This window comes from Notolabrus celidotus, chromosome 5 (assembly GCF_009762535.1).
Source record: "Notolabrus celidotus isolate fNotCel1 chromosome 5, fNotCel1.pri, whole genome shotgun sequence".
NCBI lineage: Eukaryota > Metazoa > Chordata > Actinopteri > Labriformes > Labridae > Notolabrus > Notolabrus celidotus.
Window position 1 is genome coordinate 15,135,263 of NC_048276.1, and position 53,771 is coordinate 15,189,033.

The 53,771-nt window shown below is 39.5% G+C and overlaps 3 protein-coding genes across 3 annotated transcripts; all 3 read right to left on the reverse strand.

Annotated features, from left to right (window-relative positions):
* Positions 1-866: 866 nt before the first annotated feature.
* On the reverse strand, positions 867-22,226 carry LOC117812512 (moesin-like). Its single transcript, XM_034683333.1, is given in 15 exon segments — positions 867-3,168; positions 3,563-3,793; positions 5,131-5,223; positions 5,377-5,537; positions 5,643-5,773; positions 5,997-6,160; positions 6,251-6,347; positions 6,431-6,475; positions 6,477-6,575; positions 6,840-6,923; positions 7,022-7,296; positions 7,420-7,457; positions 7,460-7,514; positions 9,058-9,141; positions 21,865-22,226. Coding segments are annotated over 15 exon segments (1,734 nt in total). The 5' UTR covers positions 21,877-22,226; the 3' UTR covers positions 867-3,003.
* A 4,377-nt stretch (positions 22,227-26,603) lies between these two features.
* zc3h12b (zinc finger CCCH-type containing 12B) lies at positions 26,604-42,409 on the reverse strand. The gene is made up of 6 exons (XM_034684335.1): positions 42,287-42,409; positions 35,564-36,359; positions 35,314-35,453; positions 34,876-35,110; positions 34,154-34,260; positions 26,604-34,058 (listed from the first exon to the last, which is right to left on the reverse strand). Exons 2-6 carry the CDS (start codon positions 36,193-36,195, stop codon positions 32,629-32,631), a joined length of 2,544 nt encoding a protein of 847 aa, XP_034540226.1. The 5' UTR covers positions 36,196-36,359; positions 42,287-42,409; the 3' UTR covers positions 26,604-32,628.
* Positions 42,410-45,129: 2,720 nt separating this feature from the next.
* LOC117812826 (APC membrane recruitment protein 1-like) lies at positions 45,130-53,089 on the reverse strand. The gene is made up of 2 exons (XM_034683781.1): positions 52,651-53,089; positions 45,130-49,884 (listed from the first exon to the last, which is right to left on the reverse strand). Exon 2 carries the CDS (start codon positions 49,775-49,777, stop codon positions 46,733-46,735), a length of 3,045 nt encoding a protein of 1,014 aa, XP_034539672.1. The 5' UTR covers positions 49,778-49,884; positions 52,651-53,089; the 3' UTR covers positions 45,130-46,732.
* Positions 53,090-53,771: the final 682 nt, after the last annotated feature.

Consider the following 53,771-nt stretch of genomic DNA (forward strand, 5'->3'; position numbering starts at 1 on the left):
CAAGGCAGGGCCAACGAGAGCATGACAAACTCGCAGCAGTTTGATGTTCTTTTTTTAAAAATAAAGTCCTTCTGAATGCTTTAAATTGTGTTTATGTCTGAAATATATTTTATTTGAAGGGTTATCTAGGTAGTTAACAAAAAAATATAAAGTACCTGACATATAAACCTGGGTAACAATCAGTTTCTGGAGGTTTAAATTGCTGGGGTCAAATTGACCCCAAGGATAAAATATGTCAGTAAATTTGAGAGTAACAGGAGCATTAATTGGGAAAAAATTGGGTCTGAAGTTAATGTTCACTTTAATGTTGCACTTTAACCCTCCTGTTATGTTTGTTTCTCTGGAACAGCAATAATGTTCCTGGGTCAATTTGACCCGGGGCATATTTAATGATCCAAAAGTGTCAGAACCCCAAAAAATCCCAATACACATTTTTTTAAATCTATTTTTTTAACTCCATTACTAACCATTTAAATGAAGATTTAGTCCATTGGTGTTCTTTAATCCTCACATATCATGGTTCAATGAGGATAACTCACTCGTTTATCATTCAAATTAATCTTAAAACTTTTTTTAATGTACATTGGAAAGACCTAAATATAAATACATTTTTTATTTTATTTTTACTTTTATGAAGTGATGTTGATTAATTAACATGACACCTCTTCTGACACATGCTGCCCAGATTTTTATGCTGCATTTAGCTGGTTTGGAAGGCATATATTGACTCAAATAGACTTTAAAAAGGGCCCGCAACATAACAGGAGGGTTAATTGAGGTATTGGTTTTATTATTCAGTTGTTACAGAGATGGCAGCAGCAGATTTAGAAGTTGTGAAATAAAGAAAAAGCTTTGGACAGACAAAGTGTTTTCAAATGGACTTTTATTCATTGGTAAAAGGAAGACTTGAAGCAGCAACAACCGATGAAAACCTTGCAAAGGCACTGTCTGTGGATTTACAGTATCAATTACGTTTCAGTCCTTTTTGATTCAAGACAAAATACTGAGTAGCATCTTTGAATACATTTCTTTTGCACACATGAAAACATGATTCTTAAACGAGGGCTGTTAATACATGGCACTTTAGGCAGAACAAACATCAGAAGTCACTGCTGAAGGAGTGGAAAGGTATCGCATATTGCAATAACTGCAGTTTTATCTTTTGTGGCAGGCACAGAGCGATACGCAGCAATGGGCAAGAATGCTGTAAAACAAAATGTCTGTATGAATGACAAAAGATCATTTCAAATCAGAACACAATTCTAAAATATTTATCACTAAAATAAAGTTACTTTGATCCTGGATTTTTTTTCACTAATGTAATGTGAATGAGCAAAAATCCATCAAAGGTCCGACTGGAAAATGTAAGGTAGTACGTTTTTTTGTGTTTGATTGTATCAGAACATCTTGTTGTGGGTGAAATTGTTTTTTTTTTCTTTTTCCAGAAGCTAAAATCACTGCAGGGAGCTGTTCACTGGGTTTATTTCTTCGACAAGTATTTCTACATTCTGTAGTACAAAATATTTTCAGTGGTGTCTGTCTTTCACCTCCCAGAATTTTATCAAAACTGAAGATCCAACTTACAAAATACACAAATGTTATTAAATACGTACAGTATATCAAAAATGCATGCATTGGAATCAGCAACTTTTTTTTCCGACTCATTTTATAGTTAAACTATGTTTTTCCAGTGCATCTTGAATGGAATTATCCTTTTTTAAAAGTCAAGTCCTCCATGATTTGAGTGGATGTATTCATTTACCACGAACAGCCTTCATGACAAGTGACACCTAGACTAGACTGCAACTCTTATGCTGCACTGGTTATATGAATGAAACAAAAGAAGGTACAATCTAGTTGAATGTTTAAATGAAATGCTGCATCAATTGACAATGACACTCATATCAATTCAGTCAAATAAAGGTGGTCAAATGTTAGAATTTTGACAGATGTGCCTCATTATAGACCACCAGACTATGATTTGCATTTGCTTTTATTAATTAAGTTTGCTTCATTTATGCAGTGTATGTATGTTAACAACTGGTGACTTCATTTTTTTGAGACAGCAGACTTTTTTCATAATGTAGATACAACTCTGTTTTCTTTAGAGGATCACAGAGCCTGATTGTGCTCAAAAGTTCACCCTCATTGATCTCAAACTGAGTACATGAAAACCACTCAGGTTTCCAGGATTCAGGATTGTGCCATGTCATGTTTGTTATGTTTACAATTTAGCATCTGCATAAATGAAACATTTACTGTAAATCCTGTCTTGCATGTGTTAACAGGTGTGAACTCCGATTAGATATTGAATCTATTTGATCTGAGGATTTGGTCAAAGGGGGTTCTAATACTGTCTGTTACAGCTTGCCCATTGAATACACTCAAATGAGAAGTAAAAAAAAACTACATTTAAAAAAATAATACTGATCTATTAATGCTCCACACAGGCACTTCAGAATCATTTGATATGCATTTTCTTGTGTAGACTACAGTGCATTTAAAACTACAGGCGATGGATCATAGGAGAAATATTAGTCTTAAAAAAATCAGCTTGCTATAAGCAACCGTTGCATGTTTACAGCAGAGATATGTCTAGGCAAGCTGAAATTTAGATTTGTCTTTGATCTTTTGTTTTTAAATCATGATACAAAAATGTGACAAAAAAACATCAAAAGAAATTAAAAATGCTTACTCAATTTGTCATGAAGTGAGGCATGAGCCCACTGATAATATGCTACAAAAAAAATCTTGTGAGGAATGTACTAATAAAACACAGTATGTCCCTTTTCAACCAGTGACTTGCCAAAATTCAAAGTTAGGAATGATAACAAATGGAGTATTCCAGATCCATATTTGTACATTGTGCTGTGCTTTTGTAATCACGTCATGTTTCGGATCTGATTTTATGTGGGCAGAAAGGAAACAGCTGGAGTGAGGCAGGACTGCAGTCCAGGCAAACTGGCTCAGCTGTGTGGCCCTTGCAATTAGTGAATGCAGACATCACATGCACTCAAACTCATCGATGCGCTGTTTGGTGTTTCCTGACCGGATCTGTCTGAGGGTCTTGTACTTGTCTCGTCCTGCTTTCATGTTCTCTGCGTGGATCATGTCATTCACCGTCTTCTTGGTCTCGTCTCGAGCGTTAGCCAACTCTGAGCTCAGAGCCTGAAGAATAAATACATGACAGTCATATTCTGACCCCTGAACATGCAGAAAATTTTCAAAAGCTTTAAAACCCAGCTGTTTTTAAAATGATTCAATCGGCTTTAAATGTTAAAATATCAAACAGTTTACATGTATATTATTTATAGACTGTATTTACACACTAATGCCCCTTTTTAACACTGCACAGTGCTTCTCTCTAAACACATCAACTCATTCACTCTCATGTCTTGGCCCTACGTATACTTCAGCCTCTGCAGTTGCTCCGAGAGTTCCTTTCAGTCTTATTAGCGAAGATTAGAGGTCAGAACAGCTGTGCAACAATTAAATTAATTCACTTAATTTAAAATACAGTCAGCGTATGCAATGATTTGATCAAAATCAACCCCAAACTCACCAGTAAATGTTTCTGCAGACGTTCGTTCTTCTCCGCCTCAGTCATACGCTCTTCCTCGCTGCGGTCCTTGTACGTGGCAGCAGCCGTGAACTCAGCGCTGGCCTCGGCGCTGCTCTCATCGTTCTCATCGTGCTCGTTTTCAGCGTTGAGGGGCTCCTGAACGTGAGCTGCCATCACTTTGTTTTTGAGCTCTTCTTTGGTCTTCTCAAGATCCTCCTGCACCATGGTGGCCTGAGGGAACAGAGGGATGGGAATTACATATCTTTTCAGTATGAACAAACTGCATTAGCTGAAATTTGGACCTAATGGTGGTGTTCGATGGAAAAACCAAGGGGTCATCACATTTAGGATACATCCTTTTAGGAATATAGATGACTGCAATACATTACAATCCATTTCCCTAACAGTCCCTCATGGTGGTGCTCAAGGTAAATAATCAGTCAATGGAAGATGAACTGACTCATCATTTCAGATCAACCCCGCAGGCTGCTGTAGTTGTTTCATTTATTTAAAGTAACCACAACATGATCAGTCCTACGGAAGATGATACCGAAGATGGCCACCAGAGACATAAAAATAAATGAAGGTCAACATTTTCTGAGAAAAAACTATTCTGAGAAAAAAGTCAGAACTCTGAGATTAAAGTCAGAATTCTGACTTTAATCTCAGAATTCTGACTTTTTTCTTATATAAAAAAAAAATTGACCTTATTATTATTTTATATTTTCCACTGTCCCTAATCCTCTTCCGTACAGTCCACCTCAGTCACACAGTGTAGGAGAAAAAGCATTCACATATTGACAGTTTGATCCCGGACCAAAGTTCTTGTATTATGAGGCTCCACGAAAAAGAGCCGATGATGACCAAGTCTGGAATTCCATCTGAACTCTTGCCAAATGTGTTGAAGCATGGAAACCATTACTTAGCACAAGAACTAAACAGGATTTCCCTACCACAGAGAAAGCCGTCCCCGCCACAAACAGCATGAGTCACACTCCCCCAAAAAAGAAACAAAGGGGCTGGGCTGGGCTGGGCTGGCACACATTGTTTTTACCAAAAAAGACATGAGGCGAGCTGTGAGCGCTCACCCCTCCCCCAAAGAACACATAACAACAGGACCTCAGGAATGTCTGTCCTCACTGTGTCACACAGGAGGGGCTGTGTGATCAGCACCAGAAGTGATGACCGATGACGAAGTCCTTCATACCAGGGCCAAATTTGGCTTAATTTGAATGCCGGGATAGATGATCACATGACCATGTGCCAAAAGTCAGTCTTGACTGACCCCTATTGTTGAATTTTCTTCACTACACTTAAACTTGCTGTGAAAAATGTGCCAGTACCGGAACACAATATGGGCTACGACTTGATTAAAGCTATGTTACCATTTAAGAACCTTTTTTATGTGTGGAGGTTTTTAGAGTGATTGGTTTATGAATCTTTTCAGCAGGAAAACAAACTCTTTCATCAGTTTTAGATTGTGCATGGTATAGCTTTCTCTTTTATCATTTCACATTTAAAAAACAAAAACTGTCACTGCATTCAAAGGAAGGAGAAACTCAAGATACCTTGGTTTGCCACTGCTCTGCCTCATCTTCTTTCTTCTTCTTGGCATCCTCCAGGAGGGAAATCTTGGAAGTCAGGTCAGCCAGCTCCGTGGCCTGGTAAAAACATTTTCTTTAAGACTCTCTAATGTTTAAAACATCAGACTACAGCATTTCCAAGCAATGAATCCCTGAGTAATCATAGGATAATCAAAGGGTAAATATTAGGATTATATTTGTGATTAGACAAACAGCTGTGGAGAGACTGACCAGGTGCTCTTGGTTCTTCATCTGATTCTCGGACTGCTGCAGCAGGGCCAACTTGGCGTCCTCAGCCCCCTTCAACTCGGACTCCAAGCGTTCTGCATCCTCCTGAGAGCGCTTCCTCTCCAGATCAAGCTCCAGAGCTCGTTGTGTCTGCTCCTCCAGCTCTGTGACAGACACATACACAGATGCAGAGAAGCAGAAAGAGTAAGTATCAGGTAGGAGAACATTTCAGTGAGATAGTGGATGTTGATTACGGAGATGTTACACACCTTGTTGGGCCTTTTTCGTCTGCTCTTCAATCTGCTTTAATCTCTCCATCAACTCCTCTTTTTCCCTCTCAATCTTTTCTTTTTCCTTCTCTGCAAGCTCTCTTTTCCTCTTTTCATTCTCCAGCAGAGCTCTGGCGGAAATGAAAGCAAAACACAAGAAGCCGTCATATACAGTGAATAAACTTGACGCTGAGGTTTTATATAATTTTTGCATCCACATACAAAAATAAGTTGCTGATTTTCTTGTTTAATACATTGATAATGGTCAGCTGTTTCCTGAGTTTACTAAATCATTTGAAGCATCAGAAGTCTCATCGTGTGATCAAACTTAGGACAGCCGTGTGTAACTCTTACCTCTCCATCTTTTTGTGATTCTTCTCCTCACGAGCCTGAGCCTTCATCTGCTGCACTTCAATGGTGTCAGGTTTGCGGCGGCGCATGTACAGCTCATGGTTGCCCATGCACAGAGCCAGGATGCGCTTGTTGATGCGCAGTCTCGGAGCATAGAATACAAAATCCTGAAAGAGGTAGCATTGGAGATATTAATACAGGAGAAAACTCTGATGATCAGCTGTTCCCAAGTTTTTGTTGATGGAGCGGAAACTTACAGGGGCTTTCTTGTCAATCGGTTTGATGACAAACTTCTTGTCATTGAAGGAAATGTTCCTGATTTCACTCCAAGGGAATCCAATTTTCGGCGTCATTCTACAAAAGACGATGCAGTGTTACTTGGAGAGGTTGAATTAAATGTATGGGTACTCCAGTTTGATCATGATGGAATCACTTACTTGTCGTTCTGTTCGTAAATGTGAGGCCCAAAGCATCCACTCCCAAAACAGCTCTGTTCCTTTCTTGTTCTTGATGTTGAAGTAGTTGACACCATACATCTCCAAATCTTGAGCGATCTTCAGATACTCCATCATGGATTCCTCCCTGTGGAAGAATAAGAGAGGACTCATCAAAAGTTCAAAGCCTGACGTGTTGGGGCTCTGGGCTTGGAGCAAAATGATCAATGAAAAAATTATTTCAGAATATCTCATATGTCTTAAATGTACACAACTTGATATTTCTGTTGGGTTAAGAGTGTGAAAGATCCTCTATTTATAGAATATAGAAAAAAAAAGCAAGTGATAAAAATGGCACGGTTTGTTGCATACAGTAGGCAAGTTTGTATGTTAAGTAAGTGTGTCAATCTACCTTATCATCCCCTTGTGTTCCTCATGCCACACCTGAATCCTCTCCTCCCACTGCTCCTTGTTGAGTTTGTGCTGGTCCAGAACTCTGACAACACAAGACGACATCAGAATGTGAGGAATCATGCAGAGAGACACATCTCATACAAACACACCCACTGAAAGGTGATATCAGTCTGTGTTTACCTCTGAGGCAGCAGCTGCTCGCTGGACAGGTAGCCAGGAGTGTGGACTTCCTTGTTGTAGTCAGCATACTTGGCCTGCACGGCGTATGAGGCCAGCAGGACAGCGGTCTCTGGTGGGCAGTAGATGTCGTCATTTAAGATTCCCTCCTTCACCTGCAGGAAGAACAGGCGCTGTGTGGCATCCTGAATCAACTCCTCGGACACATCCTCGGGGAAGAACTTAGCACGAAACTTAAACAGCAGCGGGCTTTCCTTCCTCACATCCTGGGCTGTCACCTAAAATAAATCACGACACGGGTGAGGGGTGAAGGTTAAACTTCTATAAATAGACATGACTCTGACAGAGTAGTTCGATCTTGACGAAGTGGGGGCAAACAGTGTGTTTAACATTTATCTTACCTTCTTATTGAGCTTGAGCCATGTGGAGAAACCCTTGTATCCTGGTACTGGAGCCCAAAGTACCAAACCTCTCGAAGCCCGATGGTCTTCACAACCTTTAAAAAAGAAAAGGAGAAATTCAAGGGGATTCCCTACAAACACAAGGGCACACCCTGTTCTCTAACAGTTAACAATAGGAACAAGGTTTTGTCATGCACTCTTACAAATATAAAACACAATATATGTATGAATACACCCGGTGTTTCAAGGAAACAACACTGATGATGTGTCCAAGATTGTGCATCAGAAGATGTTTCTTAAACTGAGATGCATGTTCTTCATGTCAATGTTGCTGTATTTTTTAGGTACAGCTAATTAATATACCATAGGCTCTTACAAAGAGGTACAAAAATTTCTTTCTGTAACGATGTGATTAAGGTCCAAATGTGATGCTAACATTTTTTTTTTGTCTCTTCTGACACACCATATTTAAAATAACAACACAACAGCACTTCTGAACGGCACATTTCACTTAAAAATCTACCAGAGTTGACAAGTCAAAAGTAATACAATAATAAATAATATAATAATAAATAAATAGTTTAAAATAATAGAAAGAATGAAAATTGCAAACAAGTAATAACGTTGTGTCAAACACTTTAAAAATATCACTGAATTACTTTGAGTTTGTAGCTACACCCAAGCTAATCAATCAATCAAGCTTTATCTATAGAGCACCTTTCAGACAAATCAGTACAACCCAAAGTGCTTCACAGCGATTGAAAAACCCGAAAGACGCAGAAATAAAACAAGGGCAAAGACATATGAGGGGAAAAATAATAATAATAATAATACTAATAATAATAATAATATAATAATAATACTTTAATATAATAAAATGAAAATAGAGGACTAAATGCACACGGAACAACAATAACATATGTGTAATTAAAACAAGTTTTTAAAGCATCAAAATTACAAATTAAAATTAAATATAAATAGAGACTAATGCACATCAAACAATAAAATAAGTTTAAGCATCAAAGATGTTAAAAAAAAAGATAGAAGCACTAGTGTACAAAACCAACATAAAATATGTGTAATAAAATAAGTTAAAGCATCAAAATTAGAGAACAAATAGTTAAATCATAGATTTGCAAGAGGTTGAAATATAAAAACTAGGGCTAAATAAAAAAAATAAATTACTGAATAGATAAATAAAAATAGAATGAGGGTGACGGTTAAAATACTAAAATAATAAATGAACATTTAAAATCAATATTACAAGTAAAAGGTAAGTAATAAAATTGTTAAGCTAAGCATTAAGGTTCAGCTAATCAGACTGAACTACATCACTAAACCCTCCACTATTTTGGAGTGTGTGGACGAAAAAACTGTTTTCAAGATGCAAAATAATGACAGGTTAAATTACATTATCAACATGTGATAAATTGGCATTTAAAAAATATCATTGTGCCAGTACAGTGCTGCTGTTTTTGTGTTTTAACTTAGGGGTTTTAAATACTTCTAAGAGTGCCACAGAAAACATCAAACACACAAACAACTCCTGCGCTCACACAAAGGTTAGCTTAAACTTAAAGTTTGATTACCTTCATTAAATACATCTAACACAGGTTATCAGTTATAAGTGTGTCATACCTGGTCAAACAGTTGTTTCCCTGTTGTATTGGGCTGAATGGCGAACTCCAGTTCCGCATCCATTGTGGTGACTCGAACACTTATCTGAGGGAGGACAAAAAAAGAGAAAGTTTTTATAACACTGACAACCTTTTAGACAAAGAAATGCATTAAATCAAGCTAAAATCAATGTTTCACATATTGGGAGGAGTGGAGTAGGAAGAAGAGTATTGTTCTTTGAACGCTCCAGAGACATTACTGCCTCTTGTGGCTCGATAAGAAATATATTTGTTTATTTTTTGCTGACAAAATTTACTGATCAGTCTAAAAACTGTGTTTATTTGGTGGCTGTCTCCGGTCCCCTAAATGGCATTTAGACATTTTTCAAATGATTCTCCGTGCATACACTAACAAGTCAACACCCAGCAAAAAGCACCCTTTGATGCTTCAAGTGTATAAAAGCTGTAGAATGTTACACCTGTCCTCGGGTAAACTGAAGCACATCATCATAAAAGTGACCCTCTCCTTTCTCTCACTCCCAGGGAAAATCAGTCAAATAAATAATATCAAGTCCACAATATCTTTCATTTATTTCACAAACTCAAAAGATCTAGCTCAGGGGTTCCCAAACTTTTCAGCCCATGACCCCAAAATATAGGTGCCAAAGACTTGTGACACCCACTGTCCCTCAAAGTGATTTAATGTGGCTTCATCTAGCTGGTCTGCAGAAAATCAGCCTACCTCTATGAGCATGTGGCTGTGTTTCCTGTGCCGTTATGAATCAACCTACTGATACTGAAGGTTTTGATAATTCACTGTTCACTAACCATGAACTAAGGAGTCATCTGGCACAAAGAAAGGCACGTTACATTTTCTATTTCAAGGTTTTATTTCAAGTTTTAATACTTTTTTTGTTGATATTTTTTTCTAGAATGGGTAAAATGTACTGTTTTTTGGATAACTTTAAAAAAAAAACCCATTCTGGAAGACATCTAACGACCCCCCATTTGCGTCTTGCAACCCCCCACAGGGTCCAGACCCACACTTTGAGAACCCCTGATCTAGCTGGTGCCCCCTAGTGGTTGTGTAAAACAAACAGAGGGAAATACCAGACGTTACTAGACTGATGCCAAAGGGAAAAAAACGATATAATGAAGCATAATTCTTCATAAAGTGGTTAATCTACCGGATTTGAACTATGCTCTTAGAGAGGTTTTGAATAATCCTGGCTGTACACAAGCAACCCCAAACCCTCAGTGAGTGTACACACACTCAGCAGTCCATGTATTAAAGAAACAAGATTCTCCACAGTGTACTCAGGCCGACTGTGAACCATCAGCAAAGCAAAGCACATCAAACAGGTAACAAAGTCAAGTCTCATGTCTCCACATTGTGAACAACAAGCCTGCCAATCTGGCTCTGTCTCAGTATAGAACTTATCTACAGGAAGTTACCACATCCTCTGGTGGCTGAGCCCTGTGAGGTACAGCTGCCGAACACTGAGCTCTCATGAGAGTCGCCTACTTCCTGTCATGTATCGAGCACCCCGTCAGCTGTCTGCTAAACCCCCCTGCCTTTACGAGAACAGACTGTCATGTGGGTTTGTCCTCTCCAGGTAACACTCTCTGTTACAGACGGTCGTTTAGCTAGTGAGAAATGTAGAGGTGATATGTTAGAGGTTATGTGCATTTATTTAACCTCACAGTCCCCCCACAAAGTTCCCCAGAGAACAAACTGAGTCTAAACTCAGTCAACTGACCTTGTAGTCAGTCTCAGTTTCTCTGTTCTCTTAGAAATGACGGAAAACAGCAGCATGCATGTCTGTTGGGGAATAACTGTGCAGGCAGAGGCCCACGCCTGCTCTCAACAACAATGGTATGCATTATTTCCCAGTTGCAGGGCTGATTAGAGTTGCGTTCTTTCCCATTCATGTCAGCAGGACCCCATTTACTGTGCAGGACACTTGCCCCTCTTGTCACTTCCTGTCATCGGCAGCAGTTAAATACGAGTGAAACCTACAATCTGAGCCTACACTGAACTCCAGCACAGATGTCTGAAGTCATCCGAACATAACTCTCTTCAAACTGACGACTAAGAAGAACTTCCCTGAACTTTTTATTTTCCGACAGTTCGCTGCTGATACGACTTCAGTTCATGATCATCCTGCCTGGGTCGAAGCAGTTTCATTTCCTGAGTCAGAACGGGTAATGCTGCATGAAAAAGGAACTACACTCATACATTTTCAGTCTGGTCAGGGTGTGTCTCCCATGGCCAGAATTCAAAAACACTTAGCACTCTATTATTAGCACATGCTCTAAACACCCATCTCAGCCCATGTGTCGTGTTTCCATGACTTATCTTGATGGTTTGAGCACCAAAAAACTACTTTAAGCTTCAACTTTTGACAAAGATATTCAGATGTTTATTTAAAACATGTTTTTGTACGGGTGTGTATTTGAGAATTTGTTTTTTTAATGAACCTTTCAGAGACCAATTTGCTTGTAATGAGAAGGGTTTTCTTAAGAATCCTCGGCCCTATCTGAGTGCATGAATCAATCATAATGTATTATTTCCACTATCTTCATTCTTACTAATACTGATATAACAAGCCCTATCATAAAATTTGTCATTGGATTTATAAAACCATCTCATCACTGGATGACCTTTCAAACAATCTAACATGATGTAACGTTCTCCAGATAGTGTTTATCTCCAGTTTTAAAAGATATGTTGAGTTAGGTCAACCATAGTGTTGGTCATGTTATCATTATGAGATATAAAATAAGTAAACACCATATACATTTTATAGATTTAAAGTGTTCCAATCAAAATCACACCTAGTTTTAAACTATTTATTCAAGTCATTTCTGACTTAAGTTTCCACTTAAATACTTTGATTAGTCTAACAATTGACTCCCTGTACATTAGCTTACCTCACTGACTCAAGTACAAGCTGTGTAGCTACATCACCACTGCTGCAGTCATGCCTTGTGAATTAAGTGGTGATAATAGAAAAATTTCAGGAGCAGGGCCACACCTCAACCGCACCTCTTCCGTTTTCCCCATAAATTCAAACCTGACCATTTCCTCCTTTCTCGCTCTCGTTTCCACATCCCTCCCTTCCCTTTCCCCTTCTGCTCCTCTCCTCCTTATCCATAGGACCCTGAGGGGGTTTGTCGTGCCTGGGTGCTACGGCGGATCCCCTACGAAGCTTCCCCACAGCGGCTACAAGTCCAAAATCGATCAATACAATAATCGGTAATCAATAAATAATCTTTAAAATCTCATTCTGTTGTTGGTGTAGTCCTTGCTAGTGAAATGCTAACTAGACAATGCTAGCTTGCTCCCAATTATGATGCTAGCACACTAATTTTATGCAGTTGTAACGCAAAATTATCAGTAGGTGGGGTAGGGATAAAATATTGGTAAAGCAATATATTGCTGTCCTAACCTGTGTGCAGGGCTATGCTAGCCATTTTCAATCCTGCCCCACCCCCAAAAAAGACATAAAAAGAAGGAACTCATAACATCAGGGCGATTATGTTTTTAAAAATGTTTTTTGAAGTTAAAAGCATAAATTGTGAACAGCTTTACATACAATAGTTGGTAACCCTGTCAAGCACTAAAATATTTGTTTTTTAAAATTGAGTAATTTTTACACAAATGTTACCGTGGCTCTGTAAATTTGATTTACAGACTAATGCACGTTGTGTTTCATCCATAGACTGCATAAATAATGGGCATAGTATCCGTGATGTCACCCATCTGTTCCTGAACGCTGTTTTGAAGCCATCGGCGGTGGCAGCCATATTGGAAATGCGGAACTCAACCAGGCATAGTGTGACCTAAAGAGGCGGAGTTTGAGCTTCCTAGCCAATAGCTATGTGGTCCTGTCCGGGAGTAAAGTCAGTCATGTCCTTATCTGGGCAAAAACTCATAATCTTAATATCTTCTAATATCTTTTTTGAACCAGGCTATAAACATGTTTATTAATGCTGTAAAGATCATCTTTTTTTGAATTGGTGTCTATGTGGTTTCCGGTGTTTTCTGCCAGCCTCAAGCGGATTCTCGATGAACTGCAGTTTATAACACTTCCGCATGGGCTTCATACTTTGAGACCGGAGGTTGCTGCTTGGTTTCATCTCAGTACTGAACCAAAGTGCAGTGAAAAATATATGAATATGTCCTTTTAGGCACAATTTAAACTCCTAAATTACTCAGACATCATAAATGATCATTACATGATTGTTCTACTGTATCAACTATGATGTGCAATGTAATGTGATGTCATCATTTAGTATCATATATACAAATGGTGATTCCTAACCTTCACTGTCGTTTGCTTTATTGGTGTGTTAACATGGTCACATTTGTCAATTAGCACAAAAGAAACAGTATAAGTGAGACTGAAGGTTGTGTTATGGAGCCAACATCTGTTGACTTTATATCAGCTCTGTTACAGCTCATTTACAATAAGTCTTCATGTAAGTAGTTGGGCTTAAAACGCTTACTAACAAACTAAATTGGGCCACAGAGGAAGGCCTATAAAATGTAGCCACAGAGACTGTAGCCCTGTAGTGAACCCTGAGAAACAGCTCAGGTTAGCTTGTCATGAAAAGGAAGTAAAACCACTGAAACTTGTGATTAAAGAGGCGTGTAGTCCAGATCAAAAACTGCAGATCCGCAGATCGAAGTAGCTTTTCGCTGAGAGGCACTTTGATCACTTATACTGTGGGAACATCTCTGCATGTAAAACGTCCAATACACGTTCGCGTCAGAAAAGAGAACAGATAGCTGAACTGCTTCACTGGGACATCCCAGCATTGAGTCACCACCCTGACATTCCCAGACCAGAGTTATCTCAGTGTGCTGTTCAAGACCACAAGCCTCCAAACGCAGCCAGGACAACAGAGGAGATAATGCCAAGTGGGTTTTAGAAGGCAGAGAAATCCAAAACATTCACCACCAGCATCCTCACTTACGTAGATGATGGTCTGTTATTTCTGAGTGAGCGATGGTTGTTGTAGGCACGGAAGTCCTATTTAAAGTGTATCATACCAGGATGAATTTACACGGTCATGCCTCGTTTCCAAAGTGTCAGATGTAACAACACAAGACAGGCCTACTTTTCACAAGTGTTCCACTGGGTGCAGCAGCACATGTGATTATAGGCAATGCATTTAGCGATGTATATGAGAGGTGTGAGAGTGTGAAAGAAATGTGTTTGTGACTAGCAGTCCTGTGTGAGGCACAGAAGAGTAGTCATGTTATGTTGTAGCTTGAAGGCAATAATACAGGCGGAATCATGTGAAAAGACTTGTGAGCAAGTCAACAAGCATGATGGAATCATCTAACGCTTATACAAGAAAATAATAATGCTTTAGAAACATCAGCAGATAACCAAATTTTCTGTTGGGATGTAATCATACTCTCAAATCATTATACAATACAATAAATATAACGCTGGGTCTTTTTAGGTTTACATCCTAGTTTATGTTCAAGCTTTAGAGAGTAGATGCCTCATAAAGGTGTTATTTATGATGCTTTTGTTTGGCCTTTTTTACTCCATGCTGAAGTTACTTTATTTCCTGTTTTGATAACAGACATGCTTTTATTTTAATAGGACACAAGCATTACTTCCCCTGAATTGGGGAAGTAATTATGGGAGTAACTGGAAATGAAATGGTAAATGGACTGTATTAATAGAGAGCTCACAAGCGCCCATCAGTATTAACCATAGACTGTATAAAATATGGACGTAGTATCTGTGATGTCACCCATCTGTTCCTGAGAGCTGTTTTGAAGCAAATCGACGGCAGCAGCCATATTGGTAATGTGGAACTCAACCAGGCAGAGTGTCACGTATTGTGAGCCCCTTAGCCAATGGCTGTGTGTTCCCGGCCGGGAGTCACGTCAGTCATGTCCTTATTTGGGCAAAACTCGTAATCTTAATATCTTCTGAACCGTCACGTTAGAAAAAAATTCACCCCCCGTACAGTGTGTGCCATTAGAGAGATTAGCTTCATAGGGCCAAGCCGTTTTTTGAACCAGGCTGTAAACATGTTTATTAATGCTGCAAAGATCGTCTTTTTCCCATTCATATCTACGTAGTTTCCGGTGTTTCTGCAGCCAGCCCCAAGCGGATTCTCGATGTACTGCAGTTTATAGCACTTCCGCATTGGCTTCATCGTTTGAGACCGGAGTTTGCCGCTTGGTATTAACTAGTCCCATTCCCACACCCCTGTCACAGACACTGGGGGCAGTTTAGGGCTAGGTTTATCTCCCGAAGGACTCATCAACATGTTGAAAGCGGCACCTGGGATTGAACCTCAACCTACCAATTGAGAAACCAGGGTGCTGAGCCACAGCCGCCTTTATCAACAACCCCAACACCAGCCCTGTAGAGTCACAAGCTCATTCGTTGTGACAAAGTTGTGTTACATGTCTTTTTACTCTCTCTCTGAGGATTTTTTTCACCTGTTTATCAATAGTAGAAGGTAATCTTATATGGACAAAAAGACACATGCTAAAATGAGCGGCTTTGGCCAGCCGTACAGGTGTCACTTCTGTGTGGGCAACCATAGACTAGACTGTATATAAAATTGACGTCATCTCACTCGACTCAAAGTGAGGCTGCCACAAAAACTGTTCTCCCTGGTGGCTGGCTGCAGTATACGTCAAAAACTCAGTCTCCCCCATTCATTGAATGGGGCTGCGGTCAAACTTTAAAAATAAATACACGTCATAGGAACGTGTTCTCACATCCGTTTGCCGTGGTGATATGTAGTTATTATTTGACTGTTTGTGTTCAAGGCCTCTTTTTTCTGAAAGTTTATTTTTCGATAGTTATTAGAGGTTAAATAACTGGGTTTTACATCTGGGTTTGCTTTGATTGACAGCTGCCGTAGAGATAAACTCTGTGGGACGCTACGCTGTAGGGCGGAGCTTATTATTGGGGAAACACAAATTACCTACTGCGCAGACTCTGGCTGCAGAAAATGTACAAGATGTCTGCGTTCTGGATTGGGATATTTTTGCATCAAAACCTTACACTGGGAAAAGGCGGGAGTGACACTGTCCATTACAGTCTATGGTGGGCAACACTGGCGGTCCATCCTAAACTGCAAAATCTTTTTCTGCTTCTGTCATGTTTTTTTGACACAGCCACAAACATTAGAGACAGAATGATGTTAACTAAGTTAAGTCAGAGGCAGATTGCACCTTCTTATCCCTCCAATGAGACAATGTAGAAAAAAATACATAAGAATAAATAACACTGCATAGGACTAAAGAAAGAACACATCTTCCATATATCTTTATGACTGCTACTAGATTAGCCTGCGGTTGATGGGTGGTTGTCTCTCAGCATAACAATGAAAAACTCATTGACTGAGAGGAAAATGGAGAAGAGGATGAGGTTTATTTTTCTCTGCAGGGGACTGTACACACAAGAGTAATGGGTCATTTACAGCTGTTTCCCATGACCCTTTATAAATTCAACAAATACAACTTATTGTACAGGCATAACAAAATAGCTTCCCTCACCACACAATCGTCATCATCTCTTATTATCTCCACTTCACTCTGGATGTCCACCTAACTTGCTGCCAGCTAGAACACACGTCTCATATAGGATGTATGAAAGAAGAAAAGGCCTGGAGGTCAAAAATGGAAGCTTATTCCATCGACAATCTAGCGTAGCATCAACTAGTACTTGCTCATAAGAGGTTAGATGATAACCAATACTTGTAATCCAATGGCAACTCATGGGATACTAAATACATCATTTTATGTTAAATCATTGTCAATGTGGAAGCGTTTAAATGTGATATAAGTGACTTGTGTTAATACAATTTCAAAAAATGTAATCACAACTTTATGACAAATCATTTTAATAATAAAATTAGCAGGCATGCATGATATTATCGGAACATTATCGGTATCGGCCGATATTGACTTAAAATAATGGGCTGCTGCTCACATGTTGGGCTCATGTTTTAAGTTAAATTTGAATTTAAGCAGCAGTCTGTAAGGTACATGTAGCTGACTAATTTAGGAAGATTTACTGTCAAAGAGTAAACCATTTTATTTAATCTGGGTTTAATTGCTGTACAGTTGTACTTTTCACATGTTCCCTGTGAACAGAGGTTAGGTTTACTTACTGTGTCAAATGTGAAATTGGCCAATTTGCCCTGGTTGTGGGTATTGTTATGATTGTCTCAGGAGAGCATCATCCAGTTTTAAGTAGGATGTATCTTTTGTGTGAATTTTGTTTGAAAGCAATTGTCATAAATAAATAGTGTAGTTTTAAGTAAAAAGTATTTTCTTATTTGCACAAGAAATGAATATTATATAACAAATGTGATACAAAAATATCCGCATCGGTAATCGACTAAATGAGTTGTAAAATATCAGCATATTGGCAAAAAAAATCCAATATTGTGCATCCCTAAGAAATAGAGTTTGTCTGCCATATGCAAGTAATTATAGAAAAATGACAGCCATAGGATAAGAGTAAATAGCCACAGGGGGCGACTCTAATGGTTTGATTGTTCAGCAGTTTAGTTGTACACAAAAATCATCCTTCTTCCAACTGATTTCTAACCCAAGCAAACATTTCTTGTAAACTTTAACATTGTTGTACAGTATGATGATCATTTTGTAAGTTTTGTCTCCATAAACGACAAAAAAGCAAGGTAATCATCACTGTATTGCTATGACAAAGTAATACTTATCCACCTTTTTTATCCAATTATGGTGACTCCTGGCTTCAAACAAGCCAGAAGAAAAGCCAAACCCAAGCCTTTACGTCATAGTGGCTAAAACACAGTTTTTTCCACTCAGGACGCCTTTATTTGTGTGACATATTTCCATCATGTTGCCAGTTGTTAAAACTCTTACTTCCCAAGTGGGGACAATTTTTTTTCCTGCTGGTACAGTTAGAACAAAATCTGCTTTTGTTTTCAATTCCCCACTAGATTGTTAAGGACAAGTTGAAGTCATTCTGATACTGATAAATCAAACGTTCAGTGTACAGAATGTTCCTCCTCTTCTGTGGTAGTGTAGTGTTATATTGAGTAGTCTTCACTGCAGAGCATTGGTTATGCTTTTTAATTATGTACACAGTCTGAACTAGTCTTTCATTTATTATGTCTTATTTTCCCTCCTGTCATGATGACATCTTGATGTGTTAATGCCTTTCAGTTTCAGCTATAATAAGCTATACACTGTGCAAACATCAAATGATCTAAACAGGGATCTTTCTTTCTTTTATTCTACTTAAATTTATTCTAGATACATAAGAAGGAAGCACTTACATTCAGAATGCTGGTTCCCTCCAAACAGAAAACATTGAAATTGCTGTCGGCGTACGAGCCCCAGAAGTTTTGATTGTAGTTTGTGCACCACCCCTACCTCTACACACTGTTAATCTGCTCTGCTATGTGCACTACAGAGTCATTAATCCCTTGTTTGCATAACTCAGAGTCTTTCCACTTACCAATTCTCCATGGCTACGCTTGTTAAAAGTTTGGTACGACTGACAGGACATCTGCACCTGCCATGATTTCAGCATCATGGACTCAGTGGTGAGTTTTTATCAAGTTTGGTGGGATAATTAGAGGAATTTCTGTATTGGGGATTACTGAGGTTTTAAGTTATAATATGATTATCATTAATTAGAAGCTGGGAAAAAGAAATTGTTGTCTTCTGTATTAAAACTAAAAGGTTTTCACAGAAAGTAAAACAAATACAACTAATTGTTTTGATGCAATAACATTTTGGTGCTGAAACAGAAAATAATTGTATATTTGTGCTTTTTATGTGCTCAAAAAGACCCCATGTATAATGTTATTCTATGTAAATTTCAAGTAATTCCGTATTAAAAAAAAAAGCCACCATGACCACCTCTTAACAATGTTTATACAAAGCTAATTAAATCGACCACAAACACCTTTGAAGACTGATAAAGCCTGACACTTCTTAAATGCAATCTAAATTGGAGCATGGCATATGAGGACCATGCGAGGGGAATGCAGTGAGTAGAGCAGCCAGGCTGTAATATGAAAGTCCATATAAGGCTGCAAGCAAGGAAATAAGCAGAGAGGAACTGATGTAAGTGCAGAAACCTTGAGTCACAACATGACTTCCTTGGGAAACTGAAGCACTGCCAGCCGAGAGACGTCCAGCAAAGACAGAGTTTCTCAATAATTACTGCTTTTGTAAAACACCAATGTTGTTACAGCTCACTGAAACACTAAATAAATACTGAGTCCCTATTACAGTTGTTGGAAAAACTACCCTTTAAAGCTATGAATCTTCAGCCCTCTGAACCAGAACAGAGTGTGGACAAACTGTCACCGTACAGAGTGAGCGTCAGAGCATTTGCTGAATCATTGTCTGGTTTCTTTCGTTCATATCTTCTTTCTTTTACATTTAGATCATGGTGTGACTTTACAGAAAGGGAACTGAGGAAGTAGCTTTGCAGAAACAGATGTGAGTTTTAATTATGTCATTACTTTAATCCACCAGGACCACCATTGACCCCAGGGAGGGAAAACTTCCCATTCTGTTAGCATTTAGACTTTGCTTCATAGGCTAAAAAGTTCACTTCTCATTGTGGCCCTTTATGTTTTAGATGTTAGCTACACATTCATCAAAACAAGCCATGCTTTTGGAGATATCTCACAATGCTTTTTGGTCATTGTTCATAGCCACTGATTATTTTGAATAAATCTTTCTGCTTCCTCTCAATCTTCTATTCAACTCACTTCTCATTTCCTCTTCTCCATCTCTTTATTATACAGACTACAGTTGCTACAACACAGCTGCACTTTCCCTGCAGTGTCCCTGTGCTTGCAAGTACTTATCTTGAGTGTCAAACTGCCTCTTATGAGTCCTTTAAGGTCCCCCCCCAGCTGTTACCTCAGTAGCTACACATTCTATGGGCAGCTAATCTAGTGTTGTTGAGGTTAACTGTGTCCCAGCTGCAGTCTGCAGAGATTTGGCACAAAGACTGACACCAACTGAAGGACTAAAGAGTAGACACATATGTGCAGAGCACAGACTCAAATTGTTGATGTAAATACTCATTTGCTTCCATGTAGTGTGAAATACCTGACAGCATCTGTCTACTGTAAATTTGTCTCATTTTGGAATGAAAGCGAAATACTTGTTTTAGTATTGAGCTAAAAAATGCATTCAATGTTAAAAGTAAAATTCTATAAAAAGAAAATGTACCTATAATGTACTAGTAAATCAAAATTACTAGTATTACTAATATTTAGCATTTGGCTTTTAGTTTTAATTAATTTAAATAGCATTCATTACATTAGATAATTCTGATATGAACTCACTACATCTGTTGACTTGTATGTTTGTTTGTTATTTTTGTTTTTCTTTATTTCATTGAAAAGGAGGAAAATATCTGTAACATTGAATGTTTTATTATTGCTACCTCAATAAAAAAAAATTCAACACAGACAATTCTGATATCACTAACAGGAATTCATTTCTGGGAGTGTAGAGTATTGAAGGCTGTTTAAGTAACCATTTTAAATGCCAGGATGCTGGGATATTTTTTCTGGTTGCAAGCTGGAAAAATATCGAGGAAGTATACTAGCAGGAACAATACTACAGGAAGAAGGCCGCCATAACCTTTGCTACCATTTGTATTTCTGTTAGTAACTAGGAAGTGCAGGAGTTCACATTTCATGTGTTATTAGTGATAGTCATCTTAAGTATTTATACCCTGGGTAGACACACACACTTACACACAAGGAGGAGATATGAAGTTTCTCCTTTGACAGTGTGTGACATAGCAGCACCCTCTATCTCATGGGTCATGTGTGACTCTGTTTGTGGCATAATGTTCTCTCATTATCACAGTGTACATGAGGGTATCACACCTAAACAAAAAGGACTCCAAAGACATTTCACAGATGTACACCTATGTTTTCTTTTCATCTTAAAAAGCATTGTGCTTAGTTTAAAGCCCAACGTGCTTTCACCAGGGTGGAGCGAGATGGCTTAGATGCTACTTTCACTTCTGGTTGCCATTACTGAACACTGGGCTCTGCCTATTTATACTGCTGCTAAAGTAAAAGAGAGTCTAGTCTGTGTGTGGCCCTCCTTCTCTTTGTTCAAAGCCACACCAGCACTAGCACACAAAAACAGCATTTGAGGCTTTTTCTCAAATCACAGTCCAGAGCAACATGTTGGCTTCAGATGCAGTGTGCATTACAGTTGTTAGTGCCACCACTTTGTGCCACCTTCCTGTTCCAGGTTTGCGTCCATTTTCTCCCCACATTAGGGCAACACAGCTGGGCTGAATGACAGTTCAAATCCCCCCTTGCTGGACCTGCCTGAAGAGGAGGCCTTAGGAGGACTAGCTTGCTGGCTACTGCAGGCCACACAGTCGCTTCCGCTTGTAGCCGATTCTCTAAACGTGATATCGAGGTCTTCTTCTTCAGCAGAGGAGAAAAGCTCACAGTGACCTCAGCGTGCTGTACGAGGCCAGAGTGCCTGAATGAATGATTCGATTTAAGGCGCTAATTTTTAATGAACAAACAGGCGGGAGCGCGCACGCGCACACACCTAACGGAAAGTACCCCAGTAATCCTAATCCTCGGGTGAGATTTAAGGGATGTAAAAGATATTAAAACGCCATAATACGTGCTAGAGATGCGATTACAGCCACCGAAAGGTTACTTTTAAGTACCAAAGTCACACAGAAACCCTGATGGGAGTTTTAAGGGGATAACGGGGAGGGAATCAGACAAAAGACGGTAGTTTTAACAGGATAAAGATAAGATAAGTGTTCATTCTTACCGTTTTTGGCATCTTGCTCTTTTCTTCGTCCGCTTCAAGCTTTGTGGTAAAAAGAGTTCTTAAATCAGAGGATCAGTTAGACCGGAGGAAACTTTTTCCCATCAGAACAACGGCGCCAATCAAACGCGTCACCGTCTCGAGGAAACAAACCGTTAGCTTCAGTTCAACCAACTGGTTTCTACCTGACGCTCGCGGGAGGAGTGTTTTTTCTTTGTTTCGCCTTTCAGTGAAACGGACTGGAGCTTAATTTCCTGCTAACGGTACCCCTGACTGCAAAAAAAAACCACACCCAGGCCGATGACAGGACAGCAGCCAGCCAGACTGAAAGAGAGGGTTCAGACCGGCAGACTCCGCCTGCAGCAGCCGCATCATCATGGCTGCAGTAAGCTGCCTGCCTGTCGTCTGCCAGAAATTTCATCAGCACTCTCACTGTCTGCTGCTGACAAGTTAATTACAGTGACCAGTCTGTTTCAAACAGTGGATGAAGCTTCAGGATACTTTGAGCGTTTCAGAGTGATAATGAAATGTGAAATAAGGCACATGTATGTACATGAGCATCACTAGAATACAGCAGGACCATCAGGAGCTGTATCTGTTTAACACAACAGAACAATGGGAGGACAGACTACTGACCAAAACTATATGACAGGCAGTGGTGGGCAGTAACCAAGTCAATTTACTAGAGTACTGTACTTAAGTAATTTTTTTGAGTATCTGTACTTTACTTGAGTATTATTTTGGGGGGGAACTTATTACTTTTTCTCCACTACATTCAGAAGACAACTATTGTACTTTTGACTCCACTACATTTCTATCAATGCTGTAGTTACTCACTACTTTTGCTTTGAAGTCAGTTCATTAATTCCCGTCTCTTTTCTGAAATCTGATCCCTCAGACAGTAAAATGTGTTTGTGTAGTTCTGTTTGTCTCAGTGGTTTAGCCATACCTGTATATCGTGCGTCTCCACGGTTGAACGTGGAGCAAACACAGAGCTAATTTCACTCAGATTAGGCAGTTCATTTAGAGGTGGTAATGATGGCTATAATTCTCCACCCGAGCACCCATGTCCATATCTTCAGCCCGTGTAAGAGGTTTTTGAAATGAAGAATGATACGTATCGTCTGAAATGTTCTCCCTGTTTCCCACTCTGCCCAAACATACAAACATTAACAGTCCAACCTGAGAAAGCGTATTGAGCTAAGTTACATTTGTTTTATTCCAGATGAACATTTCAAACTAAGATTTTTTAAAAAGTACTTTGAATACCTAAGTATTTTTAAAAGGAAGTACTTCAGTACTTTAACTCAAGTAATAATCTGACCGAGCAACTTTCACTTGTATTGGAGTAATATTTAACATGGAGTATCTATACTTTGACTTAAGTAATGAAGCTATGTACTTTGTCCACCACTGATGACAGGTATTAACAGTAAATTCTTTTAAAGTGGATTAGAATAGGGATCTCTGTGATGGAGAGGTCGTAACTACACAGTAGTAATAGGCTGCTCAGTCTCCAGGCACGACAACAGCTTAAGTACGTATTTCCAACCATTAATTTAATTTCTATAATCCGTTTTAGAGTGTTTGACTTTGATGTGTACTTTATCACTTCGAGACATGCAATAAACACCCCAGCACTAGTGTCCCTAACATACATCTTTTACAGAGAGAGAAAATACAAATACCCTATGTCTAATACAAACAAATAGTGCTTTATTGTGCCCAGCATGTTTCCTCTGACTTTCAATTAACATACTACAGTCATGGTACTGTACATTAAAAAAGTACCACAAAATTAACAGTGGTCCCTGAAAGCTCATGCGTAAAGACAAGAAAAATGTGTGAAGGTAACGCCTAAGGAAAGATGTCCATATTTTCAGAGGCAAAATGCTAGAGTAAAGTTAAGCCACACATTCAAGTAGCATGTAAAAGCATGCTAAAGCTGAAATAGTCCATCCATCATCCATCTTCTTCCGCTTATCCGGGTCCGGGTCGCGGGGGCAGCAGCTTCAGCAGGGAAGCCCAGACACTCCTCTCCCCGGCCACTTCCACCAGCTCTTCAGGGAGGATACCGAGGCGCTCCCAGGCCAGCTGATAGATATAGTTTGGTAGCTGAAATAGTTTGGTAGCTGAAATAGTTTGGTAGCTGAAATAGTTTGATAGCAATTCACTTGTTGTTTTAGTAAATCATCAAGTTTATCCTGTTTATCACTCTAAATGACAATAACACAATGTCAAGACACAACATCTGAGCACTGCTCCAACTTTAAACTTGACTTAAAGTTAGTTGGCCTTTGGTGGTGGTGGTACATTTTTTATGGTGATTAAAGCTCTCTAACCACAAAAGTTTTGAAAAGAGATAAATATCTTGGAAACCAAACACAATAGCTCTGTGCTTCCTAAAACTGATCTCGATATAAATTCTTCAGCTGGCCTTAACTGAACACATCCCAACATCTTGACTGATTGTTGTATGCCTGTGATGGAAGAATACAACTCATCACAACTCAAGCTTTACCTTGCTTTCCCACTGACCAGAGTACAAATCTGAGTCTTCTCTGTATCACTTTATCCAGTCTTTGTATGTTTGGTTGTAATAAAAGCTTTATGCTCCATTTTAAGTCGAAGCGTCAGTTTCTGGCTGCTTTGGATAAAACTAACTTCATGCTCATATCAGGCGGAAAATATGAGGGGAAGACTGAGGTTTCATTGCACAATCACATATTTCCGTCCATAGAGGCCTCTTAACTGATCATGTCTTAACCTGACTTTACCTTTGCTAATTCGACTGCTATTTGTGTTTGAGTCAAAGGGATGAGTCAAAGGGAATTCTCTAGTTTGGCCTCTAAAATTGTTTTTGTTTCAGCTAAATGTACATTCAAGTAGAATGACTACATGAAGGAAACCCTGGAAACCAGCTGGCGCTTTAATATTCCCAGAGAGAGAGCACAGCAGAGAGATGTCCCCACATCTCTGTGTTGACTCATCTCAACACTCCCAGGGCAGGATGACCTCCCACAGTCTCTATTCACTTCTTACTCAATGAGCTGCTCAGTGCAGATTAATCACAAGCATGATGGTGTAACATAAAGGCCACTACAGGCCACACCTGTGATATGTGTTAAATACTAGCACCTGGCCAAAGAGTACAACGTTTCTGTCTAAAGGCACATAGACTCCTCCTTCATTAAGAGAAACACAGCTATTGTTACTGAAGGGGGTATTTAGCTTCTGGGGATTAGATGAGTCCTCAGGTCACACTGAGTATCTAACACTCAGGGGTGTAAGAGTTAAAAAAGTTTGATTGCCATTGGCAAGAATGACTTCCTGGAGTCAGTTTTATACTAAATGTGTTTCTGTGTGTTTTACCAGGATGTCATGGAGTAGGTGGGGGTAATTGTCCAGGATACCAAGTGGCGTGGACAGCATCCTGGTCTCTGGCACCGCTGTGTCCAGCTCCTCAGACACAAAGACACTGGCTTTGCAGATTAGTTTAAATCAAACTCTCTGATCAGCTACTAGTTATCTAGGATCTCAGAAAACATGAAAGTGTATCATTGAAGATGCTAAAGAGAAAGAAACGGAAGGACTAAGAATACATATCAGGACAATCTGTCCTAGTGTGTGTTAATGACACATGCCGTGTGCTATTACACACTTTAACCAGCAGATAGTGTGCATGTGCTGTGTAACCTGTTAAACTGCCACATCTGCTGTAAATACAGACAAGGGTTTGAATGCATTAGAGATGAAAAAAACCCTGACCTTTCTTTCTCCAACATGAAAATAACTTCACAGATTTTAAAGAAATCTAGGCTGATTTGCTTCATACAATATTTCTAAATACTCATAAAAAATTGGGGCCAATAAAAGAGAAATGGCAAAAAAAGTAAGCATGTTCTGAGAAACATTTTCATGTTTTAGTGATGCCTGACTGTAATTATTTGCATGTGAATGTGTTCAGTTGACTCTACAGTATCTTAATATCCAACAGCGTTTTGTCACACCTCTGAAAACCTTAGAGGCTGATATACGGTCAGGTCCATAAATATTAGGACATCGACACAATTCTCCTCTTTTTGGCTCTACACAGCACCACAATGAGTTTGAAATGAAACGAACAAGATGTGCTTTAACTGCAGACTTTAAGCTTTAATTTCAGGGTATTTACATCCAAATCAGGTGAACGGTGTAGAAATTACAACAGTTTCTATATGTGCCTCCCACTTTTTAAAGGACCAAAAGTAATGGGACAAACTAAACAATCATAAATCAAACTTTCACTTTTTAATACTTGGAATCAACTCCAGACCTTTTACCTGCTTAATTGATGATGAAATAACGAGGGATTAGCCCACACCTGTCCATGAAATAGCTTTTGAGTCGATTGTCCCATTAATTTTGGTCCCTTAAAAAGTGGGAGGCGCATATAGAAACTGTTGTAATTTCTACACCGTTCACCTGATTTGGATGTAAATACCCTCAAATTGCAGCTGAAAGTCTGAAGTAAAAGCACATCTTGTTCGTTTCATTTCAAACCCATTGTGGTGCTGTATAGAGCCAAAAAGAGGAGAATTGTGTTGATGTCCCAATATTTATGGACCTGACTGTATAAAAAGTCTTAAGCTGCATTGACACTTGTAATATAGGTTATTTAGAGTGTGTAAATAATGTAAGACCCAACACAAAACTTTTCTAAAGATGTCAGGTCTCATTCCAGTCAACACAATGAAACACAGTTTGAACAGAATTTTGCTTTATTTACGGAGAGGAACACATTTTGTCATTAAGACTTACATTTTGTTTGAGCCCACAGACCCAAAATAATTATTTTGTATATTTTGGTCTATAAAAGCAATGCTTTCCATTCAGCGTGGATTACAATACCGCAGATCATCACAGCACAAAAAAAAACTTGCTTTATATTTCCCTTTGTACATTGAAGACAAGTCAGTCAACTTAAACAGGAGACTTTCACTACTTCAGAAATGTGACCACTGCTTTTTTCAATAATAGAAAACAACCAAGTGTGTGATTTAAAGTGTGAGTGTGATTTGACCTGAGTATTACACTGTGTTCTCTGTGTGTACAGCCGTGTTCAAATGTGTGTACCTCTTGTCGTGGCATTTTTATCACAAACAAGTCAACTTTGAAATGAGTTGTATGCTTGTAGAAACAGCAGGACGTCAAGAGGTTCACCATTGGAGGTTTGACCACAACGGTTTGTGTGTTTGTGTTTGAACCAATCATCATAACAGGTACTTAATGTGTGCACATCAAAAATCACTTTGGTGTTGTTCATAGCCATTAACTGATTTGAAACTTAAGTTAATACTCATTGACAACATCAGTGTTTACATCTTTAAAAAAATACTAGTCTAATTCCCACAGGGCCAGCTTAAGCTTATAGACTGTTCATTTAAACAACAGTAAGCAAACTGGCCTCATATAGCAAAATGATGACAGTACAATTGGTAAATAACCCTAAAATAGATCACAAATCAAAACACTTTTTGTTTGTTAACATACAAGTGTTAGTCCTTGAATCAGCTGCTTGATAGTCCTCGAATCAAACACTAAGATAAAAGTTAATTTAACAAGATCTGTACATCAAACACAAATCTGATTTAACACGGTCACTAAATTCACCGCTCAGTGACAGCCTGTCACACTGCTGTTAGCTTCTAATAGACGGTTTATAGGGCATGTGATTGCGTCATGCGGGGACCAGAGATCAGTCAATGACAGATTCCTGTGTCAGGACTTTAACGCTCAGATTTGTGTTTGTTGTTGTTTAGTAATTTTTAGTTTACATCATGTGGAAAAAAATCCTCAGTTCATTGCACAAAAAAATACTTTTGACAAAGTCACCCAAGAATAACTTTGGCATGTTTTATTAGGCAAAATATATTCAAAAATATTGAAATTCCCATTAAAATAGCATAAAGCAGACATGTCAAATTCAGAGGAAAGAGATGCACTTAACCAAGGTGCACAGGTTACAACACAGAAATAATCTAAGTATTTGAACAACTGAAGTAACTGTTACTGTTACATTTACAGATCTCTTTCTATATATACACACACATGTGTGACTATTTACAGAGAGGACATGATGCTCACTGCTGTACACAGGGTATCTGTGCAATGTTACGTAGCACGTAAATGTCCCTGTAAGTTTACTGCTGTACCCAGTAAGAATTAGTTCATACCAATGGGCTACTCCCCGTGACACACAGTGTCACAAACATTACGGCATTGATTTTTTACCCCCCTTATTTAAATAAAACTATTTTCATATTATACATTTCATATTTTGTTACATTCAAGGTATAGATACAATTTGTATCAACAAGCAAAAGTCAATTCTAGACATTTGTGGCTTAGTTGTTTGCGGCACGTTCAAAGGGAGGATGGGAACCATGAACAACATTCTGACCTTTAACCTTTCAGAAATACAGTTCTCTACTGACACGGTACATTTCAACGTTATTTGAGTGTTTGAATGTTGGACTGGAAGTAGTCAATCACCCTGTGAACAGTTTTTCTTGAAGTTGTCTTGGGAGCAACAATGATTTTTAGATACAACTTTTATTAGAAAAAAAAAGACAAAATCATCCCTTCATTTTTCCTTTCTTTTATCCTGTAATATAAAAACATCCAGAAGATACGCATCAAAGCTAGAAATTCTAGCCTTAATGATTAGAGCAGCACCTCACACTTGCATTTTAACATTTTGGACCTGCATTTAAAAGCCACAGCGCTTCTGGTGTGAATTTGCTCTGATACTTGTCAAGCCCACATTGTCCATGAGTGCATTTTATCTGATTACAGACAAGTGGCTGCTCTGTGGCACTCTGCCAGAAATAGTAACACACATGCTCGTGGGCCAAATCAGCAGCTAAAATTAAATCATGTGTGCACTTCTTTATGAAAGCAAACAACTAATCGAGATTAAAGGATCTAACAAAGTTAAAAAGATTTGACATTGATTTCATGCCTGCTAATTAGTTCTTTCAGAAAAACAAAGTAATCTTATTCTGAGTTCATCAGGGTGATTAACCACTCCACAGACATAATCTTACATCTCAATAATGTTCAAACAGATTTAAGTCAGATTATGTGATTTTAATTTGGTCTCTAATCAGAGACCCCATTGTCATGCTTTAGTTTTGGATTTGTTTTTCCACCAGTGAGAACACAAAGGACATGGAGAGACCAAGGTTTGTCATGTAAACTATAACAATTCAACCTTCTCAAGGAAAAAGGATGGCACGCAAACTTTTAGCCAAATGCCAGAAACAACCTTGACAGCAGCCTTGCAATCTGATTGTTTCACATGTAGAAACATTAGGCAGTTTGTTTCACCTTCTCATGAACAGACAGCCGGCCTTAAGTGGCCTCGTCTTTTTTCATGAAAAAACAAAGTCAGCAAAGCCCAAAACTCTTTTGGGCAAAACACATTCAAATGTTTTTTTTTCTTTATGTCTGTTCATACACCACGGCTGTACCTAAACATTAAAAAGAAATAGATATTTTTGATGCACCATCAACGAGACAAAATCTGAATAAACTCTGTTAAAGAGGAATACCACTCAGTTAAAAAATTCTCACTCAACTTCTCAGTGATATCACGAAAAACTTTCATAAATCCTAAAAGTGTGGTCTGTTATGCTGATTCACTCAACTTTCCTGATCTCCCTGTTTTAAATCATTATTCAGATAACAAAACACAAGAACTATTAACTGTCCTCTATTCATTTTTTGTTATCCAACAAGAAGCCTGAATCCTACAAATAAGTGGCATCTCCCTTTAAGCATACTCAAAGCATGATATTGCTATTAGGGCTGGCTTTACATGTTGCAAACAGCTCTGAACTCTTAGGTTGGACCACTTTGTCCTGAGGGTGGGAGTCAAGAAAAGGAAACGGATTATCAACATCAAAGGTGGTGATCCTCTTGGGAGCATGCATGTGCTTAGTGATATTAATACTCATGTGCCCTTTAGTTAAAAAGAGATCAATTTGACCTTATGACCTTGGGGGCACACCATATGTAACAATGGGAAACTCATGGCCCCCACCCTACATTTTCAAGCTCCAAACACTGGTTCAACCACTGCCAAAAGTTCATGAAACTGTAGAAAAATGTTGTAGCCTTTCAGGGATTTGTTTTTTATCCTTTATGGAGACCAATTCAGCAATTTTCCAACTAATTTGACCGAAGCTGCATCATTTAAAACCATCCTATTAGCTCCTTTTGAAAGAACTTGAGGTGCATAACAAGCACATACACAAAAAGTACAGTTTTGCAATACTACCTTGATGTTTCAGCTGTACATAACCCACTTTAAGATACTACATGTTACATGTAGGATTTTCACAAAATATATCACTTCTAAATCAGATTACTCTTGCCAGTAACGACCGCTTTTTTTGGCAGGGCAAGACAGAATTAGAAAATTGAAAGCATCCTGAGAGCAATGTGCTGCAAGGCACAGCCAAACCCTTCCATGATCCTTGGAAACTGGCTGTATATATGCTTAGTTAAAGTCTGTATTAGTACAACACAGCCAAGCATAAAAAGCCATTCAATAAAATTACATTTTCAATATGCCGTATAGCGTATATTTCGGTTTTAAAATTTCATGATTTAAACCCCATGATCCACATATATCACAAAATCAGTCCTGTATTCAGCTCCCTCAGAGGCTAGAGTTTTTTTACTTTATCTGACAAATTTATTATCAGGCAAAGTTTCAGTCTGTTGCAAAATTCTTTGTGCAAACATTAAAAAATTGTGTCAGTAAACACTTATTCCACCTCAAATAGAACATTTCTACTTAAGCAACAACACAACCCTGTGAAATCATCCCTCAGTGTTTTATTACATTTACATGTACGTAAGAAACTAGGTAACTATCACAAATCAGCTTCAGTCATGAAACTGGCCAACTACTACGGCAATAGCTGGATTTCTTTGAACAATGCTTTTCAATTCTGAACGGATTGCCAAACTCAAAATCAGGAATCTAGCCGAGTTAGAGTTTCACTTTTCCTTCAGTTGATACAGGTAACTAGACTTTGCACCGGCAAAAGTTGAAACTCTTGACTTAAGTGCATGTAAAAGTAGTAATTTGACATAATCTTTACCTTCCCCCCCAAAAAAACTGCTCCACTAAGAACTTGAAGGAGTCCATTAGAGCTACTGTTTGAAACAAAGATGCTTTGAATATTTTCACACTGAAAAGAATTAGCACAACAAATCTGACAGATATATTAATAGGAAAATCCTGGACGTAGCATCTAATCAAACCAGATAGTTAACTATATAATACATTATAGGAAATTATTCAAACACAGATGTTAATTTATAATATAATCCAATCAATTCTGATAACTAAAACATAAAGTAATGTAGAATACTGACACTATATAAATAATTTTTTTTGGCATTATTTAGCAGCTTATAAATGACTTTGAAATAATGGCTTTTGTGTGATTATATGTACATAGAAATGTGCACATGTATACAAGTCAAATCTCTTGTTTGGCTTGCTTTGTGCACTGTCAAATTCTACCAAAATAGTAGCTTTGTTAAGTGAGGCTGAGAAAATATATCTCTTTAGATACTGAGATAGTGCTTTACATTTGAAAATAGGAGGCTTCAAAGAGTAAGACTTTCATTGAAACCGATCAGACAATGACTAAAAGCATGAGGTCATTCGGATATAAGGCCATTAAATGTCAGGGTTCATGCTGTGAGGTATGTACCTACCTCCCTTTGACTTATCTCCAAAATGAATGCACAAAAAGTCACAAGAATTATTTACACCAGAGGCAGACCTAAGCACGGTTATTTATAGTTCCACTGCACCAGAAACACTTCAGATGCCTTTCATAGCACATTCACAGCGCCTGAACAAGATCTTCATAAAAGCTACATGATGTACAAATGTTGACGTACTCTTATGTCAGCCAGATATGAGAATTTAGATTTATTACTTCCTGTCCTCACTGTAATGCTATGTAGCTAATTTGTTCAAATGTACTTCTACATGGACAGCATTTATCATAATTCTAGCAAGTCAAATGAACCAGCTAGTTAATTAAGATGCTTCCAGTTCTAATGATTTAACACCAAGGTGCAATAATTATTGAATTCTATGGTAATAATTGGTAAACTTGTAAAAGAAGGACTCAACTAATGATGAAATGCTTTTTCATGACTGGTGTTCTTACTGCTCACCTGCCTTGCAGTCAACTTCAGGTGAACCTGCTGTCCATACATATTTTCATGTTATTGATTGGATAAATTAACTGAGCAGCACAAAAATTGATCTTAAGGATATGCCAGTCAGGTTGAATGTTTTCTGACAACACATTTTATGTGAGCTTGAATGAAGGTTTAATCAATCATAAAGTTGGTTGGAATGCAGCTCCTGCTCAGGTGGTATGAATACGTCATGAACCAGATTTCTAATAAGGTTCAACCTAATTTTAACTGATGTAATTGTAGCTTTCTCATGTGAAAGATCTTACAATTTAAGATCAACTTATGAGACAAACTTCCTCTATACTTGTTTCTTCTGTGTCACCTCGTGTAAAATCTGATAAACAGATTTCCCTCCTAACACATTTAGAAAGAAAAAAAACCTCCTGAGGGCAGATGTTGCACATGCAGCAACATGAAACCAGTGCCTATCTTTGCAATAAAAAAATGTGCATTTCCTTTGTCGTATCCCATCAAATGTGAATAAAAAGCTCAATGGCATGACCTCAATTTTGTTACAATGACAGCGGCGAGTTGCTGAGGGTCTGTCAAATGAGGGTTCTTCTCCATTACTGAATGGACTACATACGCAGGAAAGATGTTACAAAGGTTCCGATATGTTTGATACTGGTGGTCTGGGATGACGTACCGCTCTTGGTGTTCAACTGCAGATGGCGTCTCCCATGGTGAGTTCCAGATTTGTTCCATTTTTTCTGGCATGCTGCGGACCATCACCCGCTCGCAACACGGCATAAGGCTGTTACTCAATGGATATGAATGATATTCATAGGACTCACTTCCACACGGCAGAGGGTCCCAGCTGGCGTGCTGCTCACGGCACAGTGGCGGTCTCCTCTGTCTCATTGGGTTGCTATCATATAGCCTTGAGTCTGATATGCTGTCCATACGAGTCATACCGAGAGACCGTGTGGGCTGTGAGGACAGAGGTGGGAGAACATTTTGAGTTAGGGGATAGTCTCCAGGACAGCTAGACCTGGCCCCCACTGCCACATGCTGGATATGGGGAGCCAGACGAGATCCAGAATGCTGCTTACGCAGGCCCTGTTTGGGTTCCTCTGGTCCGTAACTTTGCACTCTTGTCAGTGCTTCATGACGAAACCCATGGGAGAAAGCTTGCATCCTAGCTTGTGCGCTAGTCTGCTGCTGCCCTTTCATGCTCTCCTCTAAGCTACTGTCCACCGAGCTCGGGTAAAGGTCCCCGTAAGAGGAGAACGAGTCACTGTTCGAATGGCTGAGGCAGGATTCAACGCAGTGGCTGGGATTTCTCTGATACACACCATGCTCGTGCTCCATGCTACAGAAACTGTCGACGTTGTGCATGCTGCTCATGCTCATATTTGAAAAATCACTGTGCAGTGAATAATAGCCATGATCGCTAACTGAGTCATACTTTGGGAACTGTTCACTGTAAGTAACAGAGGCGCCATGACTATTTGTAACTAAAATAGGAGGGTACTGTACACTAGACATGTGCTCCAGAGAACTGTGTGCGAACTGCAGAGAACCCGGCACCGGGCTGCTGGCTGATCGTGTGTTCAAGGCACCAGCTGCGTGGCTCTTGACAGGCTGCATGGTGGGCACACTGAGAGCAGACACAAGGGAAGGCACTGAATTCGCCTCAGACTTCCTCATCGCGGACAGCGCCTCAGGAGGTTCACAGGCCACTGAGCGAATACTGGGGTCAGATTGGCGTTTAGGTGCCACACGTTTGGCCTCAGAGCTGCCGTCCCCCTTTACAGTTGCAGGCCCCATACCACACTTAATTAAAGCCCCCTCACTCATCGTCTTCACTGCAGACAACTTGGCAAAAGCCCGAAGTTCATCCGCCACTGACCGCTGTGGCTGGTTGACACGCTCAGGATGATAGTACTTGCACTTATGTCCATACGTGCACTTTTTCCCTTGATTGAAGAAAGAGTAAAATGAGCCGTTAAAAGGAAAATGATGAAATTTGAAATGTTTCAGATATTGTTTTTAAAAAAGTTTTGGAACTTACCATAAGGGCAGGGTTGTTTTTTATGCTCAGGGACAACTGGACGCTTGCGTAAGAAATTTTCTAAACTTGGACCATGTCTTCCTAGAGGATCATCAGGTGGCATAAACCTAGTGCAAACAGTAATTCAAAAGTTTTGATTATCCATGTCAGATTGTTAAAATTAAAGTGTACAAGGTTTGGTAAATCACAGTTAGGAATATCTGTTGTGTAAGAACTTCAAGAAGTACCTTGGCATGAGTGTTGATGATGTACTGTGCAGGATTGCTATACTTGGATGCTGTCTCTGATTTATTTATGCTTTAGTTGTAACTTTCTATTTTTGATGTGAGCCGTGGCCCCCCCCTCCACACTTTTTTTCCTTTCTTTTTTGTTTTTCTTTTTTGTGTTAGGTTAGGTTGTCTTTGTATTGTTTGTATTGCTCTGTGTATTTTTATGTTTTCAATGCTGTCACCATAAGGAAGTGTATATCTGACACTGTCCACTTGAGATATGATATCTTTTATATATGCATAAGCTTCCCTTTTGACAATTTCTGATTGTTTGCTTTAGTATGTGTCTATATTGGAAAAGTTCAATAAAAACATATTCAAAAAAATAAAAACTAAATTAAAGTGAACAGAGATCCTGCCACAAACAGAAATACTAACTTCTTCCAGTCAGCATAAGTCAGTATAATATTAGTACTTTACCTTAAAACCAAAAAATGAAGAACAGTTTCTTACTTGTCGTTGACAAACGAGTACATGAGGAGACGCTCTTCTATGAACTTCTTCCACTCTGGCTTTTCATTTTGCAGGTCCCTGTAGTTGTCATTCGACACGATAATTCCATCAGAATCATAAGCCAGCTTCACTATGAAGCGATCATCATAGCACACCACTCTCCTGCCTTGAACTCTCCGGGATGGGGTGAAAACCAGGATCTTTTCTTTTTCCAGTTTGCGTAATATCTCCTGATCTGAAAAATAAGTTTGAAGTTAGTACTAATGATGTTCAACATATCATTATATGCTAACCCTAATTGTATCACAGCAACAACCAAAGCAACACAATGCCCTGCTTCTCCATCAACATGACATTAGCCTTCTTACATACACGGCTGAAATTGGACTTCAACCACAAACCGTTTACTGACATCAAATAGCTTAGTTATTTTATTACCTGTGATGAGGGCATCAGGCCTCGACTGTTCCTTCCTCCAGGCTGGGACAAATACTGTGATGTCTTTGTGTCCTTTCTCCAAGAACCATTCAACAGCAAGTTGGATACCACGGCAAGAGAAAACCTCCTTGTTCCCATGGCTAGAAAACAAAATAGTGAGCTTTAATCTCTCCACAGATAAACTTCATCAGAACATTCTGTATTAAGAGAAGCTGAATTTTATGAAATTATATTTCTGCTTAAGTCTTACCTCATCGCCACATTTGAACCATCAATGACGATAGGCCTGAGGTTATCATAAGTATCCACAGAGTCGTCTTCCACTGAAACCTCTGGGCTGACGGTCTCTTTCACACAGGGGGACTGTGATATCGATGCAGCAGTGCTGCTGCAAGGTTGGCTCTCTGGCTCTACTTTGTTTCCAAGCCTCACTAACTCAGCAAGAACATCATTAATAAGTGCAGCAGCCCCCAACTTGTTGAGTACCGTCTCCACCTGCTCCCCAGAGTAGCCCAATTTTAAGGCAAAGTCCATCTTAGTCTGGTACTCCTTGTTGCTGGCAGACTTGATCCCTGGTCCTGTGCTGGTGTCATCCTCACGGAGATCTTGCGCAGTGCTACTCTGGGAAAAACTGGGCCGGTCAAGGCATGGAGAGCGGCAGAGCTGTCTGTGGGGTTTTGTGACAGCTAAGGGCTCCCTCTTCTTACACCTGCTGCCGCTCACCTGAGCCCTCGGCTGTTTCCACTCTTCTGATTCGCTCTCTGAGCTGCTTCCATCCTCAGAATCATCAGTGGCGTGCTGCGCCTCGCTTGAGTCAATGTTCTCCTCCCTCCATGGGCGTTTTTCCATTTTGAGCTTCTCCACCGTTGACCATACTGTCATCACGTTCGTCCAGGCACCTCAGATTTCCACCCCATGCTTCCTCACCTCTGCCGCAACCAGGGAATCATACTCAGTGCTAGACTTGAGCACTACGGGCTCTTTGTTTCGAGATAAAGTAACACGGTCTCCCTTATGTGGGCAGGAAATGATCAAAATATTAAATCCTGAAAGAGAGCAAAATAACATATGCAAGTTTCAATTAGTGACACAGCAAATTTAGCAAATGACAAACAGGTGACATCTAAAGCATCAGGGCCAAATGTCAAGGACAGAAAACAAGTATCTTAAATTCAGGAATTTAAAATAGCACAGTTAAATGTAGAAGTTTTCTTAGTCTTCTATGTACTTATGGTAGACCAGTCAATTCTCCACCTGTGAGAAAGACTTCTATCTGGGTGAAGTGACAAGATTAATCAGACAAATGGAACGTATTAGTCACCCACCCAAATAAGCAAATGACCGAAAAACAGAGCGGTGCAGGGAAGGGACTGATATGAATGTGAATATTTGTATGTTCTCTTGATCTCACTATGATCCGATGATTGTGGTTTGCAAACTCTAAAACTGATCAAGTCTAGTCTTTCATTTGCATGTGTACAGACTAGAGTTCTTCTCTGACACATTCTGCACATTCAAAGTGTTTCACAGCATCTAACAGAGTTTGTACTGCAATTTGACATTTTCTGTTCTAGAGAAATATGAATATTCACTATTACCAATTTTCTATAGCATCAGCATGTGAATACTGTCAAATGTAACCTTTTCCCATAGACTGTATAAATAATGGACGTAATATCCTCGACATCAGACATCTGTTTCTAAAGCGCTGTTTTGAAGTCAATTGTCAGCGGGAACCGTATTGGATATGCTGAAGTCAACCTAATGGCTGTCGAGCTAGTATAGAGGCGTGCTTTGACCCTCCTAACCAACAGCTCCAGTGTTCCTGTCTGTCAATCAAGTCAGCTGTGCCTCTCATAGTGGAAAACTCGTAATCTTAATACCTTTTAAATTGCTGTGTTATGAAACAATCCCCCCCCCGTACAGTGTGTGCGGATAAAGAAATGAGCTTTCAAGACTACACTCGTTTTTTGTACCAGGCTGCAAACATGTTTATTTCTGCTGTCAAGATCGGCTTTTTTCTTACTACACATCCTCCTTTTTGTTCATACCTAAAAATAAACACTCCAAAGACGACACAGTGTACCCAACTGGTAGCCTGCAGCTGTGCTTTAAAATACCAGAGTAATGGGTTTTACTGATGACCATGTATATGTTCTGTTTAGTGTAATTAACATACTTGATGTCACTTTTTGTCTGATGTTGCATCTGTAGTATCCAAGCAGTAACCTCCTGTCTCAAAATATGAAACCCTTATGGAAGTGTTATAAACTGCAATTCATCGAGAAGAAACCCAATAGACACCAATTCAAAAAAGACGATCTTTGCAGCATTAATAAACATGTACAGCCTGGTTCAAAAAACAGCTTAGCTCTATGTAGCTAATTTCTCTATCAGCACACACTGTACAGGGGCTGAATTTTTTCTAACACGACGGTTCAGAAGATATTGAGATTATGAGTTTTTGCCCAAATAAGGACATGGCTGACTTGACTCCCGGACGGGAACACATAGCTGTTGGCTAGGAGGCTCAAACTCCGCCCCTTTACGTCACACTATGCCTGGTTGAGTTCCGCATTTCCAATATGGCTGCTGTCGTCGACTGACTTCAAAACAGCGTTCAGGAACAGATGGGTGACGTCACGGATACTACGTCCGTTATTTATACAGTCTATGGTAGTACCCTGTCAAATGACCTAATGGCTAATTTAGTCATTTTTTGACTATTGTATGAGTATGCATCAAGTGGCAACCACCAGTCAAAAAATATGAGTCCAATGCGGAAGTGCTAAAAGCTGCAGTTCAACGAGGATCCGCTTGAGGCTGGCTACCAGTAACCACATACACACCAATTCAAAAAAGCCGATCATTACAGCAGAAATAAACTATTTACAGCTTGGTACAAAAGAGGAGTGTAGTCTGGAAAGCTCATTTCTCGATCAGCACACACTGTAGGGGGGGGGTGAGTTTTTTTCTAACGCGGCAATTTCGAAGATATTGAGATTACGAGTCTTTCAATGACAGGTGGGAACACTGTAGCTGTTGGCTAGGAGGCTCAAAGCCAGCCTCTTTACGTCACACTGGCTAGACAGCAGCAATATGGCTTCCGCCGCCGATTGGCCTCAAAACAGTGCTTCAGAAACAGATGTGTGACGTCACAGATACTACGTCCGTATTTTATACAGTCTATGGTCTGCACTGACCCATAGAAATAAACTATACAAAACAGAAACGTCTAAAATCTAGAAATTGCCATGTTTAATTAAATTGAAAAATTTGTGAGTATGCCGTCAGTGTTTAGAATCTATGTTTAAAATGGAAAACTGAGTCAAGTAAAACATTTTAAAAGTATAACCATGTCATTTCGTACTTGGAGATGATATCTCATAAAAATATACATACATACAAAATACTTGTCCCTGATTTCACAGTGTATGCAGATAAATATGTAAATAGACAGAACAGCAACAGACCACAATGTCTGTGTCTCTGACTGGCTGGTTTTAAACTGATAGGTCCTTTCATCCTGCGCAAAACGTTTCAATGTACTGCAGAACAATCCTCACTACTATGAGCACAAAAGCCTCAGTGGTGTCGTAAGCAGCATACACACACACGCACACACACACACACACACACACAGGGTGAATGCAAGAGTTAACATAAGCTGAGACAAAGTGTGGGCTGAACAGAATATCCCTGCACCCCCAGCCCTCTGACAGACTCTCTAAATTGTACGGGATTCCTAAGGGAGCTGTTGTATGGTCAGGCAGATGTCCACAGTGCACATTTACAAACAAGTAATGATGATCGTTTCATCTTAATAACACGTGCCATAATGAACAGATACACCAACTGCACTGCACTTTCCCTCAGTCTCGCAGAACAGAATACAGCGAGCTTCAAGAGGCGCAGCCCATGATGTGCGTTGCTTAGCAACACAGCCTTGTCATCAGCTAACTCCTTTTTACCAGTCACGACTAACACAAACACGGCTCATCATCTCTCTTCAGGCAGTCAGTAAACGCAGAACACTTACAGCTACACTACAACTCTACACCAATACTCCTGAGGCAGCATATCTGCAATAAAGAGATGACATTACTTAGACTTTTATGAGTGCTGACCAATGAGGATTATAGATTAAAAGAGGTTCATCTGGATTATTTCATGTTTGAGTTCAAACAGTGAATGACCAGTGAAGTTGTCTGCGCTCTCTCTACCGTCAACATGATTCATGAACTGATATATTAAATATAATACATCACGCAAACCATATGTCATGGCTACTCCATCATCAGGTGATAAACAGGACTCATCTTCATGGAGGACCTTGAAGGTTGTGTGATATTTTGAGGGTGTTGGTTACAGCATCAGTAACACACACTGTCTCAGTGCTGACCATGAATTGTCTTTTGGGAACAAAATTATGTTTGAAGATTTAAAACAATAAGCTGAAAAAGGACAGCTGTTGTTGGACTGCGTCGTAAACACACACACACACACACACACACACACACACACACACACACACACACACACACACACACACACACACACACACACACACACACACACACACACACACAGAGCCCTCTGCCTTTTTAAACGTTTTAAGACCACATCATTACATGTTTTAAGGGAACACAGCAGATTCTCTCCCGTCCACCTCCAGATTCACAGGCTTCGACTCAGCAAGGCCTCCAGACTAGATCTGCACATGCAGAGGCTCGTGTACTGCTGTTTCATAGCAACAAGTGAAGCAGGGCCCTGAAGCCATCTTTTACATTGCTGACCCTACATAGTATCCAATACTATAATCCAGGGATAAACTGTACTTTGGATTGTGTTGGTTGCATATATAGCACCCAGCTAGTCAGACATGTTAAGACAGACAGGTGTTAAATGAATAGCAGCATCCACTGTACAAAAAGGATCAGTCAGCTGATGATGGAGACCCAGAAAACACACAATATATGTTGTTATACTGATCAGACATGTGACACCTCTACAGCTACAATCAGAGGACTGATAGCTGGCTGATAGAAACTACACTGTGTTTTTGTGACTTGTTTATGGATCATCTTACACTTAAAAGAATAAGAACAGTGACACCAAAAACATCCATCTGACCCTGGTTTAACTCTAATCCTTGTGTGAATTTTAGCTGTTATCTTAGCAAGCAATAAACAGTGAAGCTCAAATTATCAGATAAGATAAAAAGTAGTGATAAAGGTGTTACTTGTATCTCTTTGGTAATTGTTAAAAAAATGTGTCTGCTATTTTGGTGAGTATATTGAGAATTATGACTCCAATTTATTACAGATTTAAGTACAGAGCAATAATCGAAACCCCAAACCCTAAAAAGCTATGCTCTGCACCAATATTACAGAAAATTAGGCCATTTCCTCTGAACTTCTATAAATAAAAAAATAAGCAGGAGTATATAATGGATATAACAAATTCTTCCCAAGTAAATTATGTATTCTAAACATTTCCCCTTGCTCTTAAAACCAAAGCCGTTTGCATGCTTCTACTTCTAGAATAAAATCCCCTCTTGGATGATTTTAAAGTAGCCATTTATTTTCAACGAGTAATCTAATTTATTTTGTTTTAAAAACACATTGAAATCTCCAATGCTTCAAAAGCATAAGACAATTCACCCCTTAGTTGGGGTTTATTGATAGATGGACAAATACAAGTGAACTGTATTTTCATATTGTGCCAGTTTGCATGCAACTTAACAGGATGAATGTGTACCAAAATATTATATTTATATCTTTATCTTTATTTTTATGCCTTTGTACAAAGAGAGCAGTTTACCAAGACAAATTCCTTGTGTGTTCCAGCATACCTGGCCAATAAAGCTGATTCTGATTCAATATTCAAACACGAAATTGATCTCGATGACAGTGACCACACAGGGAGCATTCTGAAGTGTTGTAATAACCTACTCAGTTTTATTGATATTTATAGCCTTTCAACTCTTATCCTTACCTTTTTTAGATCTATTTATTTTAACTATTTGTATTCTTAATTTTGGTGCTTTAACTTATTTGAATTACACATATTTTATTTTTGGTTTTCATTAGTCTGTATTTTAATCTCTATTTTATTTTAAGCAATTTTAATTTGCATTATTATTATTATTTCTTATTATTATTTCCCCAATGTATCTTGCAATTGTTTTATTTCTGCTTCTTTCTTGTTTTTCCATCGCTGTAAAGCACTTTGGGTTGCATTTGCTTTGCAGGAAAAGTGCTATATAAATAAAGCTTGATTGATTGATAACTTATAAAGTAGTAGTTGCTGCATAAATCATCTAACTGGCTATAATACGTCAATAGAGAATAAAACTAAAGTGCTTGATATCGTTAGCAGCAGCATCTTGAGTTGAGAGAGATGAGATGGAGACACAATATGACAAACCTTCAAACAGACACTCACAACAGACTTTTTCGACAGATATTGTAACATTGCTCTCCTGCACACGACGTCAGCTTTGTGTTTGAGTTTATTCAGAGCTTGTACATCCTTAGGCCCCGAGATATGTTAGCTCACATTAGCTAACATGTACCGTTACTTAGCGAGCTGAGGAGTCAACATTCAGCTGCATTAACTCACCGGCCTCTCTCGGTTAATGTTGTAGAGAGCGGTTAATGAAACACTATAATAATCTAGTGCTAACTGTCAAGCTTGTCAGGTAACCTAGGTCTCTATTTATGTGCCTGGGCAGTTGGCTAACCTATAATAATTACAGCCAACTCAGTGGATCCACAGGCTAACTCAAGCTAAGCTCTAGCTCCTGAGCGTGTGCTAACGTTTTCACCGGAATACTACAGTAACTTGAGATAAAGTTGACGTTCAGTTATTGTTTCAAAAAGAGGTGAAACCACAGCTACACGACACCAATCTATGTCTAATCTGCACATGTGTTATTGCCATCGTTGACATGAAACGGCGCTCCTCTCACCTCATTGCTGTCATCCTCCTCGCCTGTAACAGTTATGTTTTGCTGCCATTGGCGCTGTCGCAGTTTGGCTGGGGTTGCCAGATAACGGGAGGGAAACAAGTAAACTAAAAAAAAAAATGACACAGGGGTCAAAAGACCGGTACACGCTTTTTGTTTCTGCTTGTGCTGTAAAATCTGTTTGTTTTTTAAAACTCAGTAGCGCTCTCATGATGCTTTCATGATGCTTCGTGACTTGTTGAGATAGTTGGGCAAGTCTCACTGCCACAAACCTGTGTGAATGCTGTGTTCAAAAAGTAAGAACATGCGTGTCAAACATGCGGCCCGTGGGCCAAAACCGGCCCACCTGAGGTTCCAATCCGGCCTGCAGAACAACTTTGCAAAGTGGAAAAATTTCAGATAAGACATTGGCCCAATCTCAATGTCCTTCCTAGGCCCTGAGCCCTGAGCCCTGTGCCCTGCGCCCTTCTTCAACCAATCAAACACAGGAGATCTAGACCATTCTATGGCAAAGACCCAACTTCAAGACAGGGTAAGACTCAGTCTTACCCATAGACTGTATAAAATATGGAGGTAGTATCCGTGACGTCACCCATCTGTTCCTGAGAGCTGTTTTGAAGCCAATCGACGGCAGTAGCCATAATGGAAATGCGGAACTCAACCAGGCAGAGTGTGTCGTAGTGTGAGCCTCCTAGCCAACAGCTATGTGTTCCCGTCTGGGAGTCAAGTCAGTCATGTCCTTATTTGGGCAAAACTCTTAATCCTAATATCTTCTGAACCGTCACGTTAGAAAAAAATTCACCCCCCATACAGTGTGTGCCATTAGAGAGATTAGCTTCGTAGGGCCAAGCCGTTTTTTGAACCAGGCTGTAAACATGTTTATTAATGCTGCAAAGATCGTCTTTTTCCCATTCATATCTATGTGGTTTCCGGTGTTTCTGTAGCCAGCCTCAAGCGGATTTTCGATGTATTGCAGTTTATAGCACTTCCGCATGGGCTTTATCGTTTGAGACCGGAGGTTGCCGCTTGGTCTTACCCCACCTTAAAGCTGGGGTTGGTAGTCAGATTTAGATACACTTTTTGTTATACTGGTTAAAATTATCTTTATGTCCCGATGGCAATCAATACATAATGAGTTCTTAAAAAAGAGCAAAGAAAAGCTGCTATCTACAGCCGGAATAAACCTGGGAAAACACCAACCAATCCCTGACTTTAGGTCCAATTTATGAAACCAATCAAATCCCGTCCTGCCATTCTGCCCGCCTCCTGCGCGTAGATTTCCCCGGCGTACACTCCCCGTTCCCTGCCTCTGCATCTCCTGCCTCTATTTACTGCCCCTCTCGCTCGACCTTGGGCCTGTCCCCTCTGACCTGATGAGGTGCTTTGCTCAGGACTGTAGTCCGGATCAGAGTCTAAAAGCTCTCACTACAGGGGCTCTGACAGGCAAAATAATTAATGACATTTAGTAAGTCCTACAGAAACTTTTTGGAGGAGCTCCGAGGGGAGGGGTTAGACGGAGTCCTGAGGAAATGCTACATTCAAATTCATGCTAGTTTTCCGTGACTACCAACCCTAGCATTAACTACAAATTTTCAATAAAAGTAACTGCTATTTCAGATTTGTCCTCTGGAGGTCACATTAAATCATAGTGCTGATGGAACGCACCTGAACAGTGCTTTTTTCCAGGATTTTTTTCTCAAAGTGAGAAAATAGATGACTTGCTATTTGTATAATCTGGTTGAGATTCATAAAGACTTGTTAGAGCACTATAAGATGATCCACTAACTACTAACACTAGCACTACACCCCTGCATACAACACTGTCCAACAAGCAAACTGTTCATGCTGGAGCGGAGGGGTCCAAAATAATCAACTTTACCTTCTTCTTCATTATTATAATCTCTGTTCTTTTGCTGTAAACATTAAATACTCTGTGTCAGGTGAATGGGAAACCTGAATGTTTGGTGTGTTCACAGCAGGTTTCAGGCTTAAAGAGTAAAATATTCAGCCCCATTGAGACTCATTACGGCAAAAAATACAACAGCTGTTTTTGTAGAAAGATCGTTCATTAAATGTGAACATGTCATTATTTATAGGGTATTATGTGTATATTATGAGTTTGATGCCCATGATAGAGCCTTAAGAAGCAAAGACAGACAAAGTAAATTCCTTCAAGTCCTCAAGTAAAAATAAGCTGTATCCTGTTTTAGTGACTTGAGTGTCCCAAAGAGGTAATTTCCATTCAGTTCTATACATATAACTAGTGTCAGTAATTTTTAACTATTGAGGGGATGCAGTACAGCACCTTTTGTGGACTCAAGCAACAGTCATTTGAAACCAGACTGCAACGTTCACAGTCATGTTCACCTTAATCCAAAACTGTCACTTTAAAAGTTTGCATGGTGTAAAAAATGTTATTTTTTTCTGCTTGGTTTGGAGAAAAGGTCATAATGCCCATCGGTACTCATCGGTGAGTGGAGTAATTTGAGACTATTGTGAAATCTCTGTGTTTTCCAATGCCTTTGTATCAAGCAATGTTATTATTCCCCTCGTTTCTGTTATCACAGACCAATCATAGCTAATCTCCAATCCTCTGTCCTGATTGGTTATGGGGTGGCCCCTACTACGTCCTCTGATTGGTTATTAGTCCGACACTATCATGACTGCACAGGAGAGGAAATCTGGTTTGGAGGGATAGTGTCAAGACATTCGAGGTCCCTCTCTCTGAACAGATGTTTACTCTGTAATTACCAATAGCAGCTTTAAATTGAATAGAAATCAGTCTAGACATCTCTACCGTTGACCCTTCATACTGAACATCAACATTAAGAAATGAAAACAGTAAATGGTTGGTTTTGTCATTTATTTTAGTGTAAGGCAGTGTTCTACTCTGACAAAACTGTAACAGATTTTCAAGAGAAATACTGAAGTGTCACATTTATGTAACTTTGAGACAGTTCAAAAAAGACAAAGTAAAACCAGACAACTTAAAAAATAAAACTCAAACAAAGAAGATATTGCCAAATTCAAAAACCGGTTTGAATACAATGTCAAAGTGTACAAATAGCAGAGAATATAAATACAAATTGTTTGACATTTGTTCAGTATTACACTACAAAAGAGGACATCATCAGACAGTTGAACCCCAGATTGATAAAACATTGAATGCACAAGAAAATGATACACGTTGAAAATTCCAGTTCATCTTTTGATATTTTTGAAATTTAAACTAAACCAAACTACCTCTCTGTTCTAATAGCTAACAAACATGTGATATTGGAGTGCATCGTTTAACAAGACTTATTCTGCACTTACCAGGTGGTCAAGCTGTTGCAAACATGACCACAAAGAAAAAAAGACCTAAGAGTAGGTCCACATTTGCTTGTGATACCAAAAGAAAACTGGCTGACACTATTATGTTCTACTAGCTGCTTCTCCCTTTGATTTTTTCCTTTACTAACTTGTGGATATTTGACTTGCTGCTTCTTCAATGTGAAGCACTTTCAAGTATCTGTGCGTGAAATGTGCTGTACAATAGAAGTCTTCAGTGTGTAAATTAAATGGCAGCTGAACATGAGATGAGAGAACTATCAGTCTATAGCAGTATTTACCTATGTCAGGGAACAATAAGCAGCTCAATATTTTGAGATTAAGCAAAATGCAACAGCTTAAAACATAAAACACACCCCGTAAAGGTATCAAGAGATAGTTTGTTCTGTGGATTTAACCATATCCCTCAGCCTTTCTGAGATACTCTCATTGCTAATTAAACCCAATCTAGCCCAAAATTACATAAACTAACAGACAACGCTAAATCTGAGCATCATGACAGGTCAGCATAAACATTACTGGAGCAAATAGAGGCTATACACAAATAGTAAACACAAACATAAGCCGGCACTTAAAGCACAAGCGTACACGTGTCCGGGGTAAAGTAAACAAGACTGGGTCAGTTATGTTTGTCTGCTCTATGGAAACAAGGCTCATGAAAATGCATCAAACAAAGGCTTCTGAGGCTAGATATGTGAAGTAGCTTTCTAGAAACAACTCAATAGCTTAATGAGTAAGATGAATCTGTAACTATTTAAAATGCAAATGAAACAATTTCCTTGCTAAATGCTTTCAATGGACTGACATGCTTTTATGTGAAGCAAGCAACTGTTACTGTGCAAATAAGGAAAATCCCTTTTGTCTTCCCAATAGAAAGCATTGTTCCTAATGCAGCTTGGTGGCGTGGACTACTTTTAAAAATAATTTTGTTTCCAGTCCTGTCCATCCCAGTTGACATTAACCTTTCTGCTAGTAGAAATTAAGCAACAATTACTCTTTTGGTTGCAAAATAAAAGCACTGATTGGCACATACACATGTGATCTTGACTCTATCTGTATGACTGAGAGCCTTTCAATTGAAAATGGCCGCGGGGAGTTTGTGGCACGCTATGTTTCAACTTAAGCCACATCCCTGGGTGTTCTCTTTTCACCGCCCATCTCATCTTTAAACACACCCTTGTTCAGAGGACTCTCGGCCTGAGATGTCCCGTCCCTGCTTCCCACTGGCCTGCTCTTGCCGCACTTGTTATAGGATTGCAAATTAGCTTTACAAAACACATCCTCGTCAACATCATCTGATGCACCTTCCATCATTCCAGAGTAAACAAAGGTGCTATGAGGTAAAAAAGAATCTGACTGTAAAGGATGGCGGCACTGCCTGTTGTAAAGCTCTGCGTTCTGTGAAGTGCCATCACAGGACACATGAAAGCATGCACGCTGTGATTTACTGCTAGATGAACTTGAAGGTATTTTATGTTTCCCTTGTGTTTGACTGCGACTGTGTACTTTTTCAGTGATTTTCCCATCGGTCGAAGGAAGGCTTAAAGCCATTTCTGACCTTGTTTGCCATGATAAGGCCATAATGCTGCTACTGTCTCTAGACTCGGATGCAGACACAAGTACATTCTTTTTGTAATATGGTGAAGAATCTCTTTCAGAGTCCTTTTCAGGACGAGAAATGGTAGCAGCTCTGTTCTGTCTGTGTCTGTCAGGCATATTCAACTCAAGGCTTTCTGTGTCCAGAGACCGGCTTCTCCTGTCAAGAGACAACGGATTAGGCATGGATTGACTGACTCTTGTAAGGCCAAGGTGCCGGGGGAGACTAGCAATCGCCCATGTGTTACTGATCAGGTTCTCTTCATAGAGATCTAACATCTGATAGTCACATTCAGCGAATGCGTCTTTTTGCAAGTAGCTTTCTTCAAACTCCTGATAGGGTGACGATATGTCCTCCCCCAGTTCCATTTGAATCTGCTCATCATATTCCCCCTCATTATGCATGTCTACTACATCAAATGTGACTATGGTGGGTAAGGCCTCCATGTTTGGAGTGAAGGCAGAGTCTGTCTCCAAATCATCCACATCATTGTGCAAGTTACTCAGCATCTGAGAGTTTTTTGTGTAGTCCACAAGTGCTTGGGAGAAACTCACAGCTTGCTCATCATCCAGATCAGTTTTACATTCTGGAGACTGAGAATTTATATTTCTGTATGGTAAAGCCACAGGCTTGTTTTCCTCAAGATGTTGCTCTTTGGGTTCACAAAATGTTTCAAAATCTGGGTCAGATGTGCTTCCAAATGATAGGCAGCTGTGCCTTTTTTCACAATCTGCATTTGTGGATTTTGTTTTTTTGTCAGTGGAAGCAGACATACTTTCTTTTTCATTAAATGTATCCGGCTCAGTATTAGTTTTGTTGACTGATGCTTGAGGGTTTGAATTCATATTACAGTTCTGATTTGTGCCAATTTCCTGCCGGCCAACCACATTCTGTGCCAACTCAGGGGAATTACTGCATGTGCTCGGCATGTCCAGAAAATCATGAACTTTATACATATCAGAACCTATTTGTAACCGATTCATTTCTGGAGCAAAAGAACAATCGTTCACCTCGACTGGCTCACTTAAATACTCGCACTGTTGTGAACTGGGCAGCTTTGATTTGCCTTCATACTGAGGACTGACCAGACTCTCATCTGGGGCAAAAAGTTCATAGAGGGCATCGCCGCTGTAACTATCCCTCGGTAATCTGTCTGTCCTCAGTCTGTCTGTCTTTTCTTGTACGTCATCGTTTCCTGGGGTGGTTGAATCGTAGTACCCCTCATCACTATTCGGCACTGATTCTTGATGCTCATCTTGAGGAGTTAACACATCAGCTATTGAAGAGGTGTCCATGCCACTAGCTTGCTGTGCACTGTTACTGTTCAGTAAATCCAAATTGTGAGAACTTGTCAGATCAGCAGTCAGATCTGCATGGTCTTGATTGTAGGTACAGCACATTTCCTCTGATGCATTATTCCCCCAGTAACCATGAAGACACTCCTCGCCCAAATCCTCTGGTGAGGCCATTTCTTCACCCCCACCCTGGTATGTGAGATAACAGGAGGCCCTCTTTCCTCCATTTCGGCTCCTCTCTCCAGAAACTGTGCTCTCTGTGATGCTGTCGTCCTCTTGATCTGCGATAATGTCCCCACATCCAGTGAGGGAATCAAAGCTTTTCAATGATGCAACGTCTCCAAACATCATGTTCAGCCGATCTGATGAACCAGGGGGCGTTTCAGACTTCAGTGTCGGCTCAGACATCATCTTCACTTTTAGACAAGGCTCGCTGTTCACTCTCAAACTCTTGTCGAATTCACCAGAAACTACAGCCACCAAATTGATCTCCTCGGTTTGATCATAACTAATCTGATCATCCAGCTCAGATTTTGGACTTTCTTGCACCACACTCGTCTCTAAGTCCATTACAGCAGCAGCATGGATAGATTCAGGATCAATAGAAACATCACATATAACATCTGCTAAATCAGGCACATCAGGTTCAGATACGAGGCACTCTGTGACAAACTTAGTGGCGTTCTTCGAGACAACAGGCACCTCGTTCTTGCACCGAGGAGAGGTCATTGCAATCATTTCAGCTTTCTCCGATCCAGCATGTCTATTGTTTCTGTGATGCCGGAAACTGTTAAAAAGACCCCTCAAACCCTTTTTCTGCCGGGTGAGGCTCAGGGATTTCTGCTCAGCAGCAGGGAAACTACATTCATGGTGGCAGCTACTGCGGAGGTCGCCAGCTGAGTCCCTCTGGCTGTGGTACTCAAAGTCACCAACTGAGGTGTAGCCACCTCGCAGATTGTCATCATAACCAACCTTACTCAGCCCATCATGCGTTTTGCTTTTTGGGAACCCTTTCTTAGAAGACCACTTGTTTTGATTTTTACTCCTTCCACCAAAAAAACTTGGTAAGATGCAAATGCTTTTACGAACTCCGAAAAACGTCAGGGCAGTCCTCCGAAATTTTCCAGATTTCTGGGATTTCACTGCGGCGTTCATCGTATCCAACTGAAGCTCCTCGGTGATGTCATCAGGGCCGCAACGGGGAAGCTGTCCGGAGGCTGAAACCACATCCTTGGAGTCCTTTGGTAGCTCCTCTACCCTGTGAGAAGCCATTGCTACCAAATTTACAGTAACAGTCCGACAGAGGGCATAGTTGTGGAATTTTCGAAATCAGCTGATAGGTTCACTCCAGCGGTTTTGTCCTCCATCTGATATGAGCTCTGTATCATGAGAGTCAAGAAAAGAAATAATCAATTACAATTTTATTGCAGTCCTAATCTGATCATCAAGCTACTAATATGAAGAATACACATTCCAGATGTCAAACCATATTCCTATTAAATACCAATCCACTAGTGTATTTCAATATAACAACATGGAGCAGACAAGTTTTTTTTTCTTTCCTGTCGGAGATGTGTGACAATAATTTAGCCTAATTTTAAAGATCAGAGGTACACGACTTGCCGAACCCTGTTTAAAAAGAAGATGGGGTCCTGTACTCTTCTAAGTCAGTTAAATGCTTGCAAGACCAGTAACCAGAGTACTCCTATGGCCACTTGTCTAGCTTAGGGCCTTTACTGTCTCTTAGTTAGTCGCTGTTTTTTTTTTACTTTTTCTTCTTTTCATTTTCAATTATAATATCTCCATCTTAGAATAAAAAAGCACAGCCTTGATTACTGATTTTTGTATTTGCATATATTTATAGAGGAAGTATGTATTGTTTTGTAGGTAACTAAAAATTCCCCAAACCAATAAAACAATTTGTTCTAATTTTTACCAATGGCACTTTTAGAGCCATGTGTGTGTCAATATTATGTGTGGACTGTTTTACCTTGTTTGATGCACATTGTAGACACTAGGTGGCAGGTGTGTCAAGCCAGGTGTAGAAAACATATAGCGAAGAAGACCCAATTAGTGGCAGGTGAGCTGCCTACCGGGTAGCAAACAGTTTTTGACCGCCATCATTGCCGTCTTCGTTATCTTTGTCATTGTCTCATTTACAATAACTTTATGCCTTTAATTCTGCAAGTTCATAGTAGATGTAAGTGTGGATTGATTGGCTGAGCCTTTATTGTATGTCGATTTGAAATAAACCCTTATTGATGTTAATGCACGGAGTTTGGACTTTATTCATTCATCCTGCCGAGGAGGACGCGTCAACTGAGTCCCGGTAAAGCAGCCCCTCAGTGGCTTATTGGTTTTTCGTTTCTATTGGCGAATGCAAGCCAATTTGGGGAGTCATAGTCCTCTTTTGCATTTAATTTTAATTAATTTTAATTTTGCCTGTTTGGTTTTTTTTATGTAAAGAGCCAAATTGTGGTTTCTTTGAGGTTTATTCATATGAGGTTACATAATGATACATTAAGGATTGAAGCGAATATACACACTTTCTGCATTTCCAGTTGAATCAGAATGTGAATATACGCTGAATTCACACATCATGCTCACACCACCATGGCACTGAGCACCTGTCCCTTGTGTAGTAGTGAGAAAGTTGGCAACCCTAGACTAATTCAAAACTAACAAACACATTTTCAGATGGTCTTTACAAGAGACTGACTTAGCTGCGATCAAAGATGGAAGGAAACATGTAGAATAGTGACTTTTCTTGTGATCTAGCAGTCCTGGGGTTGAGATAACAGACTAGAGGTGTATCAGCTGTACAGTTGGAGCCACAAAGTGTTTATACTGCCCATTTGTGGTGCAGTTACAGAAGAGTAAAATGAAAAAGCTTCAGGTAGCATATAATGATGCATATCGAATTTTCCTTAAACTACCAGGATGGACCAGTGCAAGTTTTATGCTTGTATCAAACAATGTCCCTACATTTCATGCTGTACTGAGAAATTTGATGCATAAATGTATGTGTCTGGGTGGGTATGGTGGAGGTGGGGAGGGGAGGGGTGGGTGGTTTTAAGTATATTTTTCCTCAATGTTGTCCTTGTTTTTGTTCTTTTAGTGTTACTCACTACATCTGTTAACTTGTATGTTTGTTTGTTATTTTTGTTTTTGTTAATTTAATTGAAAAGGAGGAAAATATCTGTAACATTGAATGTTTTATTATTGCTACCTACATAAAAAAAACATTTAAACGATAAATGTATGTGTCGCTTAGCTGATTCAGAAAATGAAATTTTAAGGGAGCTCACTCAGCCCACATTAAGTGACACAAGGTCTTTAGGAAGCACTATGCACTTAGCTAGACTGTCTACAGTTGACTCACACTGTCCTGCTCTACTCTGGGAATCTGTGTTCAGGTCTTGAGTGATCCAGCACTTGGTACTTTGGTCATTATTGTGCTGATGTTAATTGTTGATGAAGATAATGGAAGGTCTTAAATAGTTTGGTTGCTTCATTGTAGATGTTCCTTATTTTATTATCAAATAAATAAATAAAAAATCCTTACTTACTTTAGTGCATTGCCTTTACACTGCTTGGCAGTACCTACACCCAAATTGACTTGAAGCACTTTGTCACTCTTACTGATCTTGTTTCCTCTTGTCTAGATCTTTGCTTGTGTTGTTCTTGTTCTCGTATGTACTTCGCTTTGGATAAAAGCGCCTGCTAAATGACATTGGGACATTGTAACAAGGTATTTGTCTTGCTTTTGGAAACATTGGAACAAATGCCTTTTTTTGCTTTAATCAAATTGAATGTGTAAACTGTTGTCATATGATATTTTTATTTCTTGCTGGACGTGCATTTTACTTATTTTTAGTCTTTTATATTACTCTTGTGCTGATATGGACCTATGAGTCTGGAATAGAGTATCTTATCTAGTGCGGACCTGCAGTAGGAGGTAGGTCCCAAATACTAATAATACAACATGTACTTTAAATGAGAGCATTGGCACAGAAAACAACTTGAATTCAGCTTTTCAAACACATATTGCTTAGTTTGAAACCTTAAAAGGCAAACTAAAGGAAACACTAGCACATTCAAAGAGTAGAGCAAGCTCAAAGGAGTCATGAAGTAAACAAACTCACGGCGCTGGTTTTGTTCCTCTCCCAGGAGGCGAGGGGACGTCTCAGTGCATGCTTTATGGTCCCTCTGATCTGGCTTTAACTTCACTGGTAGTAAAGCAGCTGACTCAGGCTCCGGTGCACCATCAACACACACGGTTTTTATTTGTCTCCAGCTACGGTTAGCTAGCTGAGGTGCTTGCTAACACCGTCCCCTCCACTCACCACAGAGCATGTCCAGCAGTCTGTGGCTGTAATGTGAGTCTATGATACACTATGGTATAAAGACGCAGGACAGACGCACAAGGTTTGGATCAAGGTGTGCGGATGAGCCACGCGTTCAGACTGCACATTGGATGCTGGCAGAAACCTCAGCGTTTAAATGTAGTATGATGACTTCCTCTCCTCCTGACTTCTTAGGTAAATCTCCCCAGTCTTCTTTTGTGACTCTCCTCCCGGCGCACGCTAGTGACGCAACATGTGTGTAACGTGGGTTTAATGACGTAATATCGATCACTAGAGCTGTCTGATTCAAATCTCGATGTTATCCATATTAAAATTATTTACTACAGATAAGTAAGGTCAATGATACAAAGCTCTTTTTGTGGACTTGATACTGACATTTTTTTTTAAATAAAATTCACATTCACATGAGTGAATGGTGCAACAGAAACTTCTATTTGTCTTTTATAAATGAAATGCAATAATAGGCCCTATAAATAAACAATTTAACATTTTCAAACACTCATTTCAGTTCAGGGGACACATACAGCCCAAGTTGATCTGAAGTGGGCCAGAGCAATAAAATCATAACATAATTATTTATGAATAATGAAAACTTCAAATGTTTCCATTTGTTTTAGTGCAAAAAAGTACAAGTACATTCTGAAAATGTTCACATTTAATGAACTATCTTTCAAAAACAGCTGTTGTGTTTTTTTTTACCATGATAAGTTTCATAGTGGGGCCAAATATTCTACTCTTTAAGCCCTGAAACCTGCTGCGAACACACCAAACACACAGGTTACCCATTCACCAGACACAGAGTGTAATGTTTACAGCAAAAGAACAGATCGATTATAATAATGAACAAGGTAATGTTGATTATTTTGGACCCCTCAGCTCCAGCATGAACAGTTTGCTTG

Coding starts and splice junctions, on each gene's coding strand:
- LOC117812826 (XM_034683781.1), bottom strand. CDS start 49,777: ATGGCTTCTCACAGGGTAGAGGAGCTACCAAAGGACTCCAAGGATGTG.
- zc3h12b (XM_034684335.1), bottom strand. CDS start 36,195: ATGACAGTATGGTCAACGGTGGAGAAGCTCAAAATGGAAAAACGCCCA. Junction 35,111..35,313: donor GCCTGATGCCCTCATCACAG/GTAATAAAATAA, acceptor CTTATTTTTCAG/ATCAGGAGATATTACGCAAA. Junction 34,261..34,875: donor TACTCGTTTGTCAACGACAA/GTAAGAAACTGT, acceptor TGTTTGCACTAG/GTTTATGCCACCTGATGATC.